A 60948-nucleotide genomic window follows, 5' to 3' on the forward strand; every position below is an offset into this window, starting at 1 on the left:
ATATGCAAATCCAAAAAATATAAATGGAGTGATAGATCACAAGTACAGACTCATCATATTTTGTACATTTTAGATATGATTTATTCCACAAACTTTTGAGCTGACGTCATCAAGTTTTTGGAGGGGATAAGCAAATATTTTTTGACTAAAGATTTATGATGCTCTTTATAGCCTTAAAACATCTGCAACATTTCAAAGCATTCTGGTTAGCAGATTAAAAATTAAATTTCAAAATGTTGTTTTATAATTTTGATTTTTTTTCCAAAAATCTGGACGTTTCGGGTGAAAAGTCGATTCAGATTTGTAAACTACATGTGTAGGACTATGTTATTTTATACAATTGAAAACCCATTTACTATGTACAATTTTGAAGTGACGTCATCGCATTAGTGGTGGGGATGATTAGGCAAATTTTGGTTAGCGTTTTACCATCTACATGATATTCTTAATATAAGTACAAAATTTCACAACAATCGGTCGAGTACTTTCGGAGATTATCTGTCTAATAAAAATCCGGGACGGCAGACGGACAGACGGACGGACAGACGGACGGACAGACGGACAGACGGACAGACGGACAGACGGACAGACAGACGGAAATGGGAGACCTATTTCTTCGTCTTCTAGGGGTCATGAAAGATCGAGAAAACGTAAAAGTAGAGAGTCGGCCGACGGACTCGATTACAATACTTCCTTTGCTTACGCTCGGGAAGTAAAAATGGCATTGAAAAACACAATAGGCAGAGTAAAAGTACAAGGAAAAACTAGCGACAGTTTCAATGTTAAACAAGAACTCAGAGAAGGTGATCCGGTCAACAACTCTATGCGATCTGATGCTAGAGAATATTATAAGGAAAGTGATATAAAGAGGAAGGGTCTACTATTCAATAGAAGCCATCAATGTCAAACCTACGCAGACGATTTAGTCCTACTAGCTAGGAATAGAAAGGAATTAGAAAAGATAACAGCAAAGCTAATGAGAGAAGCAGAAGAGATATGCTTAGAATTTAATATAGAAAAAACAAAATATGTGGAACTAAAGAATAATTGTGGGAGTAGAGACAAAAACAACGTACATATAGACAGACAAGAAGGATTAAAAGTAGATTTGAAGAAATAGAAATGCTTATGTACTAAGGGGTGTTGATAACCAACAAATGCCAAGAAGACAAAGAAATAGAACTGAGAATTGCTAAAAGTAACAACTGTGCAAGAGGATTAAGAAAAAATTAAAAATAAAGAAATATCAAGGAGAACAAAACTAAGAATATGTAAAACCTTCTCCAACTTTAACATACGCGTGCGAGACATGGATTATGACAAATGAAATGAAACAAAGACTGAAAATTTGGGAAAGGAAGATACTTAGAAGAATCTTTGGAGGGAAACAAACACAAGGAGGATGGGAAAGAAGAACTAATGAAAAAATATATGATTTATATAAAGACACAGTTGTAAGTAATTTCATAAAAATAAAAAGATTGCAATGAAAGAAAGAATGACCCAAGAAAGAGAAGTTAAAATGATGGCATGGAAAATTCCGGAGAGCAAAAGGAAAAGAGGCAGACCAAGGAAAAAGTGGAAAGGAGCGATAGAGGAAGACCTAGCAGAAAAACAAATACAGGACTGGAGGAAAAACGCTTTTGGTTTGCTACTCAAAATACTGAATATGTCATTGAAAAAATTCACAATAATTAATAAGAAGAGGTAAACATAATAATCTGTCACAGCAGAGTCCGTCAAATACTGCAGGAGCGTGTTATTTTCTAAAATTTAAGTAAAATTTATTATTGTAAATTTAGAAATGATGTCATCACATTTCGGTGCGAAGATTAATCAAGTTTTGATTAGCGTACCATATACATCATATTTATAACATACATATAAAATTTGACAACAATCCGTCGAGCAGTTTCGAAGATTACCTGCCTAACAAAAATCTACAGAGACGACAAACAAGGAAATGGGAGATCTATTTTTCCGTAGTCTATGGGTCATGAAACGTCGACAAAACATGAAAGAGCTATTCGCCGGATGGATTTTATTACATATTGTTATTGTTTTACATATTCTTAGTTTTGTTCTCCTTGATATTTCTTTATTTTTAATTTTTTCTTAATCCTCTTGCACAGTTGTTACTTTTAGCAATTCTCAGTTCTATTTCTTTGTCTTCTTGGCATGAAAGAGCTATTCGCCGGATGGATTTTATTACAATACAAAACAAGATGATGTCAAGCACTTTCAGGGAAAAAAATAAGATATAAAAAAACCCACTTGTTTTTAAAATACCTAATTGTTAACCATGAAAAAAGTGAAGTGAAGTTCTAGGCGCTTTAGAGAGTCTAAACATTTTTATAAATAGAACTAAAATGTTCTTTCTCACTTTGTTGGCGTTCTTCTTTTTCTCATTTCGTTTTTTACTTCCCGAGCGTAAGCAAAGGAAGTATTGTAATCGAGTCCGTCGGCCGACTCTCTACTTTTACGTTTTCTCGATCTTTCATGACCCCTAGAAGACGAAGAAATAGGTCTTCCATTTCCGTCTGTCTGTCCGTCCGTCTGTCCGTCTGTTGTCCCGGATTTTTATTAGACAGATAATCTCCGAAAGTACTCGACCGATTGTTGTGAAATTTTGCACTTATATTAAGAATATCATGTAGATGGTAAAACGCTAACCAAAATTTGTCTAATCATCCCCACCACTAATGCGATGACGTCACTTCAAAATTGTACATAGTAAATGGGTTTTCAATTGTATAAAATAACATAGTCCTACACATGTAGTTTACAACTCTGAATCGACTTTTCACCCGAAACGTCCAGATTTTTGGAAAAAAAATCAAAATTATAAAACAACATTTTGAAATTTAATTTTTAATCTGCTAACCAGAATGCTTTGAAATGTTGCAGATGTTTTAAGACTATAAAGAGCATCATAAATCTTTAGTCAAAAAATATTTGCTTATCCCCTCCAAAAACTTGATGACGTCAGCTCAAAAGTTTGTGGAATAAATCATATCTAAAATGTACAAAATATGATGAGCCTGTACTTGTGATCTATCACTCCATTCATATTTTTTGGATTTGCATATACAGGGTGACTCAAAAAAATTAATGAATGCGTAAATATATTTTATTGATTTAATCAGGAACTACAAAACCGAATGCTCCGAAATCTTGCAGATGTTTTAAGGTCATAAAGAGCATAATAAATGTTTAGTCAAAATATATTTGCTTATCCCCTCCAAAAATTTGATGACGTCAGCTCGAAAGTTTGCCGAATAAATCATATCTAAAATGTACAAAATATGATGAGCCTGTACTTGTCATTTATCACTCCATTCATATTTTTTGGATTTGCATATACAGAGTGACTCAAAAAAATTAATGAATGCGTAAATATATTTTATTGATTTAATCAGGAACTACAAAACGGAATGCTCTGACATCTTGCAGATGTTTTAAGGTTATAAAGGGCATAATAAATGTTTAGTCAAAATATATTTGCTTATCCCCTCCAAAAACTTGATGACGTCAGCTCGAAAATTTGCCGAATAAATCATATCTAAAATGTACAAAATATGATCAGTCTGTACTTGTGATCTATCACTCCATTCATATTTTTTGGATTTGCATATACAGGGTGATTCAAGAAAATAAATGATAGCGTAAATTTATTTTACTGATTTACTCAGGAACTACAAAACCGAATGCTTCGAAATCTTGAAGACATTTTAAAATTATCATAAGCATGGTAAATTTTTGATCAAAACGTATTTGGTCGTCCCCCCTAAAAAATTTATGATGTCACCACAAAATTTAGCTGAAAAAATCCTATCTAAAATGTACAAAATATGGTGAGTCTCTTCTTGTGATTTATCATTCCATTCAAATTTTTTCGATTTGCATATACAGGGTGACTCAAAAAAATTAATGAATGCGTAAATATATTTTATTGATTTAATCAGGAACTACAAAACCGAATGCTTTGAAATCTTGCAGATGTTTTAAGGTTATAAAGAGCATAATAAATTTTTAGTCAAAATATATTTGGTTATCTTCTACAAAAAACTGATGACGTCAGCTCAAAAGTTTGCCGAATAAATCGTATCTAAAATGTACAAAATATGATGAGTCTGTACTTGTGATTTATCATTCCATTCATATTTTTGGATTTGCATATGCAGGGTGACTCAAAAAAATTAATGAAGGCGTGAATTTATTTTATCGATTTAATCAGGAATTACAAAACCGAATGCTTTGAAATCTTGGGAATATTTTAAAGTTATTATAAGCATGGTCAACTTTTGTTCAAAATGTATTTGTTCATCCCTCCTAAAAAAATTGATGACGTCACCCTTAAATTTTGCTGAATAAATCCTATCTAAAATGCAAAAAATATGATGAGTTTGTACTTGTGATTTATCATTCTATTCATATTTTTTAGATTTTCTTAAGAGGTGGTTCAAAAAAATTAATGAAGTCAATTTATTTTATTGATTAGATTAAAGGCAACACTTATTATTAGTATTACACCCCAACCAACCCAATTTGGTAGACACAAAATTTGTTAAAGGAAAAATTCGGTTGAAACATAAGGGTAGCACGCTTATTTACATCGACTTTAACATTACAGACCTGCATTTGTTTTATGCGTTCACTTGATTCCGCGAATGTGAAATAGACATGTTTATAATCAACCAATTGTGAATTTCACCGCCAAGAATTAAAATAAAACCCAATGTTTTATATAATAAGCGGAAGTCGAAGCAATAAAACCGACGGTCGTTTTGTTTACAGTTTCTCTGTTTGGCTCTCACGTATGCTGTTACGCCTGTCATCTTAAATTAAGAATGTTTATACATACACGATTTTCAGTTGCCTCTGATACGTAGGTATACGTGAGTAAATTGTTTCGTTATTTTATTGATTATTACAAATCAATATTCAAACGACCCAATTCATTTTCCCGAAAATTTGAGAATATAATAATTTTATTCTTAGTATTACACTACATCTATCCCAACTGATATACGTGTCCTTGCAAAAATGTAATGAGAAAAAAAACACAATAGGCATGCAGTCGTTAAGTTTCCGACAGCGAGGGAAGTACTGTCTAAACTCTTTAGACCAATTTTTTTTTAATGGAATTTGGGGACATTCTTATCTTTTCTTGTTAGATAATTTTGTTTTCTGAAGCATGATATAATTAATGCAGTGAATAAAGCATAAGCTGTCAGGAAAAAGGAAAGATGTTTCTCGCGATAGTTGATGTTTTAAGGTGATAAATGAAATTAATTTTGTGTTTTTAAAATCATTTCAGTGCTACTTGTTTGAGGTCATATTAATAATTACCCCTACAACAAAAGTTTGCGAAATTCTACAGTTTAGTGCCTAGGTATCTGAAATCTTTTTGGACAAAAGCTACAAATTATTACTTAATAGTATGTTACTGCCTCACATATTTTTTTGTTATGAAATTCCCTATAATAAAAAACTTGGTGAAATAATTGAGCAGACGATTACATATTTCTTTATCATTTACAAAGTTGCTCTCGAAATCCCTTTGAAATTAGATGGCAATCGAATTCCATTAGATTCCCAATACTTGCCTGTGGATGTTTTTACTAAATATTAGTAAAAATACTAAATATGTTGTTGAAGAAATCCATTATAGTTTATAATTTTATGTTCGTTTTATCAAGTGTGATTGGATGTAGAATCCATGAAATCAGCCAAATGTTGTACAGCTTTGATACCCAAAATGAAGTAAACGAAGTCTTTACCATAAAGGTAGAACATTCCGCTATAGGGAACATCAACATAAATCTACAAACTAATACAAAGTTGTGCAACGAAATGTTCAACATTACAGAAAGAGTTGACTCAATTTTGCTCTACAGTTACAATGTTGAAGAAATTGAAACAGAATTACTTAACAACGTTGACTTAACTACATTGCTTGAAATCAATGGCGGTAAAATAAAAATAATTAAAAGACACACATTTAAGAATTTGAAAATTGTTTCGCTGTGGCTGACAAGTGGCTCACTTGAAATAATTGAAAACGAAGCTTTTGTTGATCTCAGCGAGTTAACAAACTTGAGTTTAACTAATAATTTGCTAAGGCGCTTTAATCCCACAAGTATTAAAAATGTGTCTCAACTGCGGTCTTTGCGTTGTGATCATAATAAAATTACACATCTCCAAACAAATTGTTTTGGATTTTTGAGAAGAAATAAAACAGAATGCCGGTTTTCATCTAACAAAATTAAAAGGTTGGATAGAAATGTCTTCAACGGTGTGAGAGTAGAATATTTGAGTTTTTATCTTGAAGACAATTTGATAAACGACTTGCCTGTTGGAATATTTGACGGACATACCTTCGCTGTCATTGATTTACGATTTAATACATTAAAACAAGTGCCCGAAAAATTTTTTGAAGGCCATTTTAAAATTGAAAATTTTCTTTTAAGTTTTAGTTATTTATATCAAGATGCGTTAATGAGATTTGTTTCGTGGTCGAACAAAAACAATATTACTTTAGCTTCTTGTTCTAACAGCAAGGCCACAGTAATCGGTGTTAGTGCAATTATTTTTATTTTAAAAATCTTTGCTATGGCACTATTGGAGTAATGTTTCAATAATTTTGAAGAAAATACTTATGCCAGATCTGTACAAGTTCATATTAAGTCACTTGTCAGTGTTTTATAAATGGTCACAAGTAAGAGATTTTTGAAGTAGGATATAGAATATAGAACTTAAAAATTTTCACCACATACTTTTTACTTGGGAGAAGTTCTTCTAGTGCCGGCGGCGATGGTAAAAAGTTTCTCTGGTTGGGAAAATTCTTAGACGAAACGAAAAATTCCAGGAGTCATTTGTAAAATAAATATATTGAATTCGTGATTTCGATAGTTGAGAGTAAATTTTAACGACACAGAATATCTGTTAGGACAATTACCCATTGGTAATTATCCTAAACCTAAAGTTTACGAAATTCTACAGCTTAGCGCCCAGATATTTGAAATACTTGGATAGAATTATTGCTTTTGACAAGAGTTTCAAATTATACATTAATAATATGTTATATCGTCACATATTTTTTTGTTATGAAATTCCCTGCAATAAAAAAACTTCGTAAGATAATTGAGCAGACGATTACACATTTCTTTATCAAATGGAAAATTGCTCTAGAAACCCCTTTGGAATTAGATGGCAATCCAATTCCATTCGGTACTCAGTACTTGCCTGTCAATTTTTTTCCTATTAGTGAAAATACTGAATATGTCGCTGAAAAAGTCCATAATAGTTTATAATTTTATGTTCGTTTTATTAAGTGTTATTGGATGTGGAATCCATGAAATCAGCCCAATATCTTACATGATTGACAGACACACCAAAGTAAAGGAAGAAGTTCCTATAAGGGTACAACCTACCGCGATAAAAATCAACGTAGATTTACTAAATAATACAAAATTGTGCAACGAAATGTTCAATTTTACAGAAAGAGTCGACTCAATTGTGTTCTACAGTTATAATGTTGAAGAAATAGAAACAGAATTTCTCATCAACGTTGACTTAACTGGATCGCTTGAAGTCCGTGATGGGAAAATTAAAATCATTAAAAGACACACATTTAAAAATTTGAAAATTGTTTCGCTATTGCTTTCAAATTGTTCGATTAAAGTAATCGAAAATGAAGCTTTTGTTGATCTCAATGAGTTAACAGAGCTGCATTTATGGTACAATTTTCTAACGCGCTTTAATCCTGCAAGTTTTAAAAATCTGCCTCAGCTAGAGTATTTGCAATGTGAACATAATAAAATTACTGATCTTGGAAAACTTTCTTTTGGATTTTTTACAACAAATAACGCAGAATGCCGCTTTTCATTTAACAGAATTCGAAAAGTGGATAGAAAGGTCTTCAACGGGTTGACAGTGGAGTTTTTGAGTATTTATCTCGACAACAATTTCATAAATGACTTGCCTGCTGGAATTTTTGAAGGTCATACTTTCGCTGTTATTGATTTACGGTCTAATACATTAAAAAAAGTATCCGAAAAATTTTTTGAAGGCCATTTTAAAATTCAAGAATTTCTTTTAAATCTTAGTTATTTGTATCAAGATACGATGATGAAATTTGTGTCGTGGTCAGCTAAAAACAACATTACATTAACCTCTTGTTCTAACAAAATAGCCGCAGGTATCGGTTTTATGGTAATTATTTTTATTTCAAAAATCTGTACTGTAGCACTACTTCAATAATACAAATTCTAAAAAAATGTATCAAGTGCAAACTAGGTTACTTGAAATAAATGACCACAAATGAGAGATTTTGAAATAAGGCACTCTTCAAAAAGTTTTTCAACATACTTAAAAGTATTTAACAATTAGTAAATCACGCCATTCACGATTAACACTGTAGTTGCCATTATTAAAATAATGTAACCACTCTTTTGGTAGGAACCTCAGGTTTTTCATTACCACTATAATGTTTTTCAATTGATTGAAGTAAAAACTGTAACAAAACCTTAGCACGTCGAAATAAAAAGCTAGCACTCAAGTAAATTTATTACTTAACAAAATTACAAAAACATGACTAGACGTTCAATACAGTGCTGCTCTTTTCAAAAATGTCCGCTGTTCTTTTGCCAAATCCAAGAGATCTTCCTCTTGTAAACTTTTAGCAACAGCGCCATTTTCTAAAAGAACCTCTACACACTGTATATAACCTTTCTTACATGCCCAGTCTAAAGGAGAGTTTCCACATTTGTCTACAACGTTAGCCTCACCACCTTCTTTTAGTAGTAGCGAAAGTACTTCAAGATGGCCGCTCATCGCTGCTACTGTTAAAGGACTATATCCAAAATTATCGATAACATTAACTTCGACATTCCATTTTCTCAATAATTGAACGATTCCAGCGTCACCGATCATCGCAGCCCAGTGCAAAACTGAACTATTACACTTGTCTAGAGTATCCAGTTTGACACCCTTTTCCAAAAGAAACTCAACTGTTAATCTATGTCTTTTTATTACAGCTCTATGCAGAATGCTGTGACCATGGTCATTGATTTTATTTAGATCGTCTATTTGGTTTAGAAATTTCTTCACCAAGATGTAGTTTCCTGAGTCGATGGCCTCTTCAAACGGTGTTAGTTTTGATTTACCATTGACTTCATTTACGATATTCCCATAGTGTTGTAAAAATGACAACCTCTCTTTTGCTACTTCTGATAGTTTGGATTCTTCAACCTCGAGTAGCGTCACAGTATCCATTTTCTACAGCACAGTGTACAGGTTTTCTACCAAAGTTGTCAACAGCGTCGACATCTGGAGTCTTGCCTAACAAGAGTTTGATAATTTCAACATTACCAAACATCGCAGCCCAATGTAAGGGCGTATATCCGAAATTATCTCTCACATTTCCAGAGGTATCACTTTTTAGTAACAAACTTGTAATTCTACGATCACCATTGCTGATTGCTATACATGAAGGCACGACTTTATTATTATCAGGAATATCAACATCAGCTTCTATATCAATAAACATTTCCACAATTCTGAAATGTTTTTCTGTAACCGCCCTATAAATTAGAGTGCGCCCAAAATGGTCAACGTAGTTGATAGTCCAACCATCTTGCAACAAAGGTTCTATTCTTTCAGCTTGTCCTGTATAAGCAGCCCAATGTAACTGATAAGAAGTATACTCATCATACTCAATCGCTGAAAGTCTCCTGTTTAATGTAGTCGGAGTGGTCGCACCTTCTCTTAGTAGTACGCTCGTTATATTGTGATGATTCTTGTCTTGACCACAACTGAGCGGACTTTTACCAAACTTATCACACTTGTCAACTGAAGCACCGTGGTCAAGCAACAACTGAAGAATCGGAAGGTGTCCAAGGGTTTGTTATGCCTCAGCACAACTTGTTACACTTTTTCAAAGAAAACGCAGCACAAACACTACTAACAGGTTTTATTAACTGAAGACAATTTTTAGGATCTTTACACAGTAGTCGATAGCGCAATCACTTTGTATCACAATAACTTTCCGCAACAAGACTTGAGTATATTCTTCATGATTAGAACAGCAGAGATTCCTTATATATCCAAATTACAAGAAAGAAAGTACATGGTTCAGTTTAAATGGAAAACAAGAAAGATCAAAATCCATTCGGATGTTTGATATTGACAAATTGATACAATTATTGAACTAATGCATCAGAAGAGATAAAAACATCATTAATTGCCTACATTAGCCTACAGATTTGGAATAACATATTATAATATTACTTGATTAATTGATTAATGACATAAAAAATAGGGGTTCTTAACAGGTTGCTGCCAGTTGTAAAGACGTGCGTCCAAAGTTATCAGCAAAGTTTACGTCTGAACCATAATTCAGAAGAAGCTGAGCTGATTGATATATGACTTTACTGGAATCTATGTGTAAAGGAGTGCTTCTGTATCTATCCATTATATCAGGAAATGCACCTCTATCTAAAAGTAGCCTAACAACTTCGTTGTGACCATTTTCAACAGCAAAATGTAACACACTTCTTTTATTATACGTGCTTACAATAGTGTTAGCTTTAGCACCATTATCTAATAACTCCTCGACATTGTCGTGATTGCCACATTTGACAGCCAAATAAAGCAAGCTCTCTCCGTTACAGTTTTCCATTGAGAGTGCTTTTTTGAAATAAGGTATTTCAGACATAAGTCTGAACAAATCATTGTATCCGAATTTGAGGGAATAGTAGACCACTGTGAAAAAATCCTCTTTCAAGTTTTTAAATTTCTCTAAAACTATTGCACATGTCTGTGACAATTGCTTCAGAAGCTTCTGTATAACGTAGAGATTCAGTATACTAAAAGCACAATCGTACAGCGTCCACCCAAATAGTTTGTCAGTTTGATAGGGATCAGCAATCATATTCGACATCAAAAAATCCATCACCCGCTTGGTGTGTGTATCTTCTTGTATCAGTTCTTTGTTGTTGAATTTGAACGCTATTTCTTCTTCCGCAATCTTCAGTTTTGGAGGTTTCGTTCCGTAGAAGCAAGCTAAATGTAGAGGAGATCTTTGCACCGGATCCAACTCGTTAAGTTTCGCCTGATACTTCCGTAGCAATTCGTAGTTTTGATAAAGAACAGGGAAATGAGCTGGATGGTTCATATATTCATACTAAGTGGAAACCAAGTCACTTGCCAAAGTTTGTATATTTCCATAAATAACGTAAATAAAATATTTAACAAAATAACTAAATTTCGCAATCGTTGTTTTCACTACTTTGAACACTAAACTGTAGAATTTTTCACGATTTTTCATTAGTGTAGTGGAGGGCATGCACTTGTATCAAATAAATAATCATAAACTGTCAAGCACTTTCAGTGAAAAAAAAAAATACAAAATGTAAAATAATTCCGCTTGTTTGTAAAATAATTGTTAACAATGAAAATGTCAAACGTGAAAATACGCTCCAGAAATACAGAATTAATATTCAAGTATTTTTCAATTAACTGAACTTAACCACCTCATCGTTCTAGACGCTTTGGAAAATCTAAAATTTTTTATAAATATAAAAAAATGTTCTTTTTGACTTTGTTGGCGTTTACCTTCTTCTCATTTCTTGGCTTTTTGTGGAATTTGAGGACAGTCTTAAATTTTTATCAGATAATTTTGTTTTTTGAAGCATGATATTTGTCCACGAGGTGTATAGGTGGTCTTACAGTCTGGATAATCTCCGCTTAGAAAATAAATAAAATTAAATGTGTGTTTTTAAAATAATTTTAGCGCTAATTGTTTGAGGTCATATTGATAATTACCCTAAAGCTAACATTTGCGAAATCTTACAGTTTATTGCGAAGGTATTTTAAATCCTTCGGTGGAATTATATTGCTTCTGAGAAAAGTTTCAAGTTATACATTAATAGTATGTTACTGCCTCACATATTATTTTGTTATGAAATTCCCTGTAATAGAAAAACTTGGTAAGATAATTGAGCAGACGATTACATAATATTACTTTATCATTTAGAAAGTTGCTCTAGAAACCCCTCTGAAATTAGATGGCGATCGAATTCCATTAGATTCTCAGTACTTGCCTGTGGATTTTTTGCTAAATATTAGTAAAAATACTGAATATGTTACAGAAATCCATAATAGTTTATAATTTTATGTTCGTTTTATCAAGTGTGATTGGATGTAGAAACCATGAAATCAGCCAAATGTCTTACGAGTTTGATACCCAAACTGAAGTAAACGAAGTCTTTACCATAAAGGTAGAACATTCCCCTATAGGGCACATTAACATAGATCTACTAACTAATAAAAAGCTGTGCAACAAAATGTTCAACATTACAGACAGAGTCGACTCAATTCTCCTCTACAGTTACTATGTTGAAGAAATTGAAACAGAATTACTTAACAACGTTGACTTAACTACATTGCTTCAAATCTATGGCGGTCAAATAAAAATAATTAAAAGACACACATTTAAGAATTTGAAAATTGTTTCGCTGTGGCTGACAAGTGGCTCAATTGAAATAATCGAAAACGAAGCTTTTGTTGATCTCAGCGAGTTAACACACTTGAATTTAACTAATAATTTTCTAAGGCGCTTCAATCCCACAAGTTTTAAAAATGTACCTCAACTGTGGTCTTTGCGTTATGATAATAATAAAATTACACATTTGGAAACAAATTCTTTTGGATTTTTGAGAAGAAATAAAGCAGAATGCCGGTTTTCATCTAACAAAATTAAAAAGTTAGATAGAAATGTCTTCAACGGTGTGAGAGTAGAATATTTGAGTTTTTATCTTGCAGATAATTTGATAAACGATTTACCTGTTGGAATATTTGAAGGACATAGCTTCGCTGTCATTGATTTACGGAAAAATACGTTAAAACAAGTGTCCGAAAAATTTTTTGAAGGTCATTTTAAAATTGAAAACTTTTTTTTAAGTTTTAGTTATTTATATCAAGATACGTTAATGAGATTTGTTTCGTGGTCAAATAAAAACAATATTACTTTAGCTTCGAGTTCTAACAGAAGAACCACATGTATTAGTGTTAGTGCAATTATTTTTATTTTAAAAATCTTTGTTATGGCACTAATGGAGTAATGTTCCAACAATTTTGAAGAAAATACTTATGCCAGATCCGTACAAGTTCATATTTAGTCACTTGCCAGTGTTTTATAAATGGTCACGAGTAAGAGCTCTTTGAAGTAGGATATAGAATAAAGAACTTAAGAATTTTCACCACATAGCGAAGTCGTTGCTGCAAGATGTGTTTGGTTATTATTTTAAGTGTTTTCCACTGGCTTGTAGTTCTCATTTTGTATTGAAAAATAAATATTTGTTTACTTCGATTCAACATTATTTACAAAGCCACTTTCCAAAAAATTTGTGAAAAAGATTTCTGTTGTCAAAACATGTGTAAATAAGGAAAATATTAAGTGTGAATCTTTTTCGGTGAACGCCGCTTATGATTTGCGAAACACCTAATTTTACTTGGGAGCAGTTCTTCTAGTGCTGGCGGCGATGGTAAAAAGTTTCTGTGGTTTCGATAACTCTTAGACGAAACGAAAAATTCCAAGAGTCATTTGTAAAATGAATCTATTTAATTCGTGATTTCGATAGCTAAGAGTAAATTTTAACGACACAGAATTTCTGTTTAGGATAATTACCAATAGGTAATTATCCTAAACATATAACTTATAGGCAATTGTTTTTGACAAAAGTTTCAAATTACACATTAATAATATGTTACATCGTCACATATTTTTTTCGTTAAGAAATTCCCTCCAATAAAAAAACTTCGTAAGATAATTGAGCAGACGATTACACATTTCTTTACCAATTAGAAAATTGCCCTAGAAACCCCTTTGGAATTAGATGGCAAACCAATTCCATTCGGTACTTAGTACTTGCCTGTCAATTCTTTTCCTATTAGTAAAAATATTGAATATGTCGCTGAAAAAGTCCATAATAGTTTATAATTTTATCTGTGTTTTAATAAGTGTGGTTGGATGTGGAATCCATGAAATCAGCCCAATTTCTTACAAGATTAACAGACGCACTAAAATAAAGGAAGACGTTTTCATAACGGTACAACATTCCGCTATAAAAATCAACGTAGATTTACTAAATAATACAAAATTGTGCAACGAAATGTTCAACATTACAAAAAGTGTCGACTCAATTTTGTTCTACAGTTACAATGTTGAAGAAATAGAAACAGAATTACTCATCAACGTTGACTTAACTGGAAACCTTGAAGTGCGTGATGGGAAAATTAAAAACATTAAAAGACACACTTTTAAAAATTTGAAAATTGTTTCGCTATTGCTTAAAAATTGTTCGATTGAAATAATCGAAAATGAAGCTTTTGTTGATCTTAATGGGTTAAGAACACTGAATTTATGGTATAATTTTCTAACGTGTTTTAATCCCGCAAGTTTTAAAAACGTACCTCAGCTAGAGTATTTGCAATATGACCATAATAAAATTACAGATCTCGAACAACATTCTTTTGGATTTTTGACAACAAATAAAGCAGAATGCCGCTTTTCATTTAACAGAATTAGAAAAGTGGATAGAAAGGTCTTCAACGGGTTGACAGTGGAGTATTTGAGTATTTATCTCGACAACAATTTCATAAATGACTTGCCTGTTGGAATTTTTGAAGGACATACTTTCACTGTTATTGGTTTACGGTCTAATTCATTAGAAGGAATATCTGATAAATTTTTTGAAGGCCATTTTAAAATTCAAGAATTTATTTTAAGTTTTAGTTATTTGTATCAAGATACGAGGATGAAATTTGTTTCGTGGTCAGCTAAAAACAACATTACATTAACCTCTTGTTCCAACAAAAAAGCCGCAGGTATCGGTTTTATGGCAATTATCTTTATTTCAAAAGTTTGTACTATAGCACTGCTTGAGTAATACAAATTTTGAAAAAAATATAAAGAGTAAACTAGGTTACTTGAAATTAATGATCACAAATGAGGGTTTTTAAAATAAGGCACGCTTCAAAAAGTTTTTTAACATATTTAAAAATATTTAACAAGTAGTAAATCGCCAATCACGATTAACACTGTAGTGACCATTATTAAAATTATGTAACCACTCTTTAGGTAGGAACCTCAGGTTTTTCATTACCACTGTTCGTAATGTCTTTCAATTGATTGAAGTAAAAACTGTAACAAAACCTTAGCACGTCCAAATAAAAAACTAGCACTCAATTAAATTTACTATTTGACAAAATTGCAAAAAAGATGACTGGACGTTCAATACGGTGCTGCTTTTTCAAAAATATCCGGTGTTCTTTTACCAAATCCAACAGATCATTCCCTTGTAAACTTTTAGCAACAGCGCTATTATTTAAAAGCACCTCTACACACTGTATATAACCCTTTTTAAATGCTCAGTCTAAAGGAGAGTTTCCATATTTGTCCACAACGTTAGCCTCACCACCATCTTTTAATAGCAGCGAAAGTACTTCAAGATGGCCGTTCATCGCTGCTACTGCTAAAAGACTATCCAAAATTGTCGATAACATTAAATTCGACATTCCATTTTCTCAATAATTGAATCATTAGAGTATCCAGTTTGACACCGTTTTCCAAAAGAAACTCAACTGTTAATCTATGTCTTTTTATTACAGCTCTATGCAGAATAGTGTGATCATGGTCATTGATTTTATTTAGATCATCTATTTGGTTTGGAAATTTGTTCAACAAGGCGTGGTGTCCTGAGTCGATGGCTTCTTCAAACAGTGTTAGTTTTGATTTAACGTTGACTTCATTAACGATATTCTCATCATGTTGTAAAAATGACAACCTCTCTCTTCTTACGTCTGGATTCTCCTATCTCGAGTAGTGATACTGCGTCAAAGTATCTATTTTCTACAGCACAGTGTACAGGTTTTCTGCCAAATTTGTCAACAGCATCGACATCCTCGAGTTTTGCCTAACAAGAGTTTGATAATTTCAACATCACTGTACATCGCAGAAGCGGAGCTGGTTGGTAGATGCCTGTACTGGAAGCTATGTATAAAAGAGAGTTTCTATATCTATCCATGTGATCAGGAAATGTACCTCTATCTAGAAGTAGTCTAACAACTTCGTTGTGATCATTTTGAACAGCAAAATGTAACACACTTCTTTTATTATACGTGCTTGCTATAGTGTTAGCTTTAACACCATTATCTAATAACACCTGGACATTGTCGTGATTGCCAGATTTGACAGCCAAATAAAGCAAACTTTCTCCGTTACAGTTTTCCATTGAAAGTGCTTTTTTGAAGGCGGATATTTCAGACGTAAGTCTGAACAAATCGTTGTATCCGAATTCGAGGGAATAATAGACCACTATGAAAAAATCCTCTTTCAAGTTTTTAAGTTTCTCTAAAACTATTGCACGTATCTGTGGCAATTGCTTCAGAAGCTTCTGTATGACGTAGAGATTCAGTACACTAAAAGCACAATCGTACAGCGTCCATCCAAATAGTTTGTCAGTTTGATAGGGATCAACAATCATATTCGACATCAAAAAATCCGTCACCCTCTTGGTGTGTGTATCTTCTTTTATTAGTTGTTTCTTGTTGAATTTCATAGCTGTTTCTTCTTCCGAAATCTTCAGTTTTGGGAGTTTCGTTCCATAGAAACATGCCAAATGCAGAGGGGATCTTCCTAGTGGGTCCAACTCGTTAAGTTTCGCCTGAAGCTTCCTTAGCAGTTCGTAGTTCTGATAAAGAACAGCAATATGAGCTGGATGGTTCCGACAAATTTCCAAATTGAACATAAACAAGATGTTCTTAAACTCTTCCCGAAGAATAAATTCTTTGATATTTCTGACTTTATGCCAACCAAAGAGCAGCGAAATAATCAGCATACGTTTGCTAAGTGAATATAACACTCCAGTCAGCAACAATTTTGAAAATGATTCCGACGACGTCCCCAATTCTACCAATTTGTTTTAAGAAATTTCGGTCGCATTGTATGCTACTGTTCAAATAAATAGTACCCAAACCAGAGATAGCCGCTAGTTTGTATTGTTCAGTACGAAAGTATATACCATCGTCTATAATTTGGTTGTGATGATCTGGATCCGATGACACTTTGGCTAGATAATGGTGGTACTTGGTTTTGATAAAGTCTGTCAACACGAAAATTTCTTCCATGCTTGCTTTAGGGTCATTGATGAAGATCTCCGTTAGCGTGTATAAATATCATTGTTCTTCAATATTTTAAAGCTTTGTAGTACTTTCTCTAGGCCTTCATCTGCGTTCCGATGCTTCAAACGTTCTTGGATGAACCGCTGCTGCTCGTCTTCGCTGAACACTTCGATGTCCATAGAAGGCACTTCCACTATTTTTTCAAGGCTGTCCCTTAATAAAAGTGGTCTTCCGAGAAAACCCACACTTTAAAATTGTCTTTAACCAATCCAACGAATTCAACTTCTTCGAAAAATTATAAAATTGAAATTATCCTTATAACTTAAAGTTGAAATGTGTATGGATTGCTAAACCGGTCAAAATGTAAGCCGTCACTAAATTAGTTCACGAGAAAATCGTAACAAAAGACGAATAACAAATCCCCAGAATTCGAAAATTTGCAAATCTTAATTACTTAACACGCATGTCCTAATCTCTATATAGTATCATTCAAACAGATAATCGAACTCGACCACCAATCCCCGAACGTAAGAACAAAATTCGTATATTCGCAAACTGCAAATATCATTGCGCTTGTCAGACACTGCAAACAACATACGCAGAACCGTACACCATAAAAATCGCCTATCGCAATTTCATCCGAATTTGTACCCAAACTAAAACAGCTGCAGACGACGTTTCTGACGTTCCATAAAAACGTCAAAAACAAAACCATATGAAACCCTATAAAACAGCGAAACAAGTCCTAAAGTCGCGTTCCGTGTAACACATAAATCACAAAGAAAATTGGCTCATTAACCCAACCGCTGATTTTCTCGTGAACAAGTGTTCGCGCTCGGCGTATTTAGCTAATTAAATAACGGAAAATTTACTTATCTCTCTCTTTGCGTGTTTAATATTACAAGTTAGCGTAGATTTAAGTGCAAGTTTTAATTCGTTAATTTTAGTTGTTTTCCTTATTCTCAGTGGAAGATTTCTTTGAATTCCACTGAATTATTTGTTTTAATTGATTTTAACTGTTTTAATAGTACTTAGTTAGCGGGTAAATGCTCAGTCGCAGTCTATTAAATACTTAAGTGCATTACTCGAATTCGTATTTAACAGTTTTCGAAGTTTATTTATCGCGCACGTAATATTAATATTGTTCAGAAGGTATCGCGCATAATTATGGATTTACTACGTTAATTTCAAGTTATTAATTGCATGATAAAATGATGATTTTTAGGACTAATTTTAATTAGTTTCGTGAGTTATGTTCGTAGAATTTAAGGTTTAATGGTGGAACACAATTGCATGGCACTTTTAATATGATTTTGCATGTTTTTAGTTATGGAAATTTCTTCTCATTTTTAATTTTACCATCCCCCATTTACATATTTACTCATTTATCCTTTTAATATGCTTGTGAATTTGTCTTTCAATATATGTATTAAAATGTTAGGAGGCTTTAATTATTACCTCTTCCTCTACATGCAGTTTAGCTCTTCTCTTTCCCAAAAGAAATAATTTTGTAAGTGTCCACGAGGTGGTCTTAATGTCTTAATAAACTCCGCTTATGATCCAGAAAAGAATTCTAGAGAACGTTTGGAACATAAAATATTTGAAGTCGTGGTTTTAATAATTCCAACTAAATGCAGATGAAGGAAACGTAAGCTGTTGGGAAAAAAGAACGGGAGAGTTACCATAATACGACGCCTCTCGTGATAATTGATGTTTTAGTTAAAGTAATAAATAAAATTAAATGTGTGTTTTTAAAATCATTTTAGCGCGAATTGTTTGAGGTCATGTTGATAATCAGCCTAAACCTAAAATTTGAGAAATCCTACAGTTTATTGCCTAGGTATTTTAAATCCTTCGGTGGAATTATATTGCTTTTGAAAAAAGTTTCAAATTATCCCTTAATAGTATGTTAATGCCTCACATATTTTTTTGTTATGAAATTCCCCGTAATAAAAAAACTTTGTAAGATAATTGAGCAGACTATTACACAAGTTGCTCTAGAAACCGCCTTGAAATTAGATGGCAATCGAGTTCTATTTTTTACTAAATATTAGTAAAAATACTGAATATGTTGTTGAAGAACTCCATAATGGTTTACAATTTTATATTCGTTTTAGCAAGTGTGACTGGATGTAGAATCTATGAAATCAGCCAGATGTTTTACACGTTTGACACCTACACTAAAGCAAAGGAAGGCCTTACTATAAAGGTAGAACATTCCGCTGTAGATAATATCAACATCGATCTACTAAGCAATACAAAACTGTGCAACAAAATGTTCAATATTACAGAAAGAGTCGACTCAATTTCTCTCTTCATTTACAATGTTGAAGAAATAGAAATAGAATTACTTAGCAACGTTGACTTAACTAAACTGCTTGAAATCAATGACGGTAAAATAAAAACCATTAAAAGACACACATTTAAGAATTTGAAGATTATTTCGCTGTGGCTGATAAGATGTTCAATTGAAATCATGGAAAACGAAGCTTTTGTTGATCTCAACGAGTTAACAAACTTGAATTTAAGTGAAAATTTTCTAAGACGCTTTAATCCCGCAAGTTTTAAAAATCTACCTCAGCTATGGTCTTTGCGTTGTGATCATAATAAAATTACACATCTCGAAACAAATTCTTTTGGATTTTTGAGAAGAAATAAAACAGAATGCCGGTTTTCATCTAACAAAATTAAAAAGTTAGATAGAAATGTCTTCAACGGTGTGAGAGTAGAATATTTGACTTTTTATCTTGAAGACAATTTGATAAACGACTTACCTGTTGGAATATTTGAAGGACATACTTTCGCTGTCATTGATTTACGGTCTAATACATTAAAACAAGTGTCCGAAAAATTTTTTGAAGGCCATTTTAAAATTGAAAAATTTCTTTTAAGTTTTAATTATTTATATCAAGATACGTTGGTCAGATTTGTTTCCTGGTCAAATAAAAACAACATTACTTTATCTTCTTGTTCTAACAGAAAGACTCCAGGTATCGGTGTTAGTGCAGTTGTTTTTGTTTTAAAAATTTTTGTTATGGCACTAATGGAATAATGTTTCAAAAATTTTTAAACTTGTCGAACTTTTGAAAAAAATATTCCATAAACCAAATCATTAATGTATGCATTAGTAGAAAACATTACTTTATTCTGCAACATGTGGAAACAGAAAAAAAAGTAAAAAAAGTCATAACATTTATTCTCATTTCATTGTTTTTTGTGAAATTTGGAGGCAGTCTTACCCTTTCTGGACAGATAATTTTGTTTTCTGAAAAATAATGATTACCTGCGACCTACGAGGTTTATAGGTGGTCTTTCTATCTGGGTAAACAACAGTTGGCAATAGCTTAATCCGGAACGGTTGAAAAATTCTAGGGATCCTGTGGAAGATAAAACTATTGAATTCGTAATTTCGATAGTTCGAATTAACTTCAAATGAAAAATGACTAAGCTGTCAGGAAAAAAAAATAATGGGAGAGTAACCATAATATGACGTTTCTCACGATAGTGGGTGTTTATGTTAAGGTCATAAATGAAATTAAATGTGTATTTTAAAACCATTTTAGTGCTTGATTGTTTGAGAACATCCTGGTAATTACCCTAAAACTAATGTTTGTGAAATTGTACAATTTAGTGCCTAGATATTTGAAATCTATTGATAGAATTATATTGCTTTTGACAAAAGTTTCAAATTACACATCAATAATAAGTTACATCCTCACATATTTTTTTGTTATGAAATTTCCTGTAACAAAAAAACTTAGTGATATAATTGCACAGACGATTACACATTTCTTCATCACTTCGAAAACCTCTGTAGAAACCTCTTTGGAATTAGATCGCAATCGAATGCAGTACTCAGTACTTACCTGTCATTTTTTTTGCTATTAGTAAAAATACTGAACATGTCGGTGAAAAAGTCCATCAAAGTTTATAATTTTATATTCGTTTTAGCAAGTGTAATTGGATGTGAAATCCATGAAATCAGCCTCATATCTTACACGTTTGACAAACACGCTAAAGTAAATAAAGACGTTACTATAACAGTTCAACATTCCGGTATAATGATCAACGTAGATTTACTAAATAATACAAAATTGTGCAACGAAATGTTCAATATTACAGAAAGAGTTGACTCAATTGTGTTCTACAGTTACAATGTTGAAGAAATAGAAACAGAATTACTCATCAACGTTGACTTAACTGGATCCCTTGAAGTCCGTGATGGGAAAATTAAAATCATTAAAAGACACACATTTAAAAATTTGAAAACTGTTTCGCTGTCGATTACAAATTGTTCGATTGAAATAATCGAGAATGAAGCTTTTGTTGATCTCAATGAGTTAACACAGCTGCATTTATGGGACAACTTTCTAACGCGCTTTAATCCCGCAAGTTTTAAAAATCTACCTCAGCTAGAGTTTTTGCAATGTGACCATAATAAAATTACAGCTCTCGAAAAACATTCTTTTGAATTTTTGACTAGAAATAGCACAGAATGCCACTTTTCATTTAATAGAATTCGAAAGGTGGATAGAAAGGTTTTCAATGGGTTGACAGTGGAGTATTTGAGTATTTATCTCGAAGACAATTTGATAAATGATTTGCCTGTGGGAATTTTCGAAGGACATACTTTCGCTGTTGTTGATTTACGGTCTAATACATTAAAAAAAGTCTCCGAAAAATTTTTTCAAAGCAATTTTAAAATTCAAGAATTTGTTTTAAGTTTTAGTTATTTATATCAAGACACGTTGATGAAATTTGTTTCGTGGTCAGTTAAAAACAACATTACATTAGTCTCTTCTTCTAACAAAAAAGCCGCAGGTATTGGTTTTATGGCAATTATTTTTATTTCAAAGGTCTGTACTATAGCACTACTTGAGCAATACAAATTCTGAAAAAAAAGTGTCAAGTGCAAACTGAGTTACTTGAAATAAATAATCACAACTGAGAGTTTTTGAAATAGGTCACACTTCAAAAAGTTTTTTAACATACTTAACAATATTCCACTATTAGTAAATCACGCCAATCACACCATTATTAAAATAATGTAACCTCAGGTTTTTCAGTACCACTGTAATGTTTTACAATTGGTTGAAGTTAAAACTGTAACATAACCTTAGCACGTCGAAATAAAAAACCAGCACTCATTTAAATGTATTACTTAACAAAATTACAAAAAACATGACTTGACGTTCAAAACAGTGCTGCTCTTTTTAAAAATGTCCGCTGTTCTTTTGCCAAATCCAAGAGATCTCTCCCTTGTAAACTTTTAGCAACAGCGCCATTTTTTAAAAGCACCTCCACACACTGTATATAACCCTTTTTACATGCCCAATCTAAAGGAGAGTTTCCACATTTGTCCACAACGTCAGTGTCACCACCATCTTTTAATAGTAGAGAAAGTACTTCAAGATGGCCGTTCATCGCTGCTACTGCTAAAGGACTATATCCAAAATTATCGATAACATTAACTTCGACATTCCATTTTCTCAATAATTGAACGATTCCAGCGTCACCGATCATCGCAGCCCAGTGCAAAACTGAACTATTACACTTGTCTAGAGTATCCAGTTTGACACCCTTTTCCAAAAGAAACTCAACTGTTAATCTATGTCTTTTTATTACAGCTCTATGCAGAATGGTGTGACCATGGTCATTGATTTTATTTAGATCGTCTATTTGGTTTAGAAATTTTTTCACCAAGATGTAGTTTCCTGAGTCGATGGCTTCTTCAAACGGTGTTAGTTTTGATTTACCATTGACTTCATTAACGATATTCCCGTAGTGTTGTAAAAATGACAACCTCTCTCTTGCTACTTCTGATAGTTTGGATTCTTCAACCTCGAGTAGTGATACTGCGTCACAGTGTCCATTTTCTACAGCACAGTGTACAGGTTTTCTACCAAAGTTGTCAACAGCGTCGACATCTGGAGTCTTGCCTAACAAGAGTTTGATAATTTCAACATTACCGTACATCGCAGCCCAATGTAAGGGTGTATATCCGAAATTATCTCTCACATCTACAGAGGCATCCCCTTTTAGTAACAAACTTATGATTTTACGATCATCATTGCTGATTGCTATACATAAAGGCACGACTTTATTATTATCAGGAATATCAACATTAGCTTCTATATCAATAAACATTTCCACAATTCTGAAATGTTTTTCTGTAACCGCCCTATAAAGTGGAGTGCGCCCAAAATGGTCAACGTAGTTGATAGTCCAACCATCTTGCAACAGAGGTTCTATTCTTTCAGCTTGTCCTGTATAAGCAGCCCAATGTAACTGATAAGAAGTATACTCATCATACTCAATCGCTGAAAGTCTCCTGTTTAATGTAGTCGGAGTGGTCGCACCTTCTCTTAGTAGTACACTCGTTATATTGTGATGCTTCTTGTCTTGAGCACAACTGAGCGGACTTTTACCAAACTTATCACACTTGTCAACTGAAGCACCGTGGTCAAGCAGCAACTGAAGAATCGGAAGGTGTCCATGGGTTGCTGCCAGTTGTAAAGACGTGCGTCCAAAGTTATCAGCAAAGTTTACGTCTGAACCATAATTCAGGAGAAGCTGAGCTGATTGATAGATGCCTTTACTGGAAGCTATGTGTAACGGAGTGTTTCTGTATCTATCCATGATATCAGGAAATGCACCTCTATCTAAAAGTAGCCTAACAACTTCGTTGTGACCATTTTCAACAGCAAAATGTAACACACTTCTTTTATTATACGTGCTTGTAATAGTGTTAGCTTTAGCACCATTATTTAATAACACCTCGACATTGTCGTGATTGCCAGATTTGACAGCCAAATAAAGCAAACTTTGTCCGTTACAATTTTCCATTGCGAGTGCTTTTTTGAACGAAGGTATTTCAGACGTAAGTCTGAACAAATCATTGTATCCGAATTTGAGGGAATAGTAGACCACTGTGAAAAAATCCTCTTTCAAGTTTTTAAGTTTCTCTAAAACTATTGCACGTGTCTGTGGCAATTGCTTCAGAAGCTTCTGTATAACGTAGAGATTCAGTACACTAAAAGCACAATCGTACAGCGTCCATCCAAATAGTTTGTCAGTTTGATAGGGATCAACAATCATACTCGACATCAAAAAATCCGTCACCCTCTTGGTGTGTGTATCTTCTTTTATTAGTTGTTTCTTGTTGAATTTCAAAGCTGTTTCTTCTTCCGAAATCTTCAGTTTTGGAAGTTTCGTTCCATAGAAACATGCCAAATGCAGAGGAGATCTTCCTAGTGGGTCCAACTCGTTAAGTTTCGCCTGAAACTTCCGTAGCAATTCATAGTTCTGATAAAGAACAGCAATATGAGCTGGATGGTTCCGACAAATTTCCAAATTGAACATAAACAAGATGTTCTTAAAATCTTCCCGAAGAATAAATTCTTTGATATTTCTGACTTTATGATAATTGCTGGCCAACCAAAGAGCAGCGAAATAATCAGCATACGTTTGCTGAGTGAATATAACGCTCCAGTCAGCAGCAATTTTGAAAATGATTCCGACAACGTCCCCAATTCTACCAATTTGTTTTAAGAAATTTCGGTCGCATTGTATGTTACCGTTCAGATAAATAGTACCCAAACCAGAGATAGCTGCTAGTTTGTATTGTTCAGTACGAAAGTATATACCATCCTCTATAATTTGGTTGTGGTGATCTGGATCCGATGAAACTTTGGCTAGATAATGGTGGTACTTGGTTTTGATAAAGTACCTGTAGATGTCTGTCAACACGAAAATTTCTTCCATGCTTGCTTTAGGGTCATTGATGAAGATCTCCGTTAGCATGTATAAATGCATCGGGCCTCCTAGAATGTCATTGTTCTTCAACATTTTAAAGCTTTGTAGTACTTTCTCTAGTCCTTCATCTGCGTTCCGATATTTCAAACGTTCTTGGATGTACCGTTGTTGCTCCTCTTCGCTGAACTCTTCGATGTCCATAGGAGGCACTTCGAATATTTTTTCAAGCGTGTCCCTTAAATGGTCTTCCGAGAAAACCCACACTTTAAAATTGTCTTTAGCCACTTTTTTAATGTGTTCCGTGGCTTTAATCAAACTGTCATTCTGAAGATTATCAATTCCATAGAAGAAAAAACTGATTTTTCGTACTTCTTTGAAACAGTCTCTAAATTTTCCTTCAAAACTAGAGTTCTGCTCCGAACTTAGTTGAAACTGTTGGTCTTGTAAGTCAACTTTGATGGTCCAATAACCCGGAAGTGAGTTTCTTCGTAGATACTTCAACATGGTCATTTTTCCCATTCCGGGTCGAGCACACACCAAATTGATATTGTTTTTCAAAACATACTGCACCTGATCTTCTGGGAAAATTTGAAACTGACGCAAATGGTCTGACTTTTCTTTACTGTAAATGCGCTGAAGGTGTTCAGAGTCTACGACTTTGAGACAATGGACGTTTCTTTTTTCGTATTTTAAGCAAGTGGCGAAAGATTTGCCCGTTTCTTCACAAAGAATGACAGATCTGGTTGGCATACTGTTGCCTAAAGACATTTTTTCAACGAATTCTTCAAATTTCCAGAATCTCCATCGGGGTAGTTTTTGTTTGAGGAGTTGGTCGCAACCACAAATGGCAAACAAGTCGTTTGGAAAATGCTCTATGGAGTTGATTTTTAACGTCGTTGTAATCAAACGTCTTGGGATGTATGGTTGTGGAAGTTCTTCTTCTGTATCACCAACAACAAAGTTGCCTTTTGACATCAAAATAAGCTCTTTGGTTGTGATTACTTCTAAAAATCTGAGATTGCACTGGTATAGTTGTCTTAGTGATATCTCGCTTTGTCCTTGTATTGATAACGTGAATTCTTCGATGGTTTCGTCGAAGTACGTGTTTTCTTGTAGATCAGCAAAATTTTCGAAGATTTTTCCCGGCTTGAGACTTGTCCGAGAAACACTTCCAACCAAAATAAAAGACAAATCTTCATGTTGTATATCGTTGATTAAATCATAAACTAAGTTTTCGTTCTCGGCGTTGACTTCGACAATTAAAGGAAACTTCTTCAAGCGCCACAAAATAATAGCCAATTCTCTGTAACTGTTGTCGCTTATCAGCAATTTCTGACCATCTTCTACTAACTCCTGTTTGTCTTTTTCAAAACAACATAAACTACTCAGTGTGTCTGTATCAACATCTTGAACTATCGTGACGTTGAAACTGTTCAAGATATTTTGAACCAAGTGGGTTTTCTTTTCGACGCAGTTGCCAAATTGCGGCTTGTAGTCAACAATATGTTCATAAAACAAAATCTCCGTGATTTTCATCTTGATATCTTCTTTGTCTAACTTGAACGCCCCTTTTTTCCATTTCTGGAAAAAACTCTTGAACTTTTGAACAATACCGTCAACGTTGTCGTCGTTAAGAAAAAACTTCGCTTTAAATTTCGCCCTAATTTCCTCATCGATGTCGTAGCGACTCTTCTGCGAAGTATAAAACGTGAACTTGTTTGACGTTTCTTCGTTAGAAACCTCGTAAATGTGATGTTCTTGGTTACTGCTGGTGTCCAAACACTTTTCCATTTCGGAGAGAGAGCTTTTGACTTTGATGTGACAACAACCGACTGTGATTTCTTCATTGACCACACCGTTGGTCAATAATACGACGTGGTCGCTCTTGGTGAAGTCGTACTTGAAGTATTTGCTTAGGACCATTTTGCCATTTTTGCCGAAATGGTTGGCATTGAGGACGAGTTTGTCTTTTACATGTTTGAGTTGGATGGCGTACTTTTCGCTAACTTGGGTAGTTATGTCGATTACTATGTCGTCAAAAGGGTGGTACTGGTCGTCGTAGATTGCGATTTTGAAGTCACTGATGGTGTTGTTGTAGCAGAGGTGGAAGCAATAGAATGCCGACATAGCAACTTCAAATTCGTAGCCTTCATTTTCAACTCCTTTTGTCGCTGTGTATGTCTGCAATTAGTCAGTGAAGTTGTAGGTCGAAATTGTCATTCAGATAATACTCACTTCGCGTTCTTTTAACATTTTCAAGTGTATTGACTAGGAACAGCAGTACGACTGTTGTGGCGACGATTTTCGATAATCATCTAGAAACAAATACGTAAAAATTAGTGTAGAATGCCAGCCAGAATATTGTTTTTGATCATATTATTTACCAGTTGCACTTATCGGATGATATTTTTACAACAAAAACAAGTTATTTTTGATAGCTGATAAGGTGAACTTGAAAATGAAAGTCAGAGATGAATGACCAATATTAACTTATCTGCAGTGATAATCAGCACTCGAATCTGTCAGTAGCACTTTTACGATACTGATAATTCATTTCAGTTTATTGCTTGTTGTTAGCTTTCGGAATTTTAAAATTACAATACAAAGGTGTTATCGACTTTCTGCAAAAATTTGTCCTGGATTAAAAGTGCCAAAGATTGAAGGTACAATGTTTGCATTAATTTTTGCGTCAACCTACATCGAGTGAGCGAATTTTTTAGCATTTGTTTTTGTTGTTGTTAAATTAATTAATTATTTAATTAATAGGAACATTTTTGTACATTATCAGCTTATCACGCAATAAATGCCATTAATCTACAATTATGTCTGAAAGAAATCTTCAAGTGAATGTTATGTTGTTTCCCAGGATGTTTTTGTTAATTTCTCTCTCTCACTATTTGTTTTGAAATCGCTAATTAACTGATCTCACACTAATTGCGTTCATTGGAGGCGAACCGTGACGTCGAATGCGATTCATTTTTCACTAATTCCGTGAACGCTGTAGGTATACATGGGTAATTGCCTACAGTATTGAAATGATTTTTCTTTTTTTCTGAAAACTGGATTTGTTTGATTGTACTTCAGGGTCGAGGGAAGTTCTCGCTAATAATATTCGACCAATTTTTGATTTATTCAGGTTATCACAGGCGTCACATAATGGATATTTTTGAAGTTATATCCTTATTAATACTACTATTATTTGCTCATGCATTAGAAAAGATTAAGTAAGATAAAGTTTTTAGATTTTCACGTTCTGAAAAACCGATAACATTATCCTAAGAAGCAATTAATTAAAAATATCAATCTGGGATGTTGTGAAACTCTGGCGAATTCGTCAACACGTGTTATTTTGTTTTATTGTTTGTAAATTCAGTTCATATGTGAAAAGATTTTTAATTGTTCATGGTTGTAACACAGTTCAACTGCAATTATGTAAATGTTCGTGTAAAAACAAGTGGCAAAACCTTGAGAATTATCATCAGTTAAATTAATATCACGGCAAATGACGCTAATTATTTTCTCACGGCTTGCATTTGAACATTTATTCTCGTATTATTATTTTGACTTTGACCGTTTTTAATATGTGCCTTGTTGTGTTTATTTCATATGTACTTTATTTTAAGAGCTATGCGAATTTGTAGAGTACGTGATGTAACCTCATATAAATTCTTGGCATAATTAAATTTTGCTTATTTCCTTCCTTGTAAGTATAATACACATTTAGTTATCGTCAAAATTCTGGAAAATTTAAATGACAGATCTCCACGCTACACACTTAAATCGAGAGCTTTCCTCTCTTGCCGTTTTCACGTGAATGTTTATCTGCAATATCGGATTTTCAACCCTAGTGAATAATAATGCATAATGGGATAACCCCCACGAGGAGATGCTCTTCGTGCCGCTGTCGCTATGCACCCCCATGCATTCTGGATGCCACGAATAAAAAATCAAGGCAGATACATAAACCACATTATTTTATAGAATACTTATAAATAGCGACTTTTAAATTTAAAAAATTTCAGACAATTTTTCTTATATATTTTATTTTCATTACAGTAATTTTGGTTTTATTATTTTTATTTATCTTACCTTATGTGGACTTAATTTTAATTGTATTATGTATTTATATTTATCAGTAAATGACGTCTATAAGTTATAATATACGATACCACTTTCGCTTTTTATCTGTTAAGCATTGTCCTATTTCTTTTATAATATTATTTCTAAGTATGTATAATATAATACTATTTCGTGGCTTGTTAATTTAAGTTTTGCCACTTTTTGTCACTTAATTTCATAAATATTTGTCGATCCACAAACACATTTTTGACGTCATTCGATCACTCATTTTTGACGTCATTCGATCACTTGAATCAATGCATAATTTGGCATCTTATAAATTCTTTGTTGTTTGAAGTTCTTGACAGAGTATGGCATAATTAAATCGTACTTGTTTAGCGCTATGGTCAGAATTCAGGATATTTTAATTTCAGCGGAAATTAACGTACTGGATCCTGTGGCGGAATCACAGTGACAAGTCCGCATCCAAATGCACGTCGATTTTTCTCGCTGTCATTGTTCACGTGAATGTTTATCTGCAGTACCGGTTTTTGGCCGCCACATACATTTTACAAGCATATTTTGTTTTTTTCTTCAAATTTTCTGTTCATCTGTTCATCCTTTCCAAAAACTCTATGACGTCATGTCAAAATTTTGTTACGTAAAAATAAATATAAAATTGTTTGTGGTTATTCCACTGAAATTCTAAAACACACTATTCATCTTACAGGCATCGAATGTATGTGCCAGGAGCGATGTATTTGTCCCCTCTAAAAAGTTGATGACGTCATCTGCAAACTTTATTAAGAAAATCTCAACTGAGATTTTGTAATTTGTGTCAGAAAAATAAATAAACATGACTAAACCAATTACGCAATTATGCTCAGAATGGAAACTGAAGCACCAAAAGCAAAATAAAATCATCGAACGATAAGAAGAAAACTTTATGATAAACATTCTATAATTAAAATTTCAGTTTTTTTTTTTTTGAAAATAGATATCTCATTCTCCCAGCTCAGTTTCATTACTCATCCTAGTGACAACAACAAAGTGCAAAAAATTAACTGCATCGTTTGTGTTTTAAGGTTAGATAAGTGATAACGTATTTTGTAACAATGCAATCCAAGTTTTATTGCAATCATTTGACACAATAATTGTTTATTTGCTACTCTAATAAAAATTAAATAAGCAAATAATTACTTACCGCTTAATTAATTCTGGAAGTAAAAAGCTGGAGGTATGTATCACTCAGAAACCTTAAAACTACATGTCGTAGGTTTTTGTAAGAACTCATCTCGTAAGATTAGATTAGATCCTTCATAGATAACAGTTCTACTTTGTTTTATATTAATACATATAATCAAGAGATAAATAATTAATCAATTTTTGTGATATCTTAGAATTATTGTAAAAATATTGTCCGTTGAATCATATTTTCGAGTACCTATAGGTGGTACTAAAGTAAATAAGTTTTAAATTCAAGAGGAATTGTTTTGCCTACTAGTGCAGTGTTTTGACGATAATCGTTTTAACTTTTTTCAGTGTCAAATTTTTAGTGAAGAAGAACCAAATGCATCAGGGATTGACGATTGATTGATGAGGATTGAAAGACAAAAAAAGACAGTATAATTGAACGTTTACACATTTTAAACAAAGTGACAATAATTTTCTAAATCATAGCGGTTTAAGTACAACCAAATCATCACATTTCTTTGGCGAAAATTATCTTGTCAGGATGCGGTTTGATAGTTCTTATCAAGATTACATTTTGTATCCACTCAAAGCACTTTGAGTGTTACAACAAATTAACACGTTCCAAGATTCTCCTATCGATTCCTCTCTAAAAAATTTAAAGTGAATTTCGGGGTAGTTTTTTGAAGCCAACATAAAAACATAATTAATACAATAATAATAGTATTAATAATTTTTCTTAATAGTGATGTCAAAGAAAAAACAAATTATCCTAGCATCTAGTGAAATTAAAACAATATTAGTTCCACCCCCTACATCTTAATTCAACACAAAAACGCCTTCAATAATTACAATTATCGATCGGTTGCATCAAATAAAAGCTAAAAGTCTCAATTTATGAACATTTTTTTCACAAAAATGGAGTTTACGTTGTTGAAACTAGTGTTTACAATTGGTAATATTTTGACAGTGACTCCATCATCCATCGACATTGAACCATCACAAACAAAAACCAAAATACGCGTTTTCGCAATGTTAGCATTTTATACGGCAGCTGTCTTCACCTCATTCTACTTTCGAACACCATCTTACATGCAATATATTCACATAAAACTAGCAATCAAAGTCATGGTGGACAGCTCCTTGTTTCTTTTCACTATAACTACAGTAATTTTTTCAGTAACCAAACGTCCTCAGTGGTTTTTCTTAATCAGAAACCTCAGACTAACACAATACGAGAAGAAATCATCACCAAAGCTACCCGTTTTGGGTTTCTTGGTGTGTAATGCTTTGTTCTGGGCGATTATAATTTTTATGAGTTACGTTTTTACGAGGATCAAATTTTGGTCCTTTTATAGAAGTTATGGCATCGAATACCCCCAGCTTTACATTCAATTTTTGATGAGTTATCTATTCTGTGCTGTTACAGCCATGTTGAAATGTCGCTACTATTATTTACACAAAGTTTTAAGTCGCCAGATTTCTTTAATCCGGAAGGAGAACAGGCATTCTTTGAAGAAAACGTTCTCTTTAATATTCCTGGATCGAATCAAGTACGATCTTAACATTCTCAAAGAAGCGACGGACTATTTCAACAGCATTTTCGGTTGGCCGTTTTTACTAACACTCATATTTTCAAGTCTCCAAGTGTTGTCTTACCTTGACAGTCTCTTCAGCATATCGTCACGCAAAAAGCCCTTGAATGTTCTGTCAAATGTTTTGATGACTTTATTGCTCGTGGTGAGTATCTTCGCTAGACATAATTAAAATTAATTTGGTGGTTGTAGTTCGAGGTTGCAGTCCCTATATGGATGTGCGATTTGGTTCTTTGTCACGCCGAACACATTTTGACTACAGCTTTTCACCTGCAGAGGTATTTGACGCACGATATGTACAAAGAGAACGAAGAATTGGCAAACTTTATTAAAGTGGTGAAGGATAATTTTCCAAAATTTTCGTTGGCTCGTTTTTGTGTCATAGACAGAAGCATTTTGTATAAAATTTTTGAAACTCTTAGCACTGTTTTGATTATATTGATTCAGTTTAATCCGAATTTAGATAAAGTGTCTGGTTTAAATGAACAGTACTTCAACCGGTGTAGGTGTTTTGATGATAATGTTACAAGTGTTTAGTGTGTAATCGATTAGGTTTTACAATGATACTGTTTCACTCTGTTGCACTGTGGTCAAAATTTATTAAAAACTTTAGGGTTGCAAGTGTGTTTCTTCGGAGTTTAGACAACTTTAGAATAAAATAACTTTGTACCAGCAGCAGGTAGAAACCCTTGAATATATTAAGAGGTGAGCAACCAAACTGTCCACCATTCATATTTTGAGTTGAGATTACAGGTAAAAAGTGTAAGACAGAACTTTTTTTTTGATCTTGTGAATTTTATCTTTGTTATTAACAACTTTAAGTTAAAGTAAAAATATGTAATCTGAAAAGACAAGACTTTTTCCATTACAAAATTGTGAGATGACGTCATCAACGTTTTAACAATGACATATCATTTCAGTTTGAACAAGTGCAGTGTAATTTTAATGGAACTGTATTCCAAAATTGTCGGGAAATAGGAATGACTCGTTCTTGATTGGATCAATAAATACGTCATTCATTAATTCTTTTGAATAACCTTGTATAAACAATTCTAAAAACTATTAATGGGCTAATAAACCACAAGTATAGACTTACAATATTTGCAAATTTTGAGATGACTTCATCAATTTTTAGTTTCACTGATAAAAATTAAATTGTAAAATGTTGGACATTTTTAATTTATTCCCAAAAATCTGAATTCTCAAGTAAAAAACTGGTCGAAAGTTATTTCGATAGAACTTCCCCCGCTTCTGAAGTACAGTCCAACAAATGCTCCTTCTCTGAAAAATTATAGAATTTGATTTGTGGAATTTTAATTTTTCGAGATAACCGCTATGGAGTAAAAACGAGAAGGTTTCACATTTAAAAAAAAAGACATTTGGGGCCCCCGAGAAGGTTTCACATTCTTAATTGGCGTCCCCGAGAAGATATTACTTTTTTAAAAAAGACAGTTGGTACCCCCGAGAAGGTTTCACATTCTTAAAATAAGACATTTGACGCCCTCGAGAAGGTTTTACATTTTTAAAAAAGACAGTTGGGACCCTGAGAAGGTTTCACATTATAAAAAAAGCATTTGACGCTCCCAAGAAAGCTTTACATTTTTAAAAAAGATAGTTGGCACAACCGACCAGGTTTCACATTAAAAAAAAACATTGGGGCCCGGATAAGGTTTCATATTTTTGAAAAAGACAGTTGGTATTCCCGAGAAGGTTTCATATTCTTAAAAAAGGACATTTGACGTCTCCATGAAGGTTTCACATAAAAAAAATAGTATATTATTAGCCAAGGTTGCAAAGCCAAGCATTCTAGACCGAGCGCTAATTAGAACCCGAGACGCGCAGCGTCGAGGGCTCTGAAGCGCGAGGTCTAGAAGTGGTTTTACAACCGTGGTTAATATACTATTTTTTTCACTAGTAGAAACCATAAGACAATACATTGAAAAAATAAACCTTCACTTTTTCGACGCAACATGATTTTGATTTGATTTCTAATCAAACTTAATATAAATCTTCAACACAAAGAAAACCGTTTACACTTGTCGCTGAATTAATCATTTTATCTTCTGCCGTCTTCCAACTACCATGCGTATACTTAAGTAATGTTAGTAGCACACATTTACTCATTTTTTAAGAAATAATCACATCAAGTATTGCATACATAACCTCAATCTTCTTTTTGAACCCGTGGTCGCAAAAGTTGAATTTGCTACCTCTAAATGAGTCAACATTTGCATGGTTCATGGCTGCTAGTGAAAAAAAGACATTTACGGCCCCCAAGGATGTTTTATATTTTAAAAAAGACAGTTGGAATCCCGAGAAGGTGTCACATTCTATAAAAAACATTTGACGTCCCTGAGAAGGTTTTACATTTTTAAAAAAGACAGTTGTGATCCTGAGAATGTTTTACATTCTAGAAAAAACATTTGGCGTCTCCGAGAAGGTTTTACATTTTCAAAAAAGACAGTTGAGACCCTGAGAAGGCTTCACATTCTAAGAGAACATTTGGCGTCCCCGAGAAGGTTTCACATTTTTAAAAAAGACAGTTGTGACCCCCGAGAAGCTTTCACATTAAAAAAAAGACATTTGGGGCCCACAAGAAGGTTTTATATTTTAAAAAAGATAGTTGGGAACCTGAGAAGGTGTCACATTCTAGAAAAAATATTTGGCGTCCCTGAGAAGGTTTTACATTTTTAAAAAAGACTGTTTTGATCCTGAGAATGTTTTACATTCTAGGAAAAACATTTGGCGTCTCCGAGAAGGTTTTACATTTTTGAAAAAGACAATCGGGACCTCCGAGAAGGTTTTAGATTTTCAAAAAAGACAGTTGAGACCCTGAGAAGGCTTCACATTCTAAAAGAACATTTGGCGTCCCCGAGAAGGTTTTACATTTTTAAAAAAGACAATTAGGAGCCCCGAGAAGGTTTCACATTATTAAAGAAACACATTTGGGGCCCCCGAGAAGGTTTCACATTCCTAAAAAAAACATTTGGCGTCTCCGAGAAGGCATTACTTTTTTAAAAAAGACAATTGATACCCCCGAGAAGGTTTCACATTCTTAAAATAAGACATTTGGCGTCCCTGAGAAGGTTTTAAATTTTTAAAAAAGACAGTTGGGACCCCCGAGAAGGTTTTACATTCTAGAAAAAACATTTGGCGTCTCCGAGCAGGTTTTACATTTTTGAAAAAGATAATTGGGACCTCCGAGAAGGTTTTACATTTTCAAAAAAGACAGTTGAGACCCTGAGAAGGCTTCACATTCTAAAAGAACATTTGGCGTCGCCGAGAAGGTTTTACATTTTTAAAAAGGACAATTGAGACCCCCGAGAAGGTTAAACATTCTTAAAAAAACACATTTGGGGCCCCCGAGAAGCTTTTACATTCTTAAAAAAGACATTTGGCGTCCCCGAGAAGATATTACTTAAAAAAAAAACAATTGGTACCCCCGAGAAGGTTTCACATTCTTAAAATAAGACTTTTGGCGCCCTCGAGAAGGTTTTACATATTTAAAAAAGCTAGTTGGGAACCTGAGAAGGTTTCATATTCTAAAAAAAAAAACATTTGGCGCTCCCAAGAAAGCTTTACATTTTTAAGAAAGACAGTTGACACAACCGAGCAGGTTTCACATTAAAAAAAAACGTTGGGGCTCGGAGAAGGTTTCACATTTTTGAAAAAAACAGTTGATACTCCCGAGAAGGTTTCATATTCTTAAAAAAAGACATTTGACATCTCTGAGAAGGTTTTACATTTTTAAAAAAGCTAGTTGGGAACCTGAGAAGGTTTCACATTCTAAAAAAAAAACATTTGGCGCTCCCAAGAAAGCTTTACATTTTTAAGAAAGACAGTTGACACAACCGAGCAGGTTTCACATTAAAAAAAAAAAAACATTGAGGCCCGGAGAAAGTTTCACATTTTTGAAAAAAAGCAGTTGGTACTCCCGAGAAGGTTTCACATTCTTAAAAAAGGACATTTGACATCTCTGAGAAGGTTTCACATTTTTAAACAAGACAGTTGGGACCCCCAAGAAGGTTTTATATTTTAAAAAAGACAGTTGAACCCCGAGAAGGTGTCCCTGAGAAGGTTTTACATTTTTAAAAAAGACAGTTGTGATCCTGACAATATTTTACATTCTAGAAAAACATTTGGCGCCTCCGAGAAGGTTTTACATTTTTGAAAAAGACAATTGGGGCCTCTGAGAAGGTTTTAGATTTTCAAAAAAGACAGTTGAGACCCTAAGAAGGCTTCACATTCTAAAAGAACATTTGACGTCCCCGAGAAAGTTTCACATTTAAAAAAAAAAACACTTGCGAACCCCAAGAAGGTTTCACATAAAAAAACACATTTGGCAACCCCGACAAGATTTTACATTTTTAAAAAAGACACTTGGGACTCCCGAGAAGGTTTCACATTCTTAAAAAATATTTGGCGCTGCCGAGAATGTTCTACATTTTTAAAAAAGACAATTTGCACTCCCGAGAAGGTTTCACATTCTTAAAAAAACACGATTGACGTCCCCGCGAAAGTTTCACATTTTTAAAAAAGGCACTTGTGTCCCCCGAGAAGGTTTCATTGTTTCACATTAAAAAAAAACACAATTGGCCACCCCGAGAAGGTTTTACATTTTTAAAAACGACAGTTGGCATCCTGAGACGGTTTCACATTCTTAAAAAAAAACATGTGGTGTCTCCGAAAAGGTTTTATATTTTTAAGAAAGACAATTGGTACCCCCAAGAATGTTTCACATTTTAAAAAAATACATTTGTCCCCCGAGAAGGTTTAAGATAAAAAAAAACATTTGGCGCCTCCGAGAAGGTTTTACATTTTTAAAAGGACAATTGGAACCTCCGAGAAGATTTCACATTCTTAAAAAAATGCATTTGGCTCCCCAGAAGGTTTTACATTTTTAATAAAAACAGTTGAGACCCGTGACAACGTTTCATATTCTTAAAAAAAGCATTTGGTGCCCCCGAGAAGGTTTTACATTTTTAAAAAAGATAATTGGGACCCCCGAGAAGGTTTCACATTCTTAAAAAAATGCATTTGGCCGTCAAAAGGTTTTACATTAAAAAAAGTCAGTTGGGACCCTCCGAGAAGGTTTTACATTTTTAAATAAAGAGGGGTGTATTCTCACCTTTTCGAGAAAGTAGGGTAAATTGATCAATAAAAAAATGTGTAATTACGTCATAAATATACAAAATATGTGTTATATACATATGACAATCGCGTCCTAGATAGTCCAGACCTTATCGTGGATGCATGTCTAACTGTGTTACTTTTACATAAATTTCAAAAGAGGATGTTAGTGAAGTGCTAAGAAACTCCAAGAACTCTCTCACTATGGGTTCTGATGGCATTCCCAGCTTCCTATTGAAGGACTGTGCCTTCTCTTTTCGTTCAACCTTTGGTTTATATCTGAAGGTAAGCAGAGAAAAATGTTGTGCCTCGGTGGGAGTCGAACCCACGTCTCTTTGCTTTCCGGGCAAGTATCTTAACCACTGGACCACGAGGACACTTATCTTTCTCTGCTTACCGACGTGTTATTGTGCCGCCACATAACTATAACCTAGGAGTAATACTTAAGACATCCACATTTCCAACTATCTGTAAAACTGTATAAATATATTTATGCTAGTGTAAACATGTATAAAAGTCCTTCACAGCATGGCTTCATTAAGAGACGTTCCACAATTACGAATCTGACCTGCGTCACATGTGAGGCAAGTCGACGCCATTTATCTTGATTTTCAGAAGGCGTTTGATCAAATTGATCACTACCTACTTTTAGATAATTTAAAGAGTTTTGGATTCACCAGATCTTTACTCCATTTATTGCGGTCATACTTGTTTAACAAAGAGCAGTATGTCAGTTATCGTTGTTACAAGTCCAAGAAAATTTCGTTCACTTCTCGTGTTCCTCAGGGTTTGATTTGGGACCGCTGTTATTCTGAAAACCTGATATTTGCAGACGGTTATAAGATTTTTAAAATTATGAAATCTATCTCAGATTGCTTTGCCCTTCAAGGAGATCTTGACAACATATATCAGTGGCGTATGGATAATCGTTTGTATTTAAAGTTTTCGAAGTGTTTGGTAGTAAGCTTTACTAGAAAATTATTGCCTATTAATTTTCAGTACAATACAAATAGTGCATATATACAACGAAAAGATTCCGTTTTGGATATTGGTATAACTTTCGATACTGGATTGACGTTTATTCCCCATATTGAAAGTATGGTTACTAAGGCGTATAAAGCCTATGAGTTTGTCCACAGAAACAGCAAAGCACTCAAACAGATACGTACATTAAAAACATTATATTTTGCGTTTGTCAGGTCCAGATTGGAGTGTGGATCAATTGTGTGGCATCCATTATATGAGATCCATGTTAAAAATATAGAATCAATTCAACGAATGTTCTTGAAGTTTCTGGTTGTGATCAGACTCATTTGTTAAATAGATTCAGTCTTAACTCTCTTAATACAAGGAGAATCATTTTTGGAGTGCGATTTTATTAAATCTGGTAAACTATGAAATTGACTGCACATGGTTACTTGGTAAATTAAACTTTTTGGTGCCTAGGTCTAATATTCGTCACCAATGTGCTTTTTATTGTCCGCCTTGTAGAAGTAATATGCTGATGAAAGCACCACTAATCTATAGGATAATATATAATAAAATATTGTTACGAAATAAACCCATAACCGCCCCGGTGCGACGCCTATGGGTTTTTCTAGTATGTGTGTCGATGAAGGGTGACTCATCGACGGTCGAGTGGCAGGCGCAGAAAGACAATTCTGGAGCCGGTTACCGGAAGTCTCAAAGCGGCGTCCGGGGAAGTCTCGATGGATATTCGAGAAAGACCTCGATCGCAGAAGTATGGGTTTAAATAGAGGTGACCGTCGGGAACGGATTATTCAGCTAGTGAAGTCAAGAGCGTCCAGTGAAATTCGCCGAATAATTTTTGTACATAATGGCTGCAATAGTTAGTCGTGAAAACGCGAGTTATTAAGAAATAAATTGTTGAGTTTGAATCACGCCGATTTTATTCGCCCGCGCAACGTAACAGTAGCAAAAGAGTGTGACTTTATTGTTAAATTTAAAATATTATCAACAATATTCTAAATGAATATGGAACATAATTTAATAATTAATTTAATTAACTTAGTTGTTTCTGCTAAGATATTTTTTCTTTATTTTTTCTCATTTTATTTTTATATTATTTAGGTCTGTAATTTCTTTCGTTTCTTTTTATTTGATTCCGGTGTTAAAGTTAAACAAAATATCTAATCGATATCGTCTAATCTGAGTACTTCAAAGTATGCGTATTTACTTCTTATACTTTCCCTGTTAATGGATTGCTCTGTTGGAAAATTATCTTTAATAACAATAATACACAATGCGAGAGAAAATTAAAAAAAAGGAAAAATTTGGACGGTTAGGGAAAAACTCAAACCGGATTCGGACACCACACTTACAGGACATCAAATTGTTGGTGAGGATGATTATACATACAAAATTTGACAACAATCGGTCCAGCAATTTCGGAAATTACGTTTCTAATAAAAATGGATACAGCCACCAGACAGACAAACAGATGGAAACGAGAGACTACTTTTTTCGTACTCCATAGGTCATGAAACCTCGAGAAAATATAAAAGTGATCATTCAACCGATTGACTCGATTACTCTACTACCTTAGGTTACGCTCGGGAAGTAAAAATCAGGATGAATCCATACCTGTAGGAGTACGTTAGTTTATAAAATTTAAATAACATTTACTATGCATACCTAATTTTGAGATGACGTAACCACATTGTTGGTGATAAGATGAGAAAACCCTAAAGTCTAAGAATTATATATTGAACAAAGGGTATCTTACAGTTGCGACATAGAACCCCAGTGGTGTCTACTAGCAGAAAGAAGAAATATAAATCTTCTCCAATACTAACAATATGGACATTTGTTTATGAAATTTTAATTGTTATCGAGTGTATAAAACGAATCAGTCCCGATAATGACGCAAAAACAGGGTTAAGTGTGACACAGTAAACAACCTTTTTTATGTTGACATGTAAACAACATAGAAAACGTAAACAAAGTAAATTGAATTATTGACAATAATAACATTTTGAGGTTAGGTATGTACCAAAACTATGTAGTTAGATAACTGTGAGTGTCTTCTTTGTATGTGCAATTCCACACAGTACGTTTGTTGAAAATCGAATTTTCCTCTTGTTCAAGTTAATTTGAGAAAACAAACGTTCTAGGACAGCACTAGTGTATGGCAAAATTAAAATAGAAAAATAATATATTGTTCATCGAGTGAGAAAATTGGTGATTACACGAGGATGAGAGTTTCCGGAACGAGCCAAAGGCGAGTGAGATTACCACTGAGAGGCAATTTTTTCCGTTGATTGAAGAAGCAGGATTGTTGGACTGTACTTCAGACGAGAGGGAAGTTCTGTCGAAATAAACTTCGAACAATTTTTTGACACTCTGTCAAGTCAACGTAGTGTGCTTTTATAAAATAAGACCTTGGCAGAGTAAGGATGAATAAAATATGATATATTAGTGAATTAAAAAAAAAAGTTCTACAAGGGTTTTTCTTACACGCTTTCCATTTATTTACTTGTAAATATAAACAATATCTAAAATACTCATCCTTTTGTCTTATAAAATCTATTAACGTTAAAAGTTTCAAGGCGTAAAATTCTAGTTTAGAGAGCTAATAATAATAATCAGTAAAATATGTAATCCCGCAAGCACGGGAAACGTTGAAGACATACTGTGGTTGAAGTAGATCCTAGATTAGTTTATACGATTAAAGGAACAACAAATTCCAAATGAAGGTTCCGAGTGTGTCATAAATTTATTTTCACTTTATTGAGAAACTCAAAACAAAATATTAATCTTATAATTTCGACAACAAAACTATCATTACCTCAATTCGTTAATCTAAATCATGCAAAAAATGTGATAACATCAACCAGGTTATCGATAAATGCATGAAAATATTGTACCCTATGCAAAATGTTCTTTATTTTTATCCAGAATCTGTCACATTACGTATTAGAAAGAGTTTGACCTATTGTGTACATCATTTTTGACAATATCCCTCGGAAAGTGAAGATCAAAAGCAGAATTTTATAAACACAGTTGTCTTATGATTTTTTTATTTATTTTTTTATTTTATTCTATTACTCATGATAATTAATTGCCGTAAAAAAGTTCTCTTGTTTCACACTAAAGCTAGAATTATATCATTAAAACAATAGTTGTTATTTTTCTTTGAATAGGTATCTTGACAAGGTTAAAATAATCTTGTATTCAATCATTCGGAATTTGATATTTGCTTATGAAGTAATCAAATATCCAGATTAATTATCCCCATACATCATATCCTATACCTTAAAAAGTCACTGAGATTAGGCGTTGGAATTTCATTTGACGTAAACGGTATATATAGTCTTATAACATCCATTTGGTAAAAACATAACCTCTTATATGCATATGTCATAAGAAGACACGTGACGTTTGGCTCAAATGAATTTCCAACGCCTATTCTAAGTGATTTTTTGATTGGACACCCGTTATATAAACATATAAATAAATTGGTTGTTTTTTATTTAATACTAAACCGTAATCGTCTGTTTATTAATATATGACAATAGTTGAAGATAAAAATGTGAACATTTAAATAATAGGTAAAAAATTAAGGATACGTAAAAATCATATTATGTACTTAACTTTCTATTAAAAATGTCACATACACATGACGTCATAGTCCACTTGACTTGTCAAAAAATGACAAGTATAAAAGCAAGAATGACACACGTTTTAATAAGTTGTTTAATAAAATAAGTGTCAAATTACAGGGAAAATTGGTAAAAGATTAATAATTAAATAAATTAAATTAGAGTAAATGTTGAAACTGTTGCTAATTGTGTAAGCATAAATGCGCTGTAGCCCCGTCTTGTTGAAAATAACGTATGTATGTGTATTTCATTGTTGTGAAGTTGTGCTATAAAATCTTCCCACTTAATAAATAAACAATAGATGTTAATAAAACAATGTAAAACCAATAATTAAATTCAATCTACAGTTTTGTTAACGAAATAATTTGGTGCAAAGTTATAGCTTTCGGAAATGTCAAACTGAATCACAACAACCAGCAACGTAACAATGGCATCAAAGATTTTTAAAATCGTGGATTTATTAATCACAAAAAACCCAGCCGCTGAAAATCTTGGAAAATTATTTGTAACAACCGTGATAAGCTTCGTTAACTCCAAATTATATCTGAATTTCATTTTCTTTTGTAGTTTGTATGCCATAACAACAGTTTGTTCAGCTTCATCTAACACGTCGTCGCATATAATAATAATAGTAGCAGTGCCAGTCTAAAAAAAAACATTTAAATAATGCAAATGTCATTTGTATTGTAATTATTACCCAATACAACAAGAGAATAAGAAAATTAGCCACCAACAAAGTTACAGTTGTAGTTATAGTTGGAATCAACATATTGTCGAAATATATAATCATTTGAAGGCTTCCGTGTAAAGTGCTAATCAATATTGTCCATCCGAAAATAGCATTAAATATATGAATGGTGTTCTCAAGTAAAACAAAGTTATACCGTAGTCGTCGTAACGTGTCGTTTATTGACGTTTCGTGATTTCGCTTTACTAACTTTTTTAGATTGAGGAGCGCTCGATTTATTGCTCTGTACCGACTCTTGAAAAATTTCAAAAACACCCAAATTAGAAAGTTTCGGTTAAACTGAACATAAACTTGTAAAGTATCAACACTGTACTGCTTCACGAACTCCAAACCAAAGTAGTACGTAAAACAACTCAACAAATAAATATTCATAATCCAGAAAATTATGTTTCCAATGAAAAATCTTAATCCGTAGTTGAATTTGTTGACACTTCCGTTTCCAGTTATTTTTAGATTTTGTATCAGAACACACCAAAGTTCTCGCTTCAGCAAAGCCGAAGTTATTGTCTGAATGCAAAATAAATACAAGAGGATGTCCAAAATGACGTGAATTGCCAACTTGATGTGGATGTAAAATTTATATTGGGGCACTCTGTATACGAAGGAAACAATCACCGCCACCGTGTAAAAAATAATCATGAAACAGCCATATAATTTTTCGCTGAGGGTTGTATTTTTACCCCGGAAAGATGCTGGAGTAATGGCTAAAATTTTGCCCACGTTGAAGAGAATTTGTAGTTGTTTCACAGACATTGTCTGAAATGGAATAAATATTTTTCTTTTCTGTGTACTGGAATCTGGATTTTTTATTACGGTGTTTAGAGGGGCGACACTACGTGGAAAAGATGTTAGAGTCAATATTGAAATAATAGCGTGTGTGTTTAAGTAATTACATTGAATATACATCATTTAGAATCACCGGTAATTTGGCCACAAAACCTTTGTTTGTTGTTGTTCCAGCTTGTGATTTGGTTGTTTGTAAACTTTCAAATTATTATTGTCGATATTTTTTTGAAGCTCAGGTAACCTTGCTGCCGCTGAGCAACGTTTTTTTTTTGACACAATAATAATGTAGATTTCGATTTTTATAAGTTTGATTCTCCATTTATTTTACAACTGAACAAGATCTAATTTTAAATCTTAATCTGTTCTGAAAGTTATTATCACTTAAATATTTAACGTGCATTCGACACGAGGAGGAAGATTTCGTGTTGATTTTGTATTTATCATGTACGTGTTACGACTTGAACTTTGAAGATTTAATCTCGGACGCTCCTCTCACAGCGAAGTGTGTACGGGAACTTCATTACAGTGATTTTCACCATATTTAATATGTGTTTGTTGTTGTAATGTATTTCTTCTACAAATATTAGGCGTTAGTCATAAAAAAACCACCGGCTACTTTATAACTGTTTGCTCCACAAATGTAGGAATTAGGCAATCAGTAACTGATAACATATCTGTATTTAAAGATAAATATTTCACATTTTTAAATAATTGTTTAACCATTAGTCACTGGTTTTGCTACATCTAAGCTTCGCTTCCGACAGAGAAACAAACCAAACAACAAAACATTAATGGATATTCCTGAACAAAAAATTCTTGAAGGTAAAGAAAATGAAAGTGTTGAATCTGATTTTTCTAGCAATAAAGTAAGTATGCTTGTGTTATTTGAAATCTTAATGTTTTTTCTAAATTAAGTTTAACAAGTAAAATTTCTATTTTAGACTTTCACGAAACGTGCCGGTACAACAGATAAAGGAAAAGACTATGAAAATCTAATGGTCGCCAACCTAATTCTACGTCTGATGAACAACAACAATATAAAAGATTTTAATGTGTGGTCAAATGATCAAGACTTTGGTCAATTCGACGACGTTATTGTCGAAATCGAGACGAAAGACAACGACAAAGAGAAATACGCACTCCAGCTAAAACACATATCCAAAGAAACAAAGAAGTTGTCAATAAAAGGTCTACAAGAAGAAAAAGGAAACTTTGGAATGCGGAAATACTTCCAATCTTTCATCAAATCCAGAAAAACATTGTCTAATTATAAATTAATTCTTCTAACGACTCTTGACTTCAATGTTGACGAAAACCAAGAAATCCAACTCAAAACTCAGAAAGATGAAATAGTCCGAGCTCAAATCATCAAGTCTCCAATAACATCCACTCTCAACACAAACCAAAAAGTCGAAACTTGCTATAAATTTGAGTTAATCAACGATGAGTCTTTAAGCAATCAAGCTGACTACAAAAGTTTCTTCGAAATTTTTCTTCTGTACACCAATCAGATGAACGCGGATGACTTGAAAGCAGAAATCGTTAGCACAATGAAGAAAACGTTTTCGTGTACAGATGCAACAGCTGAGAAGATCCTGGACTTTATTTCTGAGTGGAGTCTGCGCGATGGCACGAAAGAAAAGCTACACTTGAAGATGGTCCAAAAAGTCGTAGCACTGTACTTAGTGGAACCTTACATCCAACCAATTTTCTTCTGCGAAGTCAGCGAAAACGCCAAAATTTTACGAAAAGCAATCGACAAGTTTGACATTTGTTTGTTTGGTAAAGATTTAGTTGAAAACGTGGCGCAACTATGGGATGATGTTAAGGAAGATTTGGACGAGAAAGAAATGGTAATTACAAACAGAAATTATCAAATAGTGGAGAAGCTTGACTTCAACAGTGTTAGTAATGAAGATTACAGTAAACTGTTATGGTTGATAAATAAGTGTCCGTTGATAGTAACTGTTAGTGAGTTAACTTATAAAGGTGTTAGGTTATGCGAAGATAGAAAATTTATCTTGATTGGAGAAAATATTAACGAAGAGTTTTTAGAAAAACGTTCGATTTTTCGGAAATTGTCAAATCTAAAATGTCATTCTGATCTTCTGGAGGAAGTTAATGGTAATTTTAAATGTTTGCTACCACAGGAAGAGGTTAGTTTATATAATTTGGTACAACACGACGAAAAATTTTGGAATGTTGTTACAACAGATGAGCTAGTAATGATGTTGAACGGTCCTTACAAAATAAAACAAGATACAGAGGAGCTTTCTTTGCCATACATTACCAGAAAATTGTCTAAAAGTATTGTCAGTTTAGAGTGTTTAAAAAATGTTGATAAAGACACTCTAATTTTAATAAGTAACTATAACCTGAATAAAGATATTGAAAAATGTAACGTAACGTACCTAGATGAAGACTTCAAATCATTGCCAGACAATCTACCTCAAGCTCATGTGTATGTAACTCGAAAAATGTCTTCACAGAAGGAATTTCTCGCATTATGTCAACAAAACGCAGACAAGAAAAGTTTCCATCATTTTAGAATATGGAATGGGTTTTTAGAATGGATGAAAAGCGTCAACGATATTTCCGTCGTTGAAAATCATCTAGTACAAGGTTATTCTATAGAGGAGAACGACTTATGGGAAACAACTTCATGGAACAATATCCATATTATAGCCAGCGATCCTGGATTCGGAAAATCCTCCCTAATGAAAAATCTAAAGAACACGTTTTCCTCGAAAATTTTCACGGTTACTTTTTCGCCCCAAGACATGAAAGAGATTTGCAAATATCTGCAAAGCCCCAACTTATTAGATTATATTATCGATTTGAAATTTTCGTCTTACAAAGAGTTCGACAAGTCTGTTGTCAAGTTTTTATTCCAGAAAAATCAAGTCATGTTTTTTTGGGATGAACTGGATGAAATTATAGAAAATATTAATTGTGATGATAACATAAATATCGTAGTAGGTGTTATTCAAAAATTTTCCGATAAAGGTATTGCGCAATGGTTAACTTGCAGACGACGTCTGAAATACATTCTTGAAGCAAAGTTTTGCGTTTGTGCTCGAGAAATTCTAGCATTCACTGAAGAGCAACAACTGGGTTTTATTAAAGAACGGATGAAACCTCTTCATTGTGATGATCAAAATTTAGATGACGTGAAAAATAACGTTGCTTTAACAAGATTTGGAGACGTCTTAAGTATTCCTTTACAAATTCACATGTTCACAGAACTTTGTAAACAAAATGAAGATAAGTTTTTTGATGTGTTAAAAGAAGGGTTTTCTGTGGCAGACATGTATCATTATTTTGTTGAAGAGAAGTTTAACTTTTATTACAAAGATAAAGTAAAGGTTTATACAGAGCAGAAGAATCAGCTTCGACAGATGCAAAATGACCACATTAAACAATATCAGAAAGCAGCTATGAAAGCACTTCTTGGTGGTGGAGTTTTAGAACAGGTGAATATTGACTGTGATGACTTTCTAAATGATGTACAACAAGAGGGTGACTGTTTTGGTTTTATAACTGAAGTTACAGAGAATACGCTTCAACCAGTTTTTGCTCACGTTTCTTACGCTGAGTACTTTGTGGCAACGTATCTTCTGAAACGGAAAGGAGAAAATTTGGTGGATATTTTATTTAAAGACAAAAACTCTAATGTAAGATTTTTTTTCGATGCGTTGTTAGCCAAAGGTTGTTCTCGTAATGTTGAAGGATAGAAGATCTTAGAGGAGGAAATATTTTACAAATGTTCATGAGAAAAAATATCTTCTGATGATAATTTTAGCATTTTGCATTTTTGTGTAAATTTTGGACATTATTTGATTTATTTATTTATACAAATAATGAATAAAAAAATATTGTCTTTAAATTAACAGTTATTTTTCTAAGTTCCGTTCCAATCTGGGATACCCACTCCCTTATGGAATGGCATTCCCTTCAGCCTGGTCGTCCGTGAAGTAAGTGGATAATACGGTCAGAATTTAACACACCTTGGCCCACGTGAAGGGCTCGATCGCCTTGATCAGAAACATCGATCCCATAACCGTGATCTATGATTTGAATTTTTTAATTTTGTCCATATTTAAATTTGCTACCACACCACCGCAATAACTTCAATTATTAATAATAGGTCGAAATATGCGAATTTTCGACCTACGCCAACACGCGGTGCACATTTGATTTATTGTTTGTAAATACACAGTTCATGTTAGGATTTTAATCGTTACTGGTTCTAACGCAATTTAACAGTCATGAGATTGTTCAGATGAAGCACTTGCTAGGAGATTTCATGAGAATCACTGTAACGGGTTCTTTCCCTTTTCAGTGCTGGGGTAGTCGGTCGAAGACGGTAACTTCCAGGACTTCAAAGAAAACCACTAGTGGAAGGAAAATATTTATTCAACACAGAACATACACAGTAATCAGGGACGTAAGCATATGGTCGACGTACAAAAGGTGGACGGCGGTTGTGGGGTAGAACGCTGCGGTTAATGCCGAGCGGCGCTAGGTCGGGTCGTTTATCCCCCGGTTGCGACGGGAGTCCTCCGGTTAATGCCTGGAGGGCGGACAGGTATATCCCCCGGTTGATGCCTGGGGGATGGTCGGTTGGGACGGTAATCCTCTGGTTAATGCCTGGAGGCGGATGGGATATCCCCCGGTTGATGTCGAGAAGTCCTCTGGTTAATGCCTGGAGGGTGGAAAGGGATATCCCCCGGTTGATGCCTGGGGGATGGTCGGTTGGGACGGTAATTCTTCTCCTAATTCCTCACACAAGACTGCTAATAGTTCATTTACGGCAATTAAATTAACCTAACGTTGTCCCACGCTCGGAAAAAGGACTTTGGGAAGTACGGTAGAATTCAAAAGATCGCGGACTGAGGGACAGGAGGATTTTTTTTTCCCTTAGGTAGTTATCCCCTGGATACCACCAAGACGTATTTCTCGCGACGAGGGATGCATTTTGTCCTTATTTACCATGTGTTTGTTATTGGCATAAGCTGGGCGAAGTCCACGACATAAACTCTCAAAGCTTTGTCTTTGTTCGAATCGTTGATAAAGTGTGGCATCATTTAACATCATGGAAATTCTTTGTTTGAATCGTTGATAAAGTGTGGCAGAATTTAACATCATGTAAATTCTTTGTTTAAATTGTTTATAAAGTGTGGCATAATTCAGCATCATGTAAAATCGTTGTTTGAATTGTTGACAGAGTGACAATTTAGTGTTTCCATTTGATCTCGCCATAATGTAGGAAATTTTAAGTCTAATTAAGTTACTTTAATTTAGATTTTTCCGTTTTTATTAAATTTGTGATATTCAAGTGCTACCCATATTTGGGAAGGAATATATTTCGACTAAATTCTTGGAAGAAGATTAAACATAGATGAGCACGACGTGAATATGTGAAACTATGGAAAGTAATAAATGGTTTGAATGGCTCACTCATTTGAAAATGATTCCGGAATCCAGGCAAGAATTTCCGGTCCGCCACACTAAAACTATAGCCAAGTCAAATCTCGCATCATAAATGAGAAAACTTCCCCAGTGTTTTTGGCAAAAAAGCTGACTTTATTGTGACAGAAGAATCAAATAAAAATTGTGCCAACCCAACCCTGAATTTTATCAGGAATTTTGGTAGTAAATCGTAGATCTGTTAATGTCTTGTATATATACAAAAATATTTTTTCCACATATTGTATAATTAACACTTTTAAATACATTCATCGACAGTAAAAGGAGTTCGTGCAGTCGTATGTTTCACTAAAATTTCCACAACACTGAAATGTCCCTGACTAGAGGCAAAATCAAGTGCAGTTTGACCATCCTTCGACAAAGCATTTATATCCGCTCCAGATTTAATCAACAACTCTACGACTCTTCCATGCCCCCTTTTACAAGCTAAATGTAGCGGCATTAACCCACTCTTACTAAAAACATCAATCTGCGCCCCCAACTTGACCAAACGTTCCACAATCCCATCATCACCTTTTCCAGAAGCTATATAAAGCGGTGTCCAGCCATCTCCAGTAGAGGCATTAATATCAGCCCCAGAAACCGTCAGTATCTCAACAGCCCTTATGTGTCCACTGTAACAAGCCGAGTGCAGCGCTGTCCGACCATCAACGTCCCTCACATTAACATCAGCGCCAAATTTAACCAACAATTTAATAACACCTTCATGTCCATGTCTAGAAGCCGAGTAAAGCGGAGTTTGACCATTTTTACCCGATCGATTTAAATCCGCACCACTTTGAATCAAGAAATCGACAACTTTAGTGTGCCCTTGATAAGCAGCTGTATGAAGTGGTGTAAATCCGTTTTTGTCAGACGCGTTGACATCAACGTTTGACAAAATCAAGCGTTGTACAACTTCTGCGCGTCCAAATTCTGCCGCTAGGTGAAGTGGGGTACAACCAAGTCCATCTGGTGCATTTATATCAGCTCCGTACTTAATTAACAAGTCAACAACTTTTCTAGTGTCAGTTGCTGAAGCTGTGTGAAGTTGTGTATGACCTTTTTTGTCAGAGGCGTTGATGTTGGCACCATGTTTAACCAAAAGTTGGACAACGCTTTCACAACCATTTTCACAGGCTGAGTAAAGGGCTGTTCTACCATCGCTATCACAAACATCTAAATCGGCGCCTGATTTAGCTAAGAGATCGACAACTTCGTCGTGACTGTTATGAGCCGCCACGAAAAGAGAAGTCCATCCGGTTTTCTCAGAAGTGGTGAAGTTAAGTCCGTGGAGAAATTCAAGCACTCTGTCGTGGAGGTTATAGATAGTGGAATAAAACGACGTTTTATTGTCAGATAACAATTCCAGATAACTAGCGTCGTTTTGGTAGTTCCTGTGTGGGTAAAACAAGGTCCAACCATATTTATCCCGAGCGTTGATTTCAGCACCGTTCTTGAGCAGCAATTTAACTATATTTGGGTGGCCACTATACGACGCTGTATGAAGTGGAGTCCAGCCATATTTTTCCGTTACATTAAGATCTGCACCATGCTTGACCAACGTATCGCAGATTTTTTCATAACCGCTGAAGGATGCCGAATGAAGTGGTGTCCACTCGTACTTATCAGAAGCATTAAGATCTGACCCATCAATCAGAAGTTCGACAACTTGATGATGTCCATTGTAAGAAGCCACGAAAAGCGGTGTCCATTTTTCGGTGTTGTAGATGTTAGCTTTAGCACCGTTAGTGAGAAGCAACTTTACAATTGTAACATCTCCAAGTCTTGCTGCTGGATAAAGACAAGTTTGAGCATCGAGGTCGCAACTGTTAACATCTAACCCAAACTGGATTAGGAAACTCACGACATGTTGGTGTCTGTTTTCGCAAGCTATATGAAGCAGCGTTTCACCTTTACTCGTTCTAACAAAATTTAAATAGCTTTGGAATTGGGTAATATATTTCAAGTGGCCAAATTTGGTAAAATAGTACAAACAAGTGCAGTTGAAATTGTCGCTTTTTGTTTGAAAATACCCAGATTTTCTTTTCTCTTCAAGCACAGCTAGTGGAAATAAGCAGTTTGCACTTTCTGCATACTTCATTGCGTTCATGTTAAAAATGTCGTCAGTCTGGTCTGCGTCGACGCCTTCTGTTAAATGTTCCAAAATCTGTAAGTATTCTTCTGCTTCTGCTTTCACTGATGGTTCTTTCTCGTTTAACACAAACGCATCACTTTCTTTTTTGAAGTTCAAGAGTGGATATCTTCGTCCCCAGGAAGACGCTAACTGTAAAACATTCCTGCCTCCCAAATCCTTCTTCTGGATATCTTCTGGACACATTTTGAGCTGACTTATACTTGTGTGCAAAACAGCAATGTGGACAGGAGAACTTTTGGCTAACAACATGTCAAAAAAATATCTCACGTTTGTATATTTTTCGTGAAAGATGACCTCCTTCAGGTAAGGTACCTTCCGTTTGGAAAAATAAGTTGCCACGAAGTATTCAGCATACGAAATATGCGAAGTGGTGAAGCCAAAACTGTCACTGTCGTCTTCAAATTCCCAGTCGATATTCAACTTTTGCAAAAACTCGGGTTCAAATAGTACCTTCAGGGCTACAATTTCCAGTTGTCGGAAGTGACTTCTAATAACTTGTTTTAACTGGTTGATTTGTGAATCATTTAGTTTGACTTTGTCGCTATAGAAGAATACTAATTTTTCTTCAATGAAGTGCTGGTATAAGTCGGTTAGGAGAAAAGTCTGGCTTAATAATTTTGTGTACTTTTTGGTGTCTCGTCGACAGAGTTCTGTGAGCATGTAAATTTGTAAAGGATTTCTTAGTATGTCGTTCGATAAAGTCCTTCCAGGATTATCTTTTAAATTTGAAATGAGGTCCTCAAGATGATTTTCGTCAATATCCACAAACTTGAGTCGGTCTTGAATATAATAAATTTGTTGTTCTTCTGAATAAGGTAACAGTGTTCTCGCCAGCACGTTAAATGTACGTTCCAGTGCATTTTTTAGATGATTTCGGCAGCTTAACCACTGCACTACGTTTTTTTCCGAAAATTTTTTGACCACGTTTGTTATGATCGCCATATTATCGTCAGACACAAGCTCATCCAGTCCGTCCCAAAGAAACACTACCTGTTGATTTTGCAACATAAATTTGATAACGTGTTGGTCAAACCTGTCATACTTAGAAAATTTTAGTTGTATTAGGAAATCTTCTAAGTCGTCGCAAAATTTTTTCCCTCGATAATTGTCACAAATGTTTGTTATATCTCGAACGGAAAAAATGACAGTCCATGTTTTGAAGGACATTCTATTCTTCAAATTTCTGAACAAACAAGACTTCCCCATTCCAGATTCGCCGCTTATTATGTTGACAAAATTACCAAAGTCTGAAAGCTCTAATTCACTTGCACTATGCTCTCTTCTGATACGTTGTTGTTCCAAATCTTCAATATTGTTGCTTCTGCTTTGAACCCATTCCAACATTCCGTCGAAAATTCTAAAGTGATGAAACGTCTTCATCATGGAATTTCTCTCACAAATTGAATAAAACTCCCTTTGGGAACAGATTTTCGTGCTCACATAGATGTTCCGTCTTGAAAAAAACTGCTCAAAATGAAGCAACTTATCTTCATCTTGATAGTCATCAACAAAAATTGGTCTATATTTCTTAAGCAAATTTGTGTCCTGTTCGGATGTAGCGCTGCTTATAAAAATCAGCGTGCTATCATCAACAGCGTGTAAATAAGTCAAAAAGAACAAATTTCTAGATAAAAATCTACTTATGTATGGTGTGGGAATTTCCTCCTCGGTTTGTTTCACTTCATAAGGTCCTTGAGTCATCCTTAGAAGCTCGTTTGTAGATATAACGTCACGAAAGCTCGCATCTGCCTGAAGCAAATTCGACAAAGAAATTTCTTCTCCTGACAATAAGCATTTAAAGTTCGTTATTATGCTATCCAGTATATAATCGTCGTAGTTTAAATCTGATAACTTTTGGAAGATTTTGCCTCTTGATTCTTCCAGTACGTCGTCGCCAATCAAGATGAAACTTTTTCTTGGACACAGTTTGACAACTTGGTCAAATTCTGGATTCTCTTGGACAATCAACGGGCATTTGTTCATTAGCCACAACAATATTGTAAAATTATCATCAGTTAGTTGTTCTAAATTAGTTATTTGAAAATTCTGATTCACTTTATCCAAATTCTCTGTACTAACTCCTCTTTTAGCGTCACTGAACAATCGCTTCACATCACCAACCCATTCTTTTCTAAATCTTGTTACGTGAAAATTTAAAACTACCCTTTGTAGAAGTTTCTGATTTTCGCTGGCGTCAGTATCAGAAAAACACAGTGATTGGATAAAGGGACCAACTAAATATAGTGCAATTATTTGTTCCATCAGTTCTTTGTCCAGTTTGTTTTTCACTCCTTCCCGTATACTCCACTGAGAGATAAATTTGAGATACTTCTCCGAAACTGTGTTTTTACAAGAAAACATTGTCTGTAATTGCGTACAAACCCTAGTTTTCACCTCATCCACACTCATTTGATTCGTGTAAAGAAAAAATCTTCCAAAAAAGTGATTTAGCTCACTGGGTGCTACATCGTCTACAATTTTAAATTTGTAGCACTCCGCACTGTCTTTACTCGTGTTCAATTTCGTGTCAGCGCTACATTTAATAATTTCCACTTGGACAGTTTTGCCATCAATTTTTATTTGAAGCTGCACCGTCTTATCAAGACTGAACTTGAGATTTGTAAACAAAACCACTCTGAAGTTTGAAATCGAGTCTTTGATTGTTTGGTAGGATTCGAAATATTTGTTGATGGCGAAATTTCCCGACTCTTCTGTTAAACTCGATAGGCTAAGTTTCTTCGATTTTTGGCTTATGTGTTTTAACTGTAGCGCGTATTTTTCTGTAGGTTTGTCTTTTGACTTCACTTCGACAATGACGTCGTCAAAGGCACCGAATTGTTCGTCGTTCGACCATAGAAAGAAATCTTCGATATTGGTGTCTTTTAATAACTGCAAAGTAAGATTGGCTATCATGAGGTCCTCATAATCTTTTCCTATGTCCGTAGTGCCTGGACGTTTTTTGAAAATCTGAAAAAATGGACAAGTGTTTTAGAGAGATTGCGGGTTTTAGAAGCATATAATTAATCATTTCTGCTCGAAAAAATTCTAACATTCCGAACAGTGACGAGTAATAGAATCAGAAATTTTCAAAATAGTCTAGTATATTATACCGGGTGTCCCAGCTTGCCAGTTCGACACAAATATCTCAATTATTTTAAAATATAAAAGGCTGAAATTTGACATGTTCAAAATATATACCACAGTCTATTAAATAGATAAATTACTGGCGTCGTACTAGTTTCACTTGTGCCGGAAATGACATCATTTTTCTTTTTTTTAATACAAAAGGGTATAATTTTTCCATACATTAAATAGCACCCTTTTTTGTCTTTTCAAATATACCGGATGTCTGGAAAATCGCGGATTAACTCTTCAGTACGTTATGTACGGGGGTTTCAGGGGTTCGAAAAAATAAAATAAAAAATAAAACTGATTTTGCCAAGGGTATTTCCCAAAATCAGTCTTATCTTGACAAGTATTGGCCCCACCCACCCACCCTTTATTTTCTTCTTGGGTATGCCATTTGGCAATATCAATTTTATCTTAACAAGTGCTAGTCCCGCCCACCCATCCCCTCTTTTCTTAGAGGGGATGGGTGGTCATTTGCCTAAATCAGTCTTATTTTGGCAAGAACTAACCCACCCTTTATTTTCTTAGAGGATATGTTGCTTGGCAAAATCAGTCTTATCTTAGTAGGCACTAAGAAAAGAGAGGGTGGGAGGGCGGGGCTAGTAGCTCTGAAGATAAGGCTGATTTTAGCAAATGAGATACCCTCTAAAAGAAGAGAGGGTGGGTAGGCGGAGCTAGTAGCTGTCAAGATAAGGCTGATATTGCCAAACAAAATACCCTCCAAGAAAATAAAGCATGGGCGGGGCCAATACTTGCCAAGATAAGACTGATTTTGAGAAATGATATACCCTCTACCTTTCATTTTCTTAGAGGGTATGTCATTTGGCAAAATCAGTCTTATCTTAGTAGGCACTAGCACTAGCCCCGCCCACCCCCCCTTTATTTTCTTAGCGGGCTAGTATCTGCTAAGATAAGACTGATTTTGGCTAATGAGATCCCTCTAAGAAAATAGAGGGCGGGTGAGCGGTCTTACTACCTACTAAGATAAGATTTATTTTAGCAAATGACATATCCTATTGTGGTGACCGAATTTGAATCAAATTTTCCGCGCGAAATCACATTTGAACAATTTGAATTTGAAAGAGAAGAAAAATTCAATCACAATAAAAGAAATCGTTAAACATAGGCAACCAAATATGCACGTTGGGGTTAGTTCTGCGTGTTTAGTTAGAGGGCGGCTTGGGAGGAGAGGGTGGCATGTTGAAAGCGTGAGTCATTATCTTTCGGTTCGGTGTAGTGGATGCATGGTGAAAGGACGCTGAAAGTAGCTAGGTTTAAATTAGCTGGTTTGGTAGTTAATAAAAGGGAGAAAGCCTTTGTTTAACGACAATCAATCGTAACCGGCGGCGCCCAGTTTCCCGAATCCGTGCGACTAATTCATGCGGCCTTTTAATCGGAAAAAATGCGGACTTTCGTTTAACGCGGACCATGTGATCTAGATTTGTTTTGTTGTTTGTAAATTCACCAATCGAGTTAGTTTTTTTAATCGTCAGCTAGTGCTAACACAATTTAACAATCAGGATTATTTAAATAAACCACTTACTAGGAGATTTCATGAAATTCATTTAATCAAGATAATAATTCTTTGTTTAACAAACTACGAATACATTTCTAGATGCATATACGTAAGTGTTACATTATAACACTTCTTAATTCTTCACACAAGATTGCTAATAGTTCATTTACGGCAGTTAAATTAACAAAATTCATACCGCGAACTGACGGGCGGTAAAAAAATTCTTCCCTTAGGCAGTTATCATCGTTATTATCATCGTTATCATGATTACATCACCGAGGTATGCCCCCACAACGCTGAAAACATCGAGGCATGTCCTCGCAATGATATAGATTGACTACATCAACGAGGCATGTCCTCGCAACGCTAGAGATTAATAACACCAATTACATCACCGAGACGCTTTTTGCTCGCAACGATGACTGAATATTTTTGTGTTTATTTATTATGTGTTGTGTTGGGGTAACCAGTTCGTGGTATGCTAAACTCTCAAAGTAATTTTTTTTTTTTTTGGAAGTAAACAATCACTTGGATCATGATATAATTTAACACAATGTAAACTCTTTGTTTGAATCGTTGATAAAGTGTGGCAAATATTAATCTCATATAAAGATCATGATATATTTTGACATAATGTAAACTGTTTGTTTGAATCATTGATAAAGTGTGGCAAGTATTAATCTCATGTAAATTTTGTTAACTTTGCAATTTTTCACCTTATACAATGTTTCTCTATCTCACAATTTTAACTTCGGTAATTTTCTTTGTTGTGTAATTTTAATTGAACGTAAGTTTCATGTTCTACAGTTTTAACCTCACGTAATATTTTTATTTGCACAAGTTTGTTTCACACCAGATCTTTTGTTTTTCATAAATCTTTACTAGTTTTTTTTTTGTAAATATTTTGTTGATGAATGTTTCAATCGTATAAATTATTTGATGTCCAATTTCAATCTCACATAAGAATTATTTGTTGTTTAAAATTTCCCAAGATTGTATGGCGAATTTAAATATTGTTTACTGCTCGTTTGAAACTTTAATACTAGTTCAGTTGTTGTTAATATCAGAGTTATAGCACAGTAGATGTTATAGCCCCTAGAAAACACATAGTATCGTCGCCGTGGAGCAAACCTGGCGGAAATTTAACAAAAAGAAAAATTATAAACACCATTTGACAGACCGCGAAATTTGAAATGGTTTTATGTTGGATTTAAAGTTTGTAGTTTATATACAAAATATGGAGTTTTAATTTGAATAAAATATAAAATTTAATCAATAAAATCGTATTTAACAATTATTAGTTATATTAATTGACAATTAATTGACTTTAAACAAAAAGATCACGCCAAGACCACGTGACAACAACGGTTTACGCCACAGTTTACGCGCTGTCAACTCTCTGCTGACACAATTTGGTTCCAAACTAGGGGAATTTTTTGCGTTACCAACTGCATTTGCTCCACTCGTACAACAATGGATGACGCTACTATGTATTTCTAGGGGCTATTATCAGAGTCATAAGAAATTGAACATTTAAAATCGAATTGAGGTTAAATAATACAGAAAACGTGGCAGAAGCGAAGTGCGGTTCCTAGTCGAGCTGGCGAGATCTATCACGTCACCTGCACAAAGGGTACAGGTTTGGATAGATTCAGGGGCGGCCGCCAATTTTGTAACGCTCTCGGCTTCTGTCCTTAGTCCAGATCCAACTACGGGTCTACGACCGCAACGGCCTAGTTTCGGACGGCATGTTCGTCATGGAGATGTGTAATGTGCTGTGCGGGTAGGCTTGCGATGGATAGATTCACCGTCGTGGGGGGAGAACAGCCTCGACCGGTAGCCCCAAACTCCGCTTGTGCCCCAGCGGTACTTTTATTGTGCTCCTGTTGACTGTCATAACTGTAAAATCTGACGCCACACGCCCGTAATGGCTTGGGTATTTGCATCCAGTTACTTTAATTCAGATTTTGCTTTGCTTTTATTAAATTTGTGATATTCAAATATTTGCATTGATTCAAAACATAAACGTAGGGTTTTGTACTTGTTTGGTTTTCATATGTGTATCAATTCCCGAGTGTCTTTTTCTCTCGTATTTTTAATGTGTTTCGTTTGAAATGTAATACGTCGGTGAATATAGGATAAGGGGTTTTTGGGGCTGAGGAGTGAATGCTCGCAGCTCTTTTCCTCCTAGAGAGGGGGTGCGAATTTTAGCCCCCTCCCAAAAATTTTGTCTATTATTTCTTGCGCTCTCGAGTCACATGCAGTGTATGCTCACTTGTATGAAAGAACGTCTTCCCGCCATTTTTCAAAAAAAAACACACAACGTAGGTTTCCATTTTGTTAGACGATCACAGCCAAGGCCAAACTTTGAATTTTTCTCGAGCCTTTCAAACTTTTTCAAGGGCAATTTAAAGGCGGGAAGTTTGGGTTATCACACTATCCATAGAAATTTAATTAAAGTATTATCAGAAAAAACACTAGAAGCTCCAAAGCACTTTCAAATTCTTTCCAAGCAGGAATATCTAGAACCTCAAGATTATTTTAAATTTTCCAAAAAAAAAACGGAGTCCCAAAATTAACTCAAAAATAGATCAGGTCAAAATTTTCCAAAAATGGAACACCAAAGTCCCCCAAAATTGTTCTAAATAGTTTACAAAACAAATCCCCATGGGCTCCCAAAATAATACATGAGAAACGCCACCGTATTATTTTTTTAAATTCACAAGCGTTTTAAAACTTCTAGATAACTACTGTTTTACCGAATAACTTTTATAGTACTACAAACTGTACTCTTCAAGGTTTAGAAAAAAAGTTGATGTCATTTTCGGTGCAACTAAAGCTAATACGATGCCAATAGTCTACACATTTAACGGATTGTATTACATATATTGAACATGCCTAAGTTCAAATTTTTATATACCTACGTTAGGACACCGGTATATGCGTTATAATTATAAATAAACTTACAAATGAAAAAACGAAACTTACTCTTTTATTCGTATTGATGTTACGTGACGTCGCATTGTGAAAATCTCTCGATTGCTTATTTGATGACGGCATTATCTAAATAATTGTGCACCTTTAACCAGTACCCAAAAATTACCAAAAACTTTTGAACTGAAAACTAGAAGAGGAAATAAATTAAAATTAGACAACAGTGATTTTGGAAAAATCATAACATTTAACGAAACTGTATCTATTGCAATAGCATTCAAAAAATACTTACGACAGGAAAATGTTTCTTGTAGAGAATACAGCACACCATCACAACAAAGTAAGTAAGTATGCGTCATACTAATTTTTATACATTTTACACCTATTAATCAGAATCGATATCTTATTTGGAAGTATTAACTTATCGAGATAAGATTTAATAATGTAAACAAGATTTTTAATGTTACATTATTACAATCACGAAAAGGTACGTGACGTATATTGTAAGTTAGTTCCCCGTGGTAAAAATTTGTCTAACACACCACCACGAATTTAATAACATACTACTGTACTTGTGGTTTATGAATCCACCTTGATTTTTTAACCTAGGCAACCAACAATCAAAATAGTGTAACAACATTTTACAATTTAATTTAGCAACTGCAAAATGGATGCTCCGAATCAACTCGTCGAGGACTCTTTTTTTTTCCTTCATAAATGGATAAGTCAAAACTTGGTTCCGCCAAAATTCTAATAAAAATGTCATTTATCTCAAAGTAATTATGATATATTTAATATCACTGTCTATACACAGCTTTACAGGAAAGACTAACCACACATAATGTTTATATTTTAGAAATACATTAAAGCATTTTTTGTAGGAACCCTCTCGATTCATCTATCTACAACATTAGCTTAATGTTCCTAAAAACAAACCAATAAATTTGAAAGTTACGTGACAGCACTAACGAATATTGAGTAATTACTATAATTATTATACGTTTACGGTTATCTTTGTGTGTATTTTCTTACAACACATGTCCAAATTACATTCTAGTTAACGCTACTACGAGTTTCATGTTCACTAAACCTAAATTAAAATTAACCTTCCACGAAAAATGTTTACCTCACAGTTTGCTTTAAAATTATTACTTTTACACACCATCGCACCACTTAACGAATTCATCCACAGACATTTCGCCAAACAAACAATCGCCATTATCAGTTCAAATTTTCACGATTTCGAGGAAACACTAGGTTTCATTTTGCGTTTGATCGAGTGCAAAATCATAATCAATCCAGAAAATGCTCCCAGCTTAGAACAATTTGACACCTACATAATCAGTGAGTCAAATTGGAGTACACTGTCTTCTACCATAGATTTAGTCAAATACAAGATCAATACCAGGGGCAAATTCCTGATCGTCGGCCAAAATAACTTGACTGAGAATGACACAAAAGTCATATTTGAGTTGTTATGGCGCTTTTACGTTTACAACGTTGTAATATACTCTAACCACTCATTTGTCACATGGTATCCGTACCATCGCAGAAACCAGTGTGGTACAGTTGTTAATTTAGTAACCAATGAACTGTCAAACCCCTACAAGAACAAAATTCCTAAACGATTTAACAATTGCCCTGTTAATGTAACATGGGATGCAATAGCCTTAGCAATGAAAAACCCGTTTGATAAAACAGATCCAGGGTATATCCCACGAGTTTTAGACGCCATGGCTCCTCTAGTAGGTATAAATCTGGTTTACTTAACGGACAATGTTCGATACGCAATACCAAGCAAATTTGCAATGCAAAATATAATAGAACACATGATTGAAAAAAATATTGATTTAGTGTCTATGGTGCTACCGGTGGTAGTAGCTACAGGGCCACAGTTCGAAGTCAGCATAAGATATCAAACTGTTTACTGTTATTTCGTATTGCCTCCGCGCCGTAAGGTCGTCAGCAGTGCCGAAACTTTGGTAGTTTTCCCAAAGGAAATTTGGTATCTGATTTCCGCTTCAGTGATACTAATGACCATAATTTGCAAGATGGTGGTTAAGAAATCCCTTGAAACGTCTTTGTTTCTTGTAGTAAGGCTCATGCTGCAGTGTACCTTGAGGAACGTACCTCAAAGTTTCCTAAAAAGATTGATTTTCGGTTTTTTTCTACAGTACGTTACTAATTTAAACTGGATTTATATAAGTCAGTTAAGCGGGATTTTGAGTAAGCCGAACTACGAACCAAAAATATTGACACTTAAAGCGTTGGCCCAAAGTAACAAAAAACTGAAATATGCTGATAACTGGAAACAGTTCTTTATAGGCAGAGGTGTCTACGAAAATATAATTACGCTGAGAGTTGAAGCTCTTGAAAATGTACCCTTTGAGAAGGAATTGGAAGATTTCGTTCACGATTTAGATTATGGTGTAATAACTTCTGACACTAGATTGTTATACGTTAAAAATTACAAAAGTTTGCAGTTGGTGTCACAAGAGCAGGTAACAGTATTTTTGTAAATTTTAGTGTTATTTTTAGTTTTTAGGTAGCACGGTTAGAGGCTTACTTCATGGTTAAAAGAGGATTACCCTGTTTGAATACAATTAATGATGCATTGTATCGAATTATAGAAAGTGGATTCGTTGATAAATGGGTAGATGAAAGTCAAG

At 34.2% G+C, this 60948-nt stretch overlaps 4 protein-coding genes and 1 non-coding gene across 5 annotated transcripts; 1 reads left to right on the plus strand and 4 right to left on the minus strand.

The window, feature by feature from the left end:
• Nucleotides 1–8607: 8607 nt before the first annotated feature.
• Nucleotides 8608–12293, minus strand: LOC135138573 (ankyrin repeat, PH and SEC7 domain containing protein secG-like). The gene is made up of 4 exons (XM_064068555.1): nt 12240–12293; nt 10388–11188; nt 9310–9880; nt 8608–9248 (listed from the first exon to the last, which is right to left on the minus strand). Exons 1-4 carry the CDS (start codon nt 12291–12293, stop codon nt 8608–8610), a joined length of 2067 nt encoding a protein of 688 aa, XP_063924625.1.
• A 10037-nt stretch (nt 12294–22330) lies between these two features.
• On the minus strand, nt 22331–30291 carry LOC135138047 (uncharacterized). The gene is made up of 3 exons (XM_064067884.1): nt 30206–30291; nt 27178–27257; nt 22331–27123 (listed from the first exon to the last, which is right to left on the minus strand). Exons 2-3 carry the CDS (start codon nt 27193–27195, stop codon nt 22381–22383), a joined length of 4761 nt encoding a protein of 1586 aa, XP_063923954.1. The 5' UTR covers nt 27196–27257; nt 30206–30291; the 3' UTR covers nt 22331–22380.
• Nucleotides 30292–37220: 6929 nt separating this feature from the next.
• On the minus strand, nt 37221–37294 carry Trnas-gga (transfer RNA serine (anticodon GGA)). The gene has a single exon. It is a non-coding gene; the product is annotated as a tRNA-Ser (tRNA).
• Nucleotides 37295–43823: 6529 nt separating this feature from the next.
• On the plus strand, nt 43824–46963 carry LOC135138012 (uncharacterized). The gene is made up of 2 exons (XM_064067826.1): nt 43824–43939; nt 44015–46963. The coding sequence occupies exons 1-2, from the start codon at nt 43865–43867 to the stop codon at nt 46805–46807; spliced, it is 2868 nt and encodes a 955-aa protein (XP_063923896.1). The 5' UTR covers nt 43824–43864; the 3' UTR covers nt 46808–46963.
• Nucleotides 46964–47471: 508 nt separating this feature from the next.
• On the minus strand, nt 47472–58463 carry LOC135138308 (uncharacterized). The gene is made up of 2 exons (XM_064068257.1): nt 58334–58463; nt 47472–53667 (listed from the first exon to the last, which is right to left on the minus strand). Exons 1-2 carry the CDS (start codon nt 58403–58405, stop codon nt 48802–48804), a joined length of 4938 nt encoding a protein of 1645 aa, XP_063924327.1. The 5' UTR covers nt 58406–58463; the 3' UTR covers nt 47472–48801.
• Nucleotides 58464–60948: the final 2485 nt, after the last annotated feature.

This window comes from Zophobas morio, unplaced genomic scaffold, assembly GCF_036711695.1.
Source record: "Zophobas morio isolate AGI-343-1 ecotype UQ-CSIRO unplaced genomic scaffold, CSIRO_AGI_Zmor_V1 ptg000030l, whole genome shotgun sequence".
In the NCBI taxonomy this organism is placed as follows: Eukaryota; Metazoa; Arthropoda; class Insecta; order Coleoptera; family Tenebrionidae; genus Zophobas; species Zophobas morio.

What these genes read in the sequence shown, in the direction of transcription:
- LOC135138308 (XM_064068257.1), bottom strand. Translation starts at nt 58,405, where the DNA reads ATGCCGTCATCAAATAAGCAATCGAGAGATTTTCACAATGCGACGTCA. An exon ending in ACATCAATACGAATAAAAGA is followed by an intron (nt 53,668 to 58,333) that starts GTAAGTTTCGTT and finishes CCATTTTTTCAG; the next exon opens with ATTTTCAAAAAACGTCCAGG.
- LOC135138573 (XM_064068555.1), bottom strand. Translation starts at nt 12,293, where the DNA reads ATGTTCTACCTTTATGGTAAAGACTTCGTTTACTTCAGTTTGGGTATC. An exon ending in TTCTGAATTATGGTTCAGAC is followed by an intron (nt 9,881 to 10,387) that starts GTAAACTTTGCT and finishes CCGATTCTTCAG; the next exon opens with TTGTTGCTTGACCACGGTGC. An exon ending in CGACGCTGTTGACAACTTTG is followed by an intron (nt 9,249 to 9,309) that starts GTAGAAAACCTG and finishes TCGAGGTTGAAG; the next exon opens with AATCCAAACTATCAGAAGTA.
- LOC135138012 (XM_064067826.1), top strand. Translation starts at nt 43,865, where the DNA reads ATGGATATTCCTGAACAAAAAATTCTTGAAGGTAAAGAAAATGAAAGT. An exon ending in CTGATTTTTCTAGCAATAAA is followed by an intron (nt 43,940 to 44,014) that starts GTAAGTATGCTT and finishes TTTCTATTTTAG; the next exon opens with ACTTTCACGAAACGTGCCGG.